Source organism: Hyla sarda, chromosome 7 (assembly GCF_029499605.1).
Source record: "Hyla sarda isolate aHylSar1 chromosome 7, aHylSar1.hap1, whole genome shotgun sequence".
Lineage (NCBI taxonomy): Eukaryota > Metazoa > Chordata > Amphibia > Anura > Hylidae > Hyla > Hyla sarda.
In genome coordinates this window covers 202,727,957-202,788,904 of record NC_079195.1, presented here as the reverse complement: position 1 = coordinate 202,788,904, position 60,948 = coordinate 202,727,957, and the positions used below count along the sequence as shown (strand labels likewise).

The 60,948-nt window shown below is 44.3% G+C and overlaps 2 protein-coding genes across 6 annotated transcripts; one reads left to right on the top strand and one right to left on the bottom strand.

The window, feature by feature from the left end:
• Positions 1-452: 452 nt before the first annotated feature.
• Positions 453-36,907, bottom strand: TXNDC12 (thioredoxin domain containing 12). 2 transcript variants are annotated; one of them, XM_056532246.1, is made up of 7 exons: positions 36,679-36,907; positions 26,780-26,840; positions 26,588-26,640; positions 23,743-23,816; positions 20,707-20,776; positions 20,483-20,566; positions 453-1,366 (listed from the first exon to the last, which is right to left on the bottom strand). In XM_056532246.1, exons 1-7 carry the CDS (start codon positions 36,770-36,772, stop codon positions 1,275-1,277), a joined length of 528 nt encoding a protein of 175 aa, XP_056388221.1. In that variant the 5' UTR covers positions 36,773-36,907; the 3' UTR covers positions 453-1,274. The 2 variants fall into 2 exon arrangements, with proteins under 2 accessions (XP_056388221.1, XP_056388222.1); XM_056532247.1 differs by lacking the exons at positions 453-1,366; positions 36,679-36,907 and adding exons at positions 15,584-15,981; positions 28,924-29,083.
• Positions 19,830-57,403, top strand: BTF3L4 (basic transcription factor 3 like 4). Of its 4 annotated transcripts, none has more exons than XM_056532242.1 (6): positions 19,830-20,060; positions 48,064-48,124; positions 50,183-50,296; positions 51,370-51,571; positions 53,208-53,267; positions 56,998-57,403. In XM_056532242.1, exons 1-6 carry the CDS (start codon positions 19,918-19,920, stop codon positions 57,042-57,044), a joined length of 627 nt encoding a protein of 208 aa, XP_056388217.1. In that variant the 5' UTR covers positions 19,830-19,917; the 3' UTR covers positions 57,045-57,403. The 4 variants fall into 4 exon arrangements, with proteins under 4 accessions (XP_056388217.1, XP_056388218.1, XP_056388220.1 ...); XM_056532243.1 differs by lacking the exon at positions 19,830-20,060 and adding an exon at positions 36,954-37,048; XM_056532245.1 differs by lacking the exon at positions 19,830-20,060 and adding an exon at positions 37,083-37,131.
• The last annotated feature ends 3,545 nt before the right edge of the window (positions 57,404-60,948 follow it).

The window sequence follows — 60,948 nt, the reverse complement described above, 5'->3', positions numbered from 1 at the left end:
TTTCACAGGTCTCTTTAAAAATGAAAGAAGCAATCTGATTGGTTGCCATTAGAGATGAGCGAACTTACAGTAAATTCGATTCGTCACGAACTTCTCGGCTCGGCAGTTGATGACTTTTCCTGCATAAATTAGTTCAGCTTTCCGGTGCTCCGATGGGCTGGAAAAGGTGGATACAGTCCTAGGAGACTCTTTCCTAGGACTGTATCCACCTTTTCCAGCCCACCGGAGCACCTGAAGGCTGAACTAATTTACGCAGGATAAGCCATCAACTGCCGAGCCGAGAAGTTTGTGACGAATCGAATTTACTGTAAGTTCGCTCATCTCTAGTTGCCACACCGCTCTTCCTCTGCACAGGTTTTGATAAATCTCCCACTATGTTCGGGTTATTATGACAATGGGACAAAAGCTGTTTGGATTTTTATTTTTTTTTATTTTTTTTATTTCAACGATAAACTTTATTAAGCAAAAAGAGAAAGGAACAATAGCACACACCAGGTTCATGACATGTACATATAAAATAAACCTAGCAAGCAAGGTACAGCAGGGGCAAAGTTGTGCCTTATAGGGAGAACCAATACTCATCCGAGTAACAACATTAGTCTAGTAAGTCCGAACATATTAGGCAAGTAGTGGGGTAACCAGTGCAATTGGTAGTGGGTGGGGTGCTGGGGGGGGGGGGTAGGGAGGGAGGTGAGGTCAGAGGGGGGGGGGAGCGGGGCAGGACAGGTGAGCGAGAGGAAAAGGAGAGGGTTCAGGTGAGGCCATATTGGAGGAAGCTGGGTGAGGCCGCAAAATCCAGCCAGTGGCGCCAGCGCAGGACATATCGGTCGGTGGAGGCATTCAAATCTGCTAGACATTCCTCCAGCCCCTGAATGTGCAGGACTTCACGAAGCCAATCAGTAGTCGTGGGGGGAGCGGTGGTTTTCCATCGTCTAGGGATGACTCGTCTGGCCGCTGCTAGTAAAACACCTGTGAGACTTTTCCGCAGGGAATCTGGTGACCCGGGCAACATCGAGAGGAGGAGCATCTGAGGGGATTTTTATTTTTTTTACTTTTTGCCACATTTGACTTGTGCAGTCACTTTTTGTGCTTTTTTTTTGTACACTGACCCAAATAGATAAAAATCCAAAGTTTTCTATTTCAGTTCTTTATTTAGCCAGGAAAGTGTTCACACGTCTGGAATTTCCGTGCGGAGTTCCTCATTGGAATTTCTGTGCGGAATTCCTCATCGGAATTCCTCCGGAGTTTCTGGAGCGGCAGAGTCCTGTTGAATTCTATGGGATTCTGCTGCGCTGTGCATACGGTGGAATTTCTGTCGCCGCTGAAAGAATGAACCTGTCCATAAGCGCTGCGGAATCTGTAGGCGCTATATAAATAAATAAAATAAATTCTTTTTGCAGACTCTGCACGGAATGCATAGCCGTCTATGAGACGGCACATTCCCGCGTGGTCTTAGCGCTGACAAGTTGCTATATCACCCGCAGTTGGCACTGCCATCGGCACTCTACCGATACAGCCTGGCTCTTCCAGACTGCATCATTAGAGGGTTGATCCGCAGCCAATAAGGGGACCCTCCATCGTCATATTAGCTCATCAGACCCCCATGATCACGTTGCAGGGGGTCCGATGAGCACCCCGAACTAACCTTAAACACTCATTTATTCCTTTGGCCGCCGTGATCTGCATTGATCACAGCGTCTAAAGGGTTATTGACTGCAGCGGCAGAATTCCACTACTGACTGTCATTAGCGGTGAGGTGATAGTAGCCGACACTCACCACATATGAAGCGAGCTCAGCCCCTGCACTCACCTCATTGTCACTTATCGCTAATACAACGCAGATGTGGTATAGTGAGGTGATTTTTACCGGTTTTGCGTACTTGCCAAATTTTTTGTCAAACATGGTAGGACTTTTTGATAAACTGGACGCACATGTTAAAGGAGGAATCCGGCAAAAATAAATTCATCCCCTATTAACAGGATAGGGGATAAGTAACTGATCGTGGAGGGTCTGACCACTGGGTGTCTCCCCCCCCCCCCCCCCCGCAATGACCAGGACAGGACCCGGCGCTCAGTGAGGAGCATGTGCTGTAGCTGGCACGCGCCCCATTCATTTCTGGGAGCGCGGAAAAGACCTGAGTACATCATCGACGCTCCCATAGAAATGAATGGAGCGCGTGCCGTCTCGCGCTGCTCACTGAGAGAGTCAAGGGTCCCATACCGGAGGGGCCAAACAGCGGGGACTCCCCACGATCAGCTATATAACCCCTATCCTGTGGATAGGAGGTTAAGTTTACTTTCGCCAGAGTTCCCCTTTAATTCCATGAACAGTATTAATCATACATAAATTTAAAGGTAAATTATGAATGAACAGGTGAATTACAAAGTTGCTCCATATTCTCCGACGTATTTCTCCTAAAATTATTCTTTGTCGATAAGCATCATGGGGGGGTCACACAGGTGTCCCTGCACAGTGACTCCCAGAAGGTGACGCTGAAGCTTGGTGTCTGGGACTGATAAACAAGATTATAAATAGATTTTCCAGGAAAAGCCTCTTACCTGTGACCTTTTTGTACACAAGCTGCTCGGCTTTAGCGCAGGTTTCTAGGCAACAGATTTTATTTATTTTTTTAACGCACATCCTCCAATGCGGTCAGGGCGAGGAATACATCTGCGGCGAGCGGATGAATGAATGTGTAAATTATCGGATGAATGAACTTTGCTCTACACACAGATATTAAAATACTATCACGTCTACTTTTTGTAATTTCTTTTTGCACCGGGAGACAGTGAAGCAATCACCTTCTACATTAGTGTTTCCCAACCATGATCCTTCAGTTGATGTAAAACTACAACTCCCAGCATGCCCGGGCAGCCGTTGGCTGCCCGGGCATGCTGGGAGTTGTAGTTTTGCAACAGCTGGAGGCAGAGAAAGAACAAGACATTGTTTATACAGCTCACCACTCCATATCTGGGTTCACATCACGTTTTTGCCATACTGTTTTCAATCCGTTTTTCTAAAGAAAAACGTATGGCAAAAAAAACGGATGGAACAGTATGGAAAAAAGTAAACCGTATGCGTTTTTAAACAGTATACTGTTTTTAAAAGTGCATACAGTTCTGTCAGTTTTTATAGAAAAAAAAAACATAAGTTTTTGAAAATGTTGTCCATATTTAATGGGAGGGGTCTTGGGTGGGGACTTTAGGATTCAAATGCGCATGTGCAAAGTAAAAACGTATACGTTTTGCCCGTATGGAACCGTATACATGTGCGTTTCCCATTGACGCCCATGTTAAAAAAAACGTATGCGGTTGTAGTACGGTTTTTAAACCGGAAACAAAATCAACCACGGTTTTGACTCGGTTTAAAAACCGTACTGCAACCGCATACGTTTTTTTTTTAACATGGATGTCAATGGGAAACGCACATGTATACGGTTCCATACGGAAAAAACGTATACTTTTTTACTTTGCACATGCGCATTTGAATCCTAAAGTCCCCACCCAAGACCCCTCCCATTAAAAATGGACAAAATTTTCAAAAACGTATGTTTTTTTTTTTTCTATAAAAACTGACAGAACTGTACGCACTTTTAAAAACAGTATACTGTTTAAAAACGCATACGGTTTACTTTTTTCCACGTAGTGTGAACCCAGCCTTAAGCCGGTTGATGCGATATTCAAGCCCCGGTGCACGGAACACTCACACAGCCGTACATACAAGAAACAATCTCTTAGGCTTTGAAAAAGACGTTAGCGAAACGCGTTGGTTTTTATATACACCTTTTGTAGTCCACCGGAGAATTTTAATGTATCCATAATAAAGCTGCAAGATTTTTAATTCAATTCATCCTTGAGTGCTGGACCCTCTCCTGTATAGGAGATTGTTTCTCGTAACAGCTGGAGGCACCCTGCTTGTGAAACACTAATGTAGATCAATATGCAGTGTGATGTGAAGTGCCCAAAAATCTTTAATAGCAGATAAAGGCTGGGTTCATAGATAGTATTTCGATCAGTATTTCCAGCTAAAACCAGGATTGGGTCTGAGGCTATATATGTTCACACATTGTATTTTGACCCATTACAGTATGTTCACACTACGGATTATGCACGGAATGTCCGCTCGCAGAATTCCACGAGCGGAGATACCATTCTGGCAGCGGCCGCCGCAATACTACGGCAGTAGGACCGCGCAGCACTGCGCCGTCACTAGAGATGAGCGAACTTACAGTAAATTCGAAAGAGTCTCCTACGACTGTATCCACCTTTTCCAGCCCACCGGAGCACCTGAAAGCTGAACTAATTTATGCAGGAAAAGTCATCAACTGCCGAGCCGAGAAGTTCGTGACGAATCGAATTTACTGTAAGTTCGCTCATCTCTAGCCGTCACCATTGACGGCTATGCAGTGTTCGCGGACTTCCACGCAAAGAATTAACATGTTCTTTCTTTGTGCGGAACAATTCCGTAGTTCCGGTCTCGCGGAAACCCATTCACACTGATGTTTATGTTCACAGCACGTAATTCCGTTTGCGGAATTCCACGTGAATTACGTAGTGTGAACATACCCTATGACTTATATTTATGTCATGGACCAGAATATTTAAAAAGAGAACTCGAGCCAAAACTAACTTATCCCCTGCCCACAGGATAGAGGATAAAAAGCTGATAGCAGGGGTCCAACAGCTGTGACCTCCGCGAACGGGATCCGCTGCTCATTGAGGGGCGCGTGCTGCAGACGCCATATGCTCTATTCATTTCTATGGGAGCGCCAAAGAGACCCAAGTACAGCAATCGGGCATCCCTGACAGCCAGGTTCCCATTCCGTTACCTCCCCACTGCGATCAGCTACTTATCCCCTGTCCTCTGGATAAGGGATAAGTTAGTTTTGGCTGGAGTTGTCCTTGAAGACAAAATTACATATTTACAGAATGCAGCCTTAAAGGGGTACTCCGGTGGAAAACATTTTTTTTTTTTTATCAACTGGTGCCAGAAATTTAAACAGATTTGTAAATTACTTCTATTAAAAAAAATCTTTATCCTTCCAGTACCTATTAGCTGCCAAATACTACAGAGAAAGTTTTCTGTTTTGGATTTCTTTTTTTTTTCTGTCCACAGTGCTCTCTGTGCATATCAGGAACTGTCCATAACAGGAGCAAATCCCCATAGCAAACCTATGCTGCTCTGGACAGTTCCTGATACAGACAGAGGTGTCAGCAGAGAGCACTGTGGACAGAAACAAAAAGAAATCCAAAAACAAAAGAACTTTCTCTGTAGTATACAGCCACTAATAAGTACTGGAAGGATAAAGATTTTTTTTTTTTTTATAGAAGTAATTTACAAATCTGTTTAACTTTCTGGCACCAGTTGATAAAAAAAAAAAAAATGTTTTCCACCGGAGTTCCCCTTTAACTGTCTGCACTCACTTCATAGGACACAAGTGACAGCACAGTGGTTGAGACATCAGTCAGGGACTGCCAACGGCGATCACGTGAATGCCAGCCATTAACCCTTTAGATGCTGTGATCCATGCCGATCGCAGAGGGGTGTTGGGTCTGATGAGTTAAAATGGTAGCTGGAGGCCTCTCCTTCACCTCTCTGGATTGCACAGGCTGCTACATGTTATAATATTTTTTTTAGCCAAAAGTGAAACTAAGTGAACCCAGCTACACTGCCATTGACCCTACAGCAATCCCTCCTGACCATCCCATACACATGCATGCTGACCTCAGCCGAGTGTGCATAGATTCTCACTAGGAAGTGAGAGGTGTCTGGCAGCGGCTTATCTCTAGGGAGAAGAAAAAGACCAGGTATTGAAATTCAAAACACCCTATCCCTAAAGACTAGCATACACACAGTCAGTCCTCAACAAAAGTGAAGGTTCAGACGATTGTTCTTTAAAGGGGTACTCCAGTGGAAAACTTTTTTTTTTTTTTTTTAAATCAACTGGTGCCAGAAAGTGAAACAGGGGGGGGGGTGCGGCCCATAGACTGGTTTGAGTGGCATTGGGGCCGCTCTGCCAGTGGGTCGTTCCCCCTGTGGGCATTGGTGTCGCGGCAGTGGTGGTCGCCGCCCGATGCTGCGCCATTTTATGCTAGGGACGTTAGGGACCCACTCTAAATAGGTGGCCTTGACGTGGCGAGTGGGCTTGTACCTTTTGATCAAAAATGTATACTAACAACCTGTTAGTTTTTGATATTATGCTGAGAAGCAATCAGATCATTATACAAGATTGTAGATGTGCGACCATGTCTGTTCTCTACCCGAATTCAGATTTGTAAATTACTTCTATTAAAAAAATCTTAATCCTTCCAGTACTTATTAGCTGCTGAATACTACAGAGGAAATTCTTTTCTTTTTGGAACACAGTGCTCTCTGCTAACATCACGAGCACAGTGCTCTCTGCTGACATCTCTGTGCATTTTAGGAACTGTCCAGAGCAGAATATGTTTGCTATGGAGATTTTCTCCTACTCTGGACAGTTCTTAAAATGGACAGAGATGTCAGCAGAGAGCACTGTGGTCATGATTCAGCAGAGAGCTCTGTGTTCCAAAAAGTAAAGAATTTAATCTGTAGTATTCAGCAACTAATAAGTAATGGAAGGATTAAGATTTTTTTTTTTTATAGAAGTAATTTACAAATTTGTTTAACTTTCTGGCACCAGTTCACCATTTTATGTGTTGTCCACAGTGCTCTCTGCTGACACCTCTGTCCATGTCAGGAACTGTCCAGAGTAGCATAGGTTTGCTATGGGGATTTTCTCCTGCTCTGGACAGTTCCTGATACGGGCATCAGGTGTCAGCAGAGAGCACTGTGGACAACACAAAATAGAAATCAATTAAAAATAAAAGAATAAAGATTTTCCTCTGTAGCATACAGCTGCTAAAAAGTACTAAAAGGATTAAGATTTTTTTTTTAATAGAAGTAATTTACAAATCTGTTTAACTTTCTGGCATCAGCACAAGTTTTCCATCGGAGAACCCCTTTAAGTACCCTGTGAGCTATATAAATAAATAATAATCTGTCATTGCTTTGATAATGCATAAAGCCGGTATGTCGACCCTGCTGTCCATGCACATTAAAGCGCCGATCGGTGAGTACAAACACTGGAATACCCCTTTAATAAATGGCAAGTCTGTAATAAACTTAGTGACAGTTTTTTTTTTTTTTTTATCAAAACTTTATTCCATTTTTTTTAATCAAACATTACAAATCTCATATGAAGCTCATGATGACAATGAAAAACATTGGTTATTAACTAACATGCATGAATCACACCTCCCACACAGAGTGACCAAATACACGCCAATGGCCGGCTTTAATTACAACCAGACCCGAAAAAAACATAGCCAAAAATAGAGCAGATTTGGGGCTGTGTCAATTTAGGCATACCGATATCCCTAGAAAAAAAAAAAGCTGTACATGCAGCATATCTGTGAAGAGGATTTCTATATATTCTAGATCAGTGTTTCCCAACCAGGGTGCCTCCAGCTGTTGAAAAACTACAACTCCCAGCATGCCTGGAGAGCCAAAAGCTAGTAAAACCTGTGGTTGCTACCAATATGTGGTCTGAATAAGGACACTAAATTAGTATAAAACTAAGGGTATGTTCACACGGTGAAAACTTTACCAAATTTCCGCCCCCAGATAAACACTGGCGGAAATTCCGCAAATAGCAGATGCCGGCGCTAGGACCGCTCGGAAATGCATTGTCTCCATTGACGGCAATGCATTCCAGAGCAGGTTCTGCAAAAGGTATTGACACACCCCCATTCCGTCATGTGAACATAGTTCAACTGACAATTTAGAGCAGCGGTCTTCAAACTGTGGCCCTCCAGATGTTGCAAAACTACAACTCCCAGCATGCCCGGACAGCCAACGGCTGTCCGGGCATGCTGGGAATTGTAGTTTTGCAACATCTGGAGGGCTACAGTTTGAAGACCACTGATCTAGAGTTTATAAAAGGAAAGGACTTATTGGTCACATTTGGGCTGAGGGAAGGGTGGATGAAAAGAGAGTCTGTCTAGTATGACCCAAGCGGAGAACCCCTTTACGCATTGTGTTAAAGGGGTACTCCGGTGAAATTTTTTTTTTTTTTTTTGTGTGTAAATCAACTGGTGCCAGAAAGTTAAACAGATTTGTTAATTACTTCTATTAAAAAAAATCTTAAAATCCTTCCAGTACTTATTAGCTGCTGAATACTACAGAGGAAATTATTTTCTTTTTGGAACATAGAGCTCTCTGCTGACATCATGACCACAGTGCTTTCTGCTGACATCTCTGTCCATTTTAGGAACTGTCCAGAGCAGCATGTTTGCTATGGGGATTTTCTTCTACTCTGGACAGTTCTTAAAATGGACAGAGATGTCAGCAGAGAGCACTGTGCTCGCGATGTCAGCAGAGAGCTCTGTGTTCCAAAAAGAAAAGAAATTTCCTCTGTAGTATTCAGCAGCTAGTAAGTAAGATTTTTTTTAATAGAAGTCATTTACAAATCTGTTAAACTTTCTGGCACCAGTTGTTTAAAAAAAAAATAAAAAAATAAAAAAGTTTTCCACCAGAGAACCCCTTTAAGTGATAGCAATGGGGGGAGATTTATCAAAACCTGTCCAGAGAAAAAGTTGTCCAGTTGCCCATAGCAACCAATCAGATCGCTTCTTTCATTTTCACAAGGCCTCTGAAAAAATGAAAGTAGAGATCTGATTGGTTGCTATGGGCAACTTTTCCTCTGGACAGGTTTTGATAAATCTCCCCAATATGCCTGAAAAGGGAGCTTCCTTCATACATGTATTACAACGAGCTCAATAATAAACCAGGATAGACTTCGCTTCCTCAAGCCTCCACCATTTTACTATTGTTCTTCCCTAGTCTTCTGCTTTGCAAAAACGTAGACGTGCAGTGTTTCCCAAACAGTGTGCCTCCAGCTGTTGCAACGCTAACAACTCCCAGCATGCCTAGGTGGCGGCACCCTGGTTAGAAAACAGTGCTGGTATCTATTAAGTGGCCTGAATAAGGACGCTAAACCCCATAAAGTTCAATGTCGTAAAAGCAAAATGGCCGCCAACACTGCGGCTCAGAGCTGGGATCAATGGTGAGGTTTACAGTGTCTAGTAATCCTTGGCATTTTTTTTTCTCTAGTATTATAAGAATAATAAAGAGTTTTTTTTTATAAATGTAAAAAATATATATGTTACCCGTTGGTATACCATCAAGATTATTATAAACGTTATACAATACTTGGATTTGCAAACATTGTCGTCGCGGTATAGCGCCAATACCGGGCTGATAGCCAGGCTAAATATTACCTATCTATATAAGAAAATCAGAGTATTAAATAGTTTATTAATCATTTGATAGCGTTATTGCTGAAATAACATCTGTACGGGATAAGGAAAATGCAACTTTCTTCTAAAAATAGCTCCAAAATTTCCAAAAGGGTTGTGTGGGGTATTGCAGATCATATTCAGGCAAGACAGTTCCTATCAGTGTGCCTCCAGCTGTTGTAAAACTACAACTCCCAGCATGCCCGGACAGCCTTTGGCTGTCCGGGCATGCTGGGAGTTGTAGTTTTGCAACAGCTGGAGGCACTCTGGTTGGGAAAAGACAGGGCTAGGAACTTCACAGCAACTTCGGCTGTCGTGTGGCTAAAAATCACTAGAGATGAGCGAACAGTAAGTTCGATTCGTCACAAACTTCTCGGCTCGGCAGTTGATAACTTATCCTGCATAAATTAGTTCAGCTTTCCGGTGCTCCGGTGGGCTGGAAAAGGTGGATACAGTCCTAGGAAAGAGTCTCCTAGGATTGTATCCACCTTTTCCAGCCCACGGGAGCACCGGAAAGCTGAACTCATTTATGCAGGATAAGTCATCAACTGCCGAGCCGAGAAGTTTGTGATGAATCGAATTTACTGTAAGTTCGCTCATCTCTAAAAATCACCATATTGTGTTCTCTGAATTAAATCTAAGTGAATGGGGTCCCACTGCAACCCTAAAGCAGCCACGGCCAGCACTATAAATGCAGGAAGCAGCCATTTTGCGTCACAGCACAACCCCATTCACTTAGACTTTCCTTATTCAGTTAAAAGGAGCAGAGTTGCAATACCAGACATGGCCTGTGAGCGGGTGTGGTGCAGATCCTGGAAGAAAACATTTTTTTTCCTATCATGTAGACCTTTCCCTTTCAACCCTGCACATGTTATGTCACTAGACATGATCGCTAAGCTTTACAGCAGTGGTCTCCAAACTGTGGGCCTCCAGCTGTTGCAAAACTACAACTCCCAGCATTCCCGGACAGCGCGTGGATATATATTCTATATCACAGTTTTCCAACTGTTAAACTACAACTCTCAGCATTCCTGGACAGCCAAAGGCTGGCTGGGCATGCTGGGAGTTGTAGTTTTGCAACAGCTAAAGGAACACCGGTTGTGAATCATGGATATAAACAGCGAGTACATCAATCTATGAATATACACCATACTTAACCTTAGTGTTTCCCAACCAGGATGCCTCCAGCTGTTACAAAACTACAACTCCCAGAGTGCCCGGACAGCCCATGGCTGTCCGTGCACACTGGGTGTCATAGTTTTGCAACAGCTGGAGGTCTACAGATTGGAGACCACTGCTCTACAGGTAAGATTTATGAAACTGCCTAAAACCATGTTTGTCGCCCATAGCAACCACAGTGCAGCTTTTTATATTTAAAAAGCACTATTAGGGCCCATTCACACTATGTATTTTCTGAGTGGAAATCCTCCCCGGAATACGGTGCAGCAGTCTCCCATTGTTCTTCATGGGGTTTCTGCTGCACCGCTCACACCATGGCATTTCCGTGGTGTTCAGTGTTCAATCTTTCGGCGGAACTTGCTCTGAAATGCATCGCCATCTACAGAGACATTTCTGATCAGTCCTAGTGCCGGATTGTTTTGCCGACACCTTCTCCAGACGGAATCTTCATCCGTTGTGTGAATGAGCCCCATGCACAATACAGGTATTCTGCTCTGAATCATAATTCGCTTGCAGCAGAAGCCCATTAATCCCAATAAATGGGATCCTGCTGCTTACTACAGACTATAGAAGTTCCGTAGCAGAATCACAAATCGGATATGGATTCTGCAAAAGAGCAAACATGTTCATTCTTTTGACGGAATCCAGCCGGAAAAAAAGCCCTTTAGTCAATTACTTTAAAATGCAGGGGTTAAAGGGGTATTCCAGTCAAAACCTTTTTTTATATACATCAAATGGCTCCGGAAAGTTAAACAGATTTGTAAATTACTTCTATTAAAAAATCTTAATCCTTCCAATAGTTATTAGCTTCTGAAGTTTTTCTGTCTAACTGCTCAATGATGATGTCACGTCCCGGGTGCTGTGCATGATGGGAAAATATCCCCATAGGAACTGCACAGCTCCCGGGACGTGAGTCATCAGAGAGCAGTTAGACAAAAAACAACAACTCAACTTCAGAAGCTAATAACTATTGGAAGGATTAAGATTTTTTAATAGAAGTGATTTACAAATCTGTTTAACCTTCCAGAGCCAGTTGATATATATATATATATATATAAGTTTTGGCCTGGAATACCCCTTTAATTTCCACGCAATTTCAGCCGGCGCAGATCTGCCGAATTTCCTAAGGGTGCACTGTGATTCGTTGCCGAGCTCCCATAATGCACTGCTCTTATAACAAGAAACAGGAATGGGGAAAAACTGATTATCTTTTTTTTTCTTGGGGGATTTATCAAACAGTCTAAAAGAAAATCAAAATTAAAAAAGTTGACAAAATTAGTGCAGAAAAGTTTGCTATTTTTCCTGTCTAAACAGCAAGTAACATAATGGGACTCAATATAAATCCCCAATATAAATCCACAGGGTCCGCGGACCTCGTTTCATGACAGGTCCAGCACTGGCCACATGGTTAGCCGGTGTTTATTTTTTAAATTTTTTTATGTATATTTTAATGTATAAAAAGGCTTTTTTAGGCCTCAAAGTATGTCCCATATTACATCCTTTTGTTATTATAATTTTTTCTTTTTTTAAAGGTAGTTATTTACAGATAATTATTTTACCTGTAATATGGTTATTTTTTTATTTTTTTAATGCAAAGTTGGAGCATATTTTGTGTTTAAAATACTTGAAAACTGCAAGCAAAGACCCGATTTGCTTAAAAGATGCCAAACAAAGGCTTCCAACATAAACACAAGACATAAACATACATATTTTTGAGCCTCAAGCGACATTGTTTTAACGGACACAGGGAGGGCAGTGTGAACTGTGCCGTAACTCCGGAACTTTGTAAGTTAATGGTCAAAAGTAGAATTTTCCTTTCAGTAATGTGTTTGCCACGCCCACAGTGCCACCTGCAGGAAGGGAGTGAGTACTGCGAGTTTTGAAACTGCTATAATCTACAATTATTATTATTATTATTTATTTTTTTAAACACTGTAATAATAATTCTTTTATTTATATAACACCAACATATACAGGTAGAACTGTATTCCAGCTGCCATTCTTTGCAGATGCTTAAACATTTTTTCTTTAACCCTTTGGTTGCTTTGGGTGACACTACTTGTTTGCTCAAATTACCAAAAGAGGAGGTTCCCATATTTACTGCCTGCAAAAAAATGTTCTTGGTTGTTTACAGTTTAGATCAGTGTTTCCCAACCAGGGTGCCTCCAGCTGTTGAAAAACTACAACTCCCAGCATGCCTGATAGAAATGCAGATGCTTTCTTGCAGACCCCTTTAACATATAAAGTCTGCTACCCCTTTGCTTTAAAGATCTAGACATGCGATTCACAACCAGGGTGCCTCCAGCTGTTGCAAAACTACAACTCCCAGCATGCCCAGACAGCCGAAGGCTGTCTGGGCATGCTGGGAGTTGTAGTTTTGCAACAGCTGGAGGCACCCTGGTTGTGAATCCACTGGTCTAGGCCAAGACTACACCGTGGGAATGAAAAACAAAATGGTTGGAAATTAGAAAAAGATGAAGTGGGGCTAGGAAATGCTTTGAGTGCTACGCAATGGCCATAAGTCAACTGCTCATTTACACCCTTAGGGTACGTTCACATGAGCGGATTTGCAGCGTATTTTACGCTGCAGATCCGCTGGTGAAGGCCCGCTCTATGCTGTCTTTACGTGTGCCTGCTCTTAGCGGCAATACGCCGTGACGAGCAGACCCCCTGCAGCGATGTGCGCACTATACTCGCACATCGCGGCCACTCTCCCTGCTCTGAGCTAGGCAGAGAGCTCCCGCGATGTGCGAGTATACTGCGACTCGCACATCGCAGTGTGTCTGCTCGTAGCGGCGTATTGCCGCTACGAGCAGGCACATGTAAAGACAGCATAGAGCGGGGCCTTCACCAGCGGATCCGCGGCGAAATCCGCTGCAAAAATCCGCTCGTGTGAACGTACCCTAATGCAGCGTTTCCCAACCAGCTGCTGTTGAGACATTTGTGAAGTTCTTTTCAGCCTGACAATAGTGCTCTCTGCTGACACCTCTGTCCGCGTCAGGAACTGTCCAGAGCAGGAGAGGTTTTTTATGGGGATTTGCTTCTAATCTGCACAGTTTCTGACAGGTGTCAGCAGAGAGCACTGTGTTCAGGCAGAAAAGAAATTCACACATTTCTCTGTAGTATACAGCAGCTGATAAGTACTGGAAGGATTAAGATTTTTTTTAATAGAAGTCATTTACAAATTTGTTTAACTTTCTGGCACAAGTTGATCTGAAAACATTTGTTTTCTACTTGTTTCCACTGGAGTTCCCCTTTAATGAAGCACAGTGACCAACACCAGCAGATGACAGGGCTCCCCAAATAATATAATATATTGGGGATTCAGGGTTTTCATGAGCTATAACCATAATCATCACAATTATGACAAATCATGGCTTAAACTATCTTGCTTTGCATGTAATGAGTCTCTCTCATATTAGTTTCACCTTTTAAAGGGGGTACTCTGGTGAAATTATTATTTATTTTTTTTTTTTAATCAACTGGTGCCAGAAAGTTAAACAGATTTGTAAATTACTTCTATTAAAAAATCTTGATCCTTCCAGTACCTATTAGCTGCTGAATACTACAAAAGAAATACTTTTCTTTTTGGAACACAGTGCTCTCTGCTGACAGGTCTGTCGATTTTAAGAACTGTCCAGAGTAGGAGAAAATCCCCATAGCAAACATATGTTGCTCTGCACAGCTCCTAAAATGGACAGAGGTGTCAGCAGAGAGCACTGTGCTCGTGATTCAGCAGAGAGCACTGTGTTCCAAAAATAAAAGAATTTCCTCTGTAGTATTCAGCAGCAAATAAGTACAGGAAGGATTAAGATTTACAAATCTGTTTAACTTTCTGGCACCAGTTGATTTAAAAAAAAAAAAGTTTTCCACCGGAAGTTGCATTTCCCCTTTAATTTGCATTACAGAAAGAAATGAACTTTTGCACGATATTCTAATTTTTTGAGTTTCACCTGTATACGCTACACGTGACCCTGCTCTAAGGCTACGTTCACATATTCAGGGTAACGGGTGGCAATGCAGCAGAATGGTGGGCACACTTTTAAATCCTTTAAAGAAAAATTAAAAAATTAAACAAGAAAAAAACACAACAAAAAGAATATAGAGGGAGATTTATCAAAACCTGTCCAGAGGAAAAGTTGCCTAGTTGCCCATAGCAACCAATCAGATCGCTGCTTACATTTTTAACAAGGCCTCTGCAAAATGAAAGAAGCGATCTGATTGGTTGCTAGGGGCAACTGGGCATCTTTTCCTTTGCACAGGTTTTGATAAATCTCCCCCATAGTCTCGGAAGTTGACTGAACAAGTCTCTAGTAGACTAGGTTACGTCCATTAAACTCAACAGACCTGGCACGGGTACGCCGTGGCATGTGTCCGTCAGTATATGACGTTTTCTCCGCACGCAGGCTACTTACCAGAGGAGAACATAGCCTTGCAGAAGCTAAAAGGTTTCATGAAACGGACCATAAGTATATTTGCAGGTAAAAACCTGACAACCACAGGCATCTGAAAAACTTGATTCACACCCCATACGTTACTTCAATCGGACTGACCCCAAACAAAACCTTCTGAAGACAAAAGGCCAAGAAAATAGGCCAAGCGGCATTTAACCAGGCACAGAACTGGTTAAAAATTAAATGCAATAAATATCTATAGGGTACTTTTACACATGTCGTATACTTTAGAGGTTTTCCGCTGCTGAATTTTGCAAGCGGATTATGTTGCAAAAAACCTGCAGTGGATATGGCATTGTGAATGTACCCTAAAGGATAGGTTTGCAGATACGTTTTTTTTGCTGCGTAATACCTGCTGGCAAATCATAAATTCCGTAGAAAAATCGGCACATGTGAACATACCCTGAATGTGGTTTTCAGTATATGAACCTGGGAAAACAACCTCTTAAAGGGGTACTCCACTGCTCAGCGCTTGGAACAAAGTTTCGAACGCTGAAGCCGGGAGCTTGTGACGTCATAGCCCCGCTCGCTCGTGACATCACGCCCTGCCCCCTCAATGCAAGTCTATGGGAGGGGGCGTGGCTGCCGTCACGCCCCCTCCCATAGACTTGCATTGAGGGGGCGGGGCGTGACATCATGAGGGGACGGGGCTATGATGTCACGAGCTCCCGGCGGCTGCTCCAGTGTTCGGAACAGGTCTCGAACAACACATTAGGTTTATAAATCTGTACCTAAGAAGAAAGTTTCCGACAATGCACTATAGTGTTATGGAGGTGGTTTGTGCGGTTGTCTACTGAAAATTGTGTGAAAAATCTCTTTAAAGTGAATTGCACAAAAAGGTGGCGCCAGAGGGCTTGGAATTCCAGACCCAGTGGAGTGGGAATGTTATCACGATATCCTCTGGGACGCGCGCAGCTCGGGGAGGGAGAGTTCTGGATGAGAAATCTAACAGGTTATAACTCATCTTCAATCTGTTTCTTGACAAAATTTCCAGTGAGTATTTCCTGAGCTTCCTTCATTCCTTCAACCACTGGAGAGAAGAAGAAACATAAGAAAAAAAAAAAATTATATATATACACACACAAAAAAAGAGGATTGCAACAGCACACATTGGTCAAAAAAATTGAGGCTCTTAGCGCACTTTTTGATCAAAACGTGTCCCCCATCCACCACGGGGAGGTGGCCTATATATATATATACACACACACACACACACACACACACACATATACACATATATTATATATACACACACAGACTGGTATTATTGATGGAAAGAACAGCAGCAGCGCTATTGTCAAAATACTGACACTCAACAAACCCCCATTTAAATGGGGTACTCCGGTGGAAAACTTTTTTTTTTTTTTAATCAACCGGTGCCAGAAAGTTCAACAGATTTGTAAATTAGAGAGAAAAAAGGAAAAAAAAAAACATTCACCTTTAGACTAATATCAGAAAGGACCAATACATGTTGGTTGTAATATATATTTTAAATGAAAAATAAGAATAAGAACTGTGCTTCAAATTTTGTGAATATGAATATTTTTTATAGCCGCTAATATAAAATACATAAGGTAATTGAACAACAATAAATATAAAAAATAATAAATAGTAAATGATAGTAATATAAATGAAATAAAATGAAAGTAAAAAATCTCCTCTTCCACAGGGCCCTTGTGGGGAGATAAAGATAACGTCAATATAAAATGTGCTTAAAAATGTTGTAATACCACAATAAGTCTCTATTCTGATAATCCGGCAAGGATGTAAATTTATAGACAAGATGGATATTTTAGTTCCAGTCCGCAAGCACAATTATGCAGTCAGCATAGATATTTACCGGCTTCAAGAAGAAGGTAGGAGCTGCTTTCACTGTCCGTCCCAAAAGAGGTCGATGTGCGCTGGCGTGCGCACGGCGGCTGGTCTGCCTGCCACAGACCTAAACGTACCGCCGCTCACGGAGGTGGATGTGATCGCTCCGGTGATGGTAGGCACGCCAGCGCACATCTCCTGTAGAAGGAGATATTTTTTACTTTCATTTACCGTATTTTTCGCCCTATAGGACGCGCCGGCGTATAAGACGCACCCAATTTATAGGTGCCAAATCTAAAAAAAATAAAGATTCTGAACCCAACAGTGGTCTTCAACCTGTGGACCTCCAGATGTTGCAAAACTACAACTCCCAGCATGCCCGGACAGCCATTGGCTGTCCGGGCATGCTGGGAGTTGTATTTTTGCAACATCTGGAGGTCCCCAGGTTGAAGACCACTGGTATAGGAGGTAATACTCACGTGTCCCCGCCGCTCCGCACCCGTCACTGGTGCCCTGGATGTCGCTCCATCGCTGTCGCCGCGTCCCCGTGGTGTCCCCGACGCTCCGGACTTCTTCTTCCCCGGGATCCACGCTCTCCGTCGCCGCCATCATGTCGCAGTCATCACGCCGCTACGCACACCGCTCCTATTGGATGACGGCGTGCGCGACGACGTCGAAGGAGAGCGCAGGGGATCCTGGCATGGAGAAGACACCGAGGAAGCAGGTAAGGTCCCTCCCGGTGTCCTGTAAGCTGTTCGGGACGCCGAGCAGCTGGGTTAGTGTTATTTTCTCTTCAGACACGGCGGTCAGCTTTGATCGCCGCGTCTGAAGGGTTAATACAGGGCATCACCGCGATCGGGGATGTCCTGTATTAGCGGCGGGTCCCGGCCAGGTATTCGCCATATAAGACGCACCAACTTTCCCCCCCCCAGTTTTGGGGAAGAAAAAGTGCGTCTTATACGGTGAAAAATACGGTATATTACTATCATTTATTATTTATTTATTGTTGTTCAATTACCTAATGTATTTTATATTAGCGGCTATTAAAAATATCATTCATATTCACATAAATTTGAAGCACAGTTCTTATTCTTACTTTTAACTTAAAATATATATTACAACCATCATGTATCGGTCCTTTCTGATATCAGTCTAGAGGTGAATAGTTTTTCCCTTTTTCTCTCTATTTCAGTTGTTGTACTTTTTTTTGGTGCAAGTACTTTCCATTCATACCTCGGCTAATTTTTTTGTGAGCTGCACTTTCATATTCATATTAGATTTGTAAATTACTTCTATTAAAAATTCTTAATCCTTCCAGTACTTATTAGCAGCTGTATGCTACAGAGGATATTCTTTTCTTTTTGGATTTCTTTTCTGTCACGACCACAGTGCTCTCTGCTGACCCCTCTGTCCATTTTAGGAGTTGTCCAGAGCAGCATATGTTTGCTATGGGGATTTCCTCCTGCTCTGGACAGTTCCCGACATGGACAGAGGTGTCAGCAGAGAGCACTGTGGTCGTGACAGAAAAGAAATCCAAAAAGAATTTCCCCTGTAGTATACAGCCGCTAATAAGTACTTGAAGGATTAAAAGATTTTTTAATAGAAGTAATTTACAAATCTGTTTAACTTTCTAGCACCAGTTGATTTAAAAAGAAAAAAAAGTTTTCCACCGGAGTACCCTTTTAAATGGGGTCTGTCAGGATCCAGTCTGTCTGTCAGAAACCTTTAGCCACCCAAAAACTTGCTGCTGGTCCAGCTGCACCTGTACCTGAGCGCTAAGGCAAGTGATTGGCTCCAATGTCCCGTACCCAGTGTACTGGGATGTCATTGATAGCACTTCAGTGGGAGCAGCGCTGGCCTGGCAGCAAACTGAACAGTCAGTATAGTTTTTTCTTCATTGTGCACCACATTCCATTCCCTGTTGGAAAACCACTTTAAGCTTTAAACACCTTCAACATAGTGCAAAATAATTTTTACATATGTTAGCGGTTACCTAGAGTTAGGCGGCATTCACATCACGATTCTTACATACGGGGATGGGATCCGGCTGGGAGATGTAAAAACTGGCCACTCCCGTATTCCAGCCGGACCCGGCCCCCCATCTCATTCATTTGAATGATTTGACTCATTTTTCCCCCGTATTTCCCCTGGTTTTGTGACCGGACTTAGTATACCACGGTTTTCAGTTTGGTCACAAAACTGGACACAGGGCAAAAAGGAGCCGACCGGAGTCACTATCTGACTCCTGTCGGCTCATTCAAATGAATGAGATGAGGGCAGGGTCCGGCTGGGATAAGGGAGCGCCAAGTTTTCACATCTCCCAGCTGGATTCGGTCCCGTATGTAAGAAACGTGATGTGAACGCAGCCTCAAAAATGTTGCAATGGCTGGGCCCACATCTGATCAAATCGGATGACTATAAAATGTTATCTTTCAGTAGAAGCTTCTTGAACTATTCTGAGGCTACTGAGCATGTGTAAACAAAATATTGTGTGCAATCAAAGGGGTACTCTGGTGCAGGATAGGACGCAAGTGTCTGATTGGAGGGGGGTCCGGCGGCTGGGACTCCCAGATGATCTCCTTTCCAGCACCCTGGCTCTCTCCATGTACGTAGCGATCCCTGCACAGATTACTGTCCACCTCCACACGGATCGGTGGCCGACATGCCCCTCCATGTCTGGCTATGGGAGAGGTGGAGATACAGTGTTTGTGTATCTCAGTCTCTCCCGTAGAGATATGTTGAGGGGCTTGTCGGCCACAGGTCGCTCAGTGCATAGACAGGGCCGGGCTGCAGGGCAGGAGATCGGGGGGTAGGGGCACCGACAGACCCCCCAATCTGACACTTATCCCCTATTCTGTGGATAGAGGATGAGATGTCCTGCACTGGAATAAGTCTTTAAACTGGTGAACTTGTACAGAAATACAATTCAATACAAATTTACATAGACATTAATGTTATAACAATCTGATACAGCTTCAATCACATTTCAAATCTAGTAAAAAAAATTGTCATCAAAACTAATGCATGTTTTTAACACAACTTTTTTTTATTGTTCCCATGTAAGGCTAATTCTTCATCGTTCCTCATTTCCTACTGACATGGAGTCTAGCAGAGCGCTCACATCCTTAGGACAAGGGAATGAAGGTTTAAGCATATGCAGAAGATGGGAGAGCATATGAGAGCACGAAGGAGGAGGCAGGGAAGCTTGGAAAGCCAGATCCTACCTCAATTGCGCAAAGAACATATTTGCATACTAGCAATGGAGCCTGTAACTCATAAAAAGCTGGAACAATGTTTGTAAGTAATACATGGATTTTAAATCAGGTTCATCTGCACAATAACCCAGGGTTTTGGGTATAATGCGGGTGAACCGCCAGTCAGTTTTCTTGTAAATGGGGATCTTTCAGCTGCTCCTCCATAACGTATAAAAAAAAAATTATGATCTGTGCTGAGGGCTGGAACGCCTCCTCACTCCCACCCCAGTCCCAGTTTGATTAACAGTCAGCTGGAAGCAGAGTGCCGTTCCCAAACCTCACCCACCCCTGTCCAGAATTTGTATGCACAACACAGGATTTAAAAACAGGACTCAGCTTCCAGCGAACTGTCAATCAAGCAGGGACAGTGAGAAGGCACTGCAGCCCTCAGCACTTTAGATGCCTCCATCACAGGTTCTTTAATTGAATACACAGAAGAGTAGAAAGCAGCGGGTCCTAACATACCTTGTTCTGCTGTATTGTAGAAATACTTGTAACTGGGGTTCCCTTTGGAGTTTATGATCTCAGGATGGACGTGTCCACTGGGATCTGCAAATGAAAGCAGTGTAAACCTGTGGTTCTTGGGAATATAGGAAATTAGCAGGTTGTTTTGGGTTCTTTACAGGCAATATAAATCATCAAAATACACATGAAACTATAACACATACTGAAAAATCAATGTTACTCACCCAGGAAAAGAATTCTAGGGATGTATGCACCATCAGGGCTGAAGGAGTCATCCTTCGGCTCCTCCTCATCCTATTTGAAAACAAAAAAAATGTAAATTTGATGTAAATTTACATTAAAGCGTTACTGTAATTTTTTACAAACTTTTGACATGTCATCCAAAGTTTAGATAGCACCAGGTGTCAGTCTATCATAGTATAGGAAGCGCATCAGTCGGACAGCTGGGGTGTGAAGAATTATCATTCAAAATTGCAGCGGGTCCCAGGGCTAAGACCCTATGCAATGTAAACTTTTGACAGTCAAAAGTTCATATAAATTGTTGGAACCCTTAAATCTGAATAAGCACTGTGTAATACTTAATTTCCCCTGTGGTGGCGCTGAAAGGAATTTGAACACTTTCAGGTTTATGTACAGATTAAAACTGAACACTGGGGGACCCGCAGAGGACACACGCATTAGCTTACAAGTAATGGATTATTCTAACATATAAGGGTAGTCCAGATCGGAGACACTCCTTAAAGGGGTACTCTGGAGGGAAAAAAATATTTTCTAATCAACTGGTGCCAGAAAGTTATACAGATTTGTAAATGACTTTTATTTAAACATCTTAATCCTTCCAGTACTTATCAGCTGCTGTATGCTCCACAGGAAGTTTTTTTCTTTTTGAATTTCATTTCTGTCTGATCACAGTGCTCTCTGCTGACACCATGTCCATGTTCATGTCAGGAACTGTCCAGAGCAGGAGAGGTTTGCTAAGGGGATTTGCTCCTGCTCTGGACAGTTCCTGACACAAACAGAAGTGTCAGCAGAGAGCACTGTGGTCAGACTGGAAACAACTTCCTCTGGAGTATACAGCAGCCGATAAGTTCTAGAAGGCTTAAAGGAGAAGCATTGCGCAGAAAAATGTATCCCCTATCCAAAGGAGAAGGGATAAGTTTTAGATCACAGGGTGTCTGACCACTGGGAACCCCGCGATTTCCTGCATGGGATTCTGTCTCTCACCTGGGAACGTAGCATGTATCTCTATGGGAGAGACGGAGATAGCTGAAAGGCTCCTCCCATAGAGATATATGGAGGGGGCGTGTCAGACGTCACTTCATGCAGGGGTCTACACGCTTCGTCCTCAGGGAAAGCTGGGGTCGCGTGCAGGAGATTGTGAGGGGTCCCAGTGGTCGGACCATCCGCGATCTAAAACTGATCTCTTATCCTTTGGATAGGGGATATGTTTTTCTGCACAATATATCTATCTCCTTTAAGATGTTTAAATAGAAGTAATAAACAAACCTGTATAACTTTCTGGCACCAACTGATTTGAAAAAAATGTTCTTCTTCTGAAGTATCCCTTTAATAATCATTGTCTCTTAACAAACAGCCCCTTAATTATTAGAGATGTTGAAGTGATCAGTGGTCACTGGACAGGAAATGTATAAAGTCATTGTTTAAAGAGAACCTCTCATCAAACCATATTTTCTAACTCAGATTATATCCCCTAACTACTCCTAACAACCTTTTACTTCTATGTAAAAATCTTAATCCTTCCAGTACTTATAAGCTGTTGTATGCTCCACAGGAAGTTGTATTTCTTTCTGGAGTTCTTTTCAGTCCGACCACAGTGCTCTCTGCTGACGCCTCTGTCCATGTCAGGAATTGACAACCGGAGTACCCCTTTAAATACATTTTCAGAGCTTTAAAAAGCTCTGTATGATACTTTTCCCCTTTGCTCACATTGTGTGAGCTCCCAGCAGGAGAAAGCGGGCGTTTGACAGCAGGCGTCACATCACTGAAGCCTGCGAGAGCTGGCTTGCCCCGCACACACCTGAGCTTGATCTTCTGCCGGGCCGGGAGGAGACCAAACTAACTGTGCGACTTGTGCAGGCAACAGAACAAAGCCACCTTTTCTTTCAATCATATTAAAAACATATAAAAGGTTTAGAATTTTAAACAGCAAATAAATAGCAAAGTCTTGTCTTATAAATAAGGAATTAACCACATAGTACGCCCCAACGCCCTAGTATCTAAGGACCCGGGGACCGGACCGGGATGGTGGGAGCAATTACAGATGCAGTAATTAAGATGAATGTCAGGGTGGGGGGGGGGCACAGAGCAGGGAGTGCAGTGAGATAATACAATGTATAAGATAACGTGTGGTGAGGGGCAGGGAGAACACAGAGCAGGGGGGAGGGGGAGGTGACTGGCCTCTGTTATATGAGAGGCATGTGCAGGCTTGTAGCTCACAGTGCTGCTCGCGGCTGGGAGCGAGTCCTGAGCTGAGAATACTGAACTTCCTGTGGAAGGACCAGAGCCCTTTCAGCATTAGTCCTAAAAACTGTACACTTACTATGAAAAGCATAGGAAGCTGCCTGCAGACCAGGCATAGAAGAGAGACCCCTAGTGGCCAAAAGTATAAAATGAAAAAACTGGTATAAATATTAATATTTTTTAATGAAGACATATTACAATATGTCTTCATTAATGATTATGAACAACATATTAAAAGTTTTTGTTGATGACAGGTACTCTTTAAAGGGTACCTCTCATCAAATAAACTTTTGATATATTTTAGATTAATGAATGTTGAATAACTTTCCAATAGCATGTTAATGAAAAATATGCTTCTTTCTATTGTATTTTTCCCGATCAGTCCTGTCAGTAAGCATTTCTGACTCATGCTGGAGTCCTAAACACTCAGAGCTGCCAGCCTGCTTTGTTCACAGCCAAACAGGTTGTGAGCAAAGCAGGCTGGCAGCTCTGAGTGTTCTCCTTTGTGAACAAAGCAGACTGGCAGCTCGTAGTGTTTAGGACTCCAGCATGAGTCTGAAATGCTTGCTGCCAGGACTGGTAGGGAGACCCCTAGTGGTCATTTCTTCAAAGTGGAAAATTAAATAGAAAGAAGCATATTTTTTAATAACATGCAATTGTAAAGTTATTCTGCATACATGAATCTATAATATATCAAAAGTTTTTTTGATGAGAGGTACCCTTTAAGGGACTAAAAGTTTAGTTTGAGTAAACATCTACGACATACTTTCTGTACTTACCTCCACATTCACCATGACAAAGTTATGAGAGAGTTCAGAGATCTCCTTGGACTCTGAAAACTTTGGTTTCAGTGCTGCACAAGAAACACAGTAAGTGTTAAAGCTGAGAAAACATCAATATAACATCACAATTAGGCTGGGTTCACACTACGTTTTCCTCCATACGGGAGCGCATACGGCAGGGGGGAGCTAAAAGCTCGCGCTCCCGTATGTCACCGTATGCGCTGCCGTATGTCATTCATTTCAATGAGCCGACCGGAGTGAAACGTTCGGTCCGGTCGGCTCATTTTTGCGCCGTATGCGCTTTTACAACCGGACCTAAAACCGTGGTTGACCACAGTTTTAGGTCCGGTTGTAAAAGCGCATACGGCGCAAAAATGAGCCGACCGGACCGAACGTTTCACTCCGGTCGGCTCATTGAAATGAATGACATACGGCAGCGCATACGGTGACATACGGGAGCGCAAGCTTTTAGCTCCCCCCTGCCGTATGCGCTCCCGTATGGAGGAAAACGTAGTGTGAACCCAGCCTTACACAATGATACAGGACCAAGTGATTCAGGGCATATAGTATGAAAACTGTCCTGCATCTCCACAACTAGAGATGAGCGAACTTACAGTAAATTCAATTTGTCACAAACTTCTCGGCTCGGCAGTTGATGACTTATCCTGCATAAATTAGTTCAGCTTTCAGGTGCTCCCGTGGGCTGGAAAAGGTGGATACAGTCCAAGGAGAATCTTTCCTAGGACTGTATCCACCTTTTCCAGCCCACCGGAGCACCTGAAAGCTGAACTAATTTATGCAGGAAAAGGCATCAACTGCCGAGCCGAGAAGTTTGTGACGAATCAAATTTACTGTAAGTTCGCTCATCTCTATCCACAACCTATTCCCATACTGTAGGCCCTACATTATGAGGCTGAATGAAGAGCCCTCATGTTTAGCTGTAAAGGTAGGTGAACCACAATACTTGTTGGGGTATGCAGATGAAATGCTGTTGTTCCTAGGGTGTTGGTTCCCAAATCATGCCAAAAATGGAGAATTTGTACCACAGTCGTGTAAAATATGGTAAAAATCTGTAATATTTACCACGATTTAGGAAAATCACAGCAAAAATGGCATAAAAATGTGTAAAAAAAATTCAGTAAAAGTTCAAAGTATGATCATAGCCTAAAGATGTCAAATCTTCATTAACCCCTTAAGGACCAGGCCCATTTTGGCCTTAAATGGGCACTGTCACCAACTTTATTTTTTGATATGTTGTAGTACTTATGTACTACAACATATCTCTAATATACTTTTATTATTTTTTTTTAATTAAAAAGGTGTAATCTACATTTAAAAACCAGCTACTGAAAAAGGACTGATTTTGGAGTGGCAATCAGTCCTTTTTCAGTTAGGCTGCACTCGCTCCCTGCCTGTCAATCAGACAGGCGGGAGCGAGCGCATTGGCTCCTCGCCCACTGGCTGGGAGGCCACTCCTCCCACACATCGCCTCCGCCGCCTCGTTGCCGCCGCTGTCCCTGCACGCCCGCTGCCGGACTCTGCAGTAACTGCAAGTGTAATGAGGGAACGGGGTATGCGGGGCGGGGGGGGAATGGGCTAGCATAAAAATAAAAAAAATAGGATGGTGGGAGCTACCCTTTAAGGACCAGACCAATTTTATTTTTGCATTTTCATTTTTTCCTCCTCGCCTTCTAAAAATCATAACCTATAATCACAATGTTTAAATGGGTACTCCGGTGGAAAACTTTATTTATTTATTTATTTTTTATCAACTGGTGCCAGAAAGTTAACCAGATTTGTAAATTACTTCTATTAAAAAATCTTAATCCTTCCAGTACTTATTAGCTGCTGTATATTAGCTGCAGCATATGTTTGCTATGGGGATTTTCTCCTACTCTGGACAGTTCTTAAAATGGACAGAGATGTCAGCAGAGAGCACTGTGGTCATGATGTCAGCAAACAGCTCTGTGTTCCAAAAAGAAAAGAATTTCCTCTGTAGTATTCAGCAGCTAATAAGTACTGGAAGGATTAAGATTTTTAAATAGAAGTAATTTACAAATCTGGTTAACTTTCTGGCACCAGTTGATTAAAAAAAAAATTTCCACTGGAGTACCCCTTTAACGACAATGGACGTAAATGTACGTCATGGTGACGTGGTACTTACCGCACCATGACGTACATTTACGCGCCAACAGCGGTGCGGTGCTCACGTCATGCCCGGCAGGTCCCGGCTGCTATCAGCAGCCAGGGACCCACCGGTAATGGCGGACATCCGCGATTGCGCGGATGTCCGCCATTAACCCCCTCCGATGCTGTGATCAATACAGATCACGGCATCTGCGGCAGTGCGGTACGTTGCACGGATGATCGGATCGTCCGCATGGCAATATTTCTCTAAATATGCACTTTGAGTAAAAAATCGCATCAGAACTTCAGTGTGAACAAACACTAACCCACCGATGATTCACTTAATGAGTTCTCCTGGGTGATCTCCAGCAATAGAAGCCTGATGAGATGACCAGCCGTAATAATCAAATACCCCACCCAAAGCCAGAGGATTCATGGGAAATGTAGGCTGCATCACAGAACCCACATTATTGTGCATGTGTAAACCAAAATGAATCCTATGCCATGCCTGCCACATCAGCAAAAAGAGGTAAGCAAAAGTAACACACAAGAACCTCTACATTTTATTCTAATAATTGCCTATGCTGCACCATAAAAGCAAAAAAACATAATTTTTTTTTTTTTTTTTTTTTTTATAAATAAACCTTTTCAAGAATGCTTCATCAAATAAAGCAAAACCTTAGGCTATCCCTATAACATAAAGGCGAATTGTTACCTTTGCACGCTCCACACCAGGTTTTATGGATCAGAAGCATTATCGGTAAACCACTGCAAAAAAAACAAGAAAACATTTGCGAGCACGTACCTTACAAAATACTGCATGCAACATGGTGCCCAGAAAAAAGTATAGGATAATATACAATAATCATATACAAGGGCATTTCCCATATACCTATATGGCCATTACCTGCTGGCTGCTTCTTGTTTGCCATCTTCCAGAGTTCTCCAATGGATGTGGTCTCCAAATCCTAAAAAAAAAAAAAATGGCGATAATGACCATTGGATGCAAGGAAATACAAGAAACTGATTAAAATAACATACTGTATGTGTATATATATATATATATATATACACACATACAGTATGGGGGGCGATTTTTCAGAACCTGTGCAGAGGAAACACTGACAAGTTGCCCATAGCAACCAATCCGACCGCTTGTTTTATTTTTATTACAGCCGCCACGTCCCCTCCATTCATGTCTATGGGAGGAGGCGTGACGGCTACTACGTAGCCGTCACGCCCCCTCCCATAGACATGAATGGAAGGGGCGTTGCATGAGGTCACTAACACAGAAGGCTCCAAGCTTCCATGTTCGGGACGCCACCGCTGCTGCTGGCCCAGAGATCCTTTGGATAGACGATAAGATTATGTTTTTCGGCACACTACCCCTTTAATCCAATTTACGTTATTTCTTCACCTCTTTATTTAAGACAGCCCTCTGCGAAACAGCTACAGCACCCATAGTATTAGCTATAAATCTGCTTAAACTGTACAGAACATACAGGCAACCTGTTCAGATCCTGTTCTGTCAGGTGTGCTCAGGGCAACCTTCAATCCTGAATGGCAATATGCCAAACCAGGATATTATGTCTACAACAGTGCCAGAATAATACCCTGCTGGACACACAGTTAGTGACACCTGGTCAGTCTCGTAGTGACACCCAAGACCAACAGTCAGCCGACTCTTTGAAGATGCCGGGTCAGCCACCCAATAAGCCCCATTGACCTCTGATGATACCCACTATGACCAATCAGCCCCCATTCAACATTGACACCCAAGATACCAAATTATGCCTAGTCAGCTCCCAGATCTATTCAGGATTCCCAATCAGACCCCAGTGTGACACCCAGGATTAGGATGCTTGCCCAGTCACCCCTTTGGTGACAACCCCCCCCCCTCCACTTCACTTGGTAATAATCAGGAAGCCTAGATGCCTATCACCCTTCGAGGACACCAAGGAATCACCCCTACTCTTAGTGAAACCAAGGAAGAGCCCCAGCTCCAGGTTACACCCAGTAAGCCCCACTACCACCAGTAGCACCAAGGAAGCGCTCCTACACCTGGTGACATCCAGTAAGTGCCCCTTCATCCAGGTGACATCCAGTAAACTCCCCTACCCCCAATGACATCTAGCTAACTCCCCCACCCCCAATGACACCCAGAGTGCCTAGCTAGCTACCCTACCTGCAGTAACACCCAGTAAGGACCCCCCCCCAGTGACACCCAATAAGCCCTACCTTCATCCAGGTGACACCCAGTAAAGTCCCCTACCCCCAAGGAAACCTAGCAAGCTTCCTTATCCTCAGTAAACTCCCTCACCCTCAATGACACCCAGGATGCCTGGCTAGCTCCCCTACCAGCAGTGACCCCCCAATCCCACCCCAGTGACACCCAATAAGCCCCCCTTCCCCCCTGATGACATCCAGGATAGTTAGTTCCCTTACCCAAGGAGACACCAGCAACCAGTGGTGACACCCAGTAAGCCCCCTTACCCCAGGTGACACCAGCAACCAGTCGTGACACCCAGTAAGCCCCCTTACCCCAGGTGACACCAGCAACCAGTCGTAACACCCACTAAGCCCCCTTACCCCAGGTGACACCAGCGCAACCAGTGGTGACACCCAGTAAGCCCCCTTACCCCAGGTGACACCAGCAACCAGTGGTGACACCCAGTAAGCCCCCTTACCCCAGGTGACACCAGCAACCAGTGGTGACACCCAGTAAGCCCCCTTACCCCAGGTGACACCAGCAACCAGTGGTGACACCCAGTAAGCCCCCTTACCCCAGGTGACACCAGCAACCAGTGGTGACACCCAGTAAGCCCCCTTACCCCAGGTGACACCCAGTAAGCCCCCCTACCATGGTGACACTCAGGATGCCTACTTAGCTCCTTGAGACGCAGGATTCCACAGTCAGAAACATGGACTAGGTATGAAATTCTCCAGACTTCATAGATGTCAAACCAACTATACAGCTCTGAGAAAAGTCATAGTGCCCCCACAATACTGCCTCATCCAGGACAGACACAACAATGCCATGGTGCCACTTACCCCGGCCCAGTCCTTCACCAGCAGACACCAGCGCAGCGCCTACGACCAGGAGGAGGACACCGGCACACAGAACCGAACACCGGCTGTTACACGGCAGCATGTCAGCGGGGAGAGCGGCAAAGACCCTGCACAGGGAGAGGAGGCGTCCGGGGGAAGTGATGTGAGCCGGATGGAGGCGGCGACCGGGGCCGTGCAGGAGGAGGCCGGACTGAGCTGGGGGACGTATCTGTGTGTGCAGCGGGGACTCCATCTATGTGCATTGTATAACGTGTGCGTATAACATCGTCCTGTGTGTGCAGCGGGGACTACATCTAAGTGCATTGTATAACGTGTGCGTATAACATCGTCCTGTGTGTGCAGCGGGGACTACATCTATGTGCATTGTATAACGTGTGTGTATAACATCGTCCTGTGTGTGCAGCGGGGACTCCATCTATGTGCATTGTATAACGTGTGCGTATAACATCGTCCTGTGTGTGCAGCGGGGACTACATCTATGTGCATTGTATAACGTGTGCGTATAACATCGTCCTGTGTGTGCAGCGGGGACTCCATCTATGTGCATTGTATAACGTGTGTATAACATCATCCTGTGTGTGCAGCGGGGACTACATCTATGTGCATTGTATAACGTGTGTGTATAACATCATCCTGTGTGTGCAGCGGGGACTCCATCCATGTGCATTGTATAACGTGTGTGTATAACATCATCCTGTGTGTGCAGCGGGGACTCCATCTATGTGCATTGTATAACGTGTGTGTATAACATCATCCTGTGTGTGCAGCGGGGACTACATCTATGTGCATTGTATAACGTGTGTGTATAACATCGTCCTGTGTGTGCAGCGGGGACTCCATCTATGTGCATTGTATAACGTGTGTGTATAACATCGTCCTGTGTGTGCAGCGGGGACTCCATCTATGTGCATTGTATAACGTGTGTGTATAACATCATCCTGTGTGTGCAGCGGGGACTCCATCTATGTGCATTGTATAACGTGTGTGTATAACATCGTCCTGTGTGTGCAGCGGGGACTCCATCTATGTGCATTGTATAACGTGTGTGTATAACATCATCCTGTGTGTGCAGCGGGGACTACATCTATGTGCATTGTATAACGTGTGTGTATAACATCATCCTGTGTGTGCAGCGGGGACTACATCTATGTGCATTGTATAACATCCTGTGTGTATAACATCGTCCTGTGTGTGCAGCGGGGACTCCATCTATGTGCATTGTATAACGTGTGTGTATAACATCATCCTGTGTGTGCAGCGGGGGCTACATCTATGTGCATTGTATAATGTGTGTGTATAACATCATCCTGTGTGTGCAGCGGGGACTCCATCTATGTGCATTGTATAACGTGTGTGTATAACATCGTCCTGTGTGTGCAGCGGGGACTACATCTATGTGCATTGTATAACGTGTGTATAACATCATCCTGTGTGTGCAGCGGGGACTACATCTATGTGTATTGTATAACGTGTGCGTATAACATCGTCCTGTGTGTGCAACGGGGACTACATCTATGTGCATTGTATAACGTGTGTGTATAACATCGTCCTGTGTGTGCAGCGGGGACTACATCTATGTGCATTGTATAACATGTGTGTATAACATGGTCCTGTGTGTGCAGCGGGGACTACATCTATGTGTATTGTATAACGTGTGCGTATAACATCGTCCTGTGTGTGCAACGGGGACTACATCTATGTGCATTGTATAACGTGTGTGTATAACATCGTCCTGTGTGTGCAGCGGGGACTACATCTATGTGTATTGTATAACGTGTGTGTATAACATCGTCCTGTGTGTGCAGCGGGGACTCCATCTATGTGCATTGTATAACATCATCCTGTGTGTGCAGCGGGGACTACATCTATGTGCATTGTATAACGTGTGTGTATAACATCGTCCTGTGTGTGCAGCGGGGACTCCATCTATGTGCATTGTATAACATCATCCTGTGTGTGCAGCGGGGACTACATCTATGTGCATTGTATAACGTGTGTGTATAACATCGTCCTGTGTGTGCAGCGGGGACTACATCTATGTGCATTGTATAACGTGTGTGTATAACATCGTCCTGTGTGTGCAGCGGGGACTACATCTATGTGCATTGTATAACATCCTGTGTGTATAACATCGTCCTGTGTGTGCAGCGGGGACTACATCTAAGTGCATTGTATAATGTGTGTGTATAACATCGTCCTGTGTGTGCAGCGGGGACTACATCTATGTGCATTGTATAACATCCTGTGTGTATAACATCGTCCTGTGTGTGCAGCGGGGACTACATCTATGTGCATTGTATAACGTGTGTGTATAACATCATCCTGTGTGTGCAGCGGGGACTACATCTATGTGCATTGTATAACGTGTGTGTATAACATCGTCCTGTGTGTGCAGCGGGGACTACATCTATGTGCATTGTATAACGTGTGTGTATAACATCGTCCTGTGTGTGCAGCGGGGACTACATCTATGTGCATTGTATAACATCCTGTGTGTATAACATAGTCCTGTGTGTGCAGCGGGGACTACATCTAAGTGCATTGTATAATGTGTGTGTATAACATCGTCCTGTGTGTGCAGCGGGGACTACATCTATGTGCATTGTATAACATCCTGTGTGTATAACATCGTCCTGTGTGTGCAGCGGGGACTACATCTATGTGCATTGTATAACGTGTGTGTATAACATCGTCCTGTGTGTGCAGCGGGGACTACATCTATGTGCATTGTATAACATCCTGTGTGTATAACATCGTCCTGTGTGTGCAGCGGGGACTACATCTATGTGCATTGTATAATGTGTGTGTATAACATCGTCCTGTGTGTGCAGCGGGGACTACATCTATGTGCATTGTATAACATCCTGTGTGTATAACATCGTCCTGTGTGTGCAGCGGGGACTACATCTATGTGCATTGTATAATGTGTGTGTATAACATCGTCCTGTGTGTGCAGCGGGGACTACATCTACTGTGCATTGTATAACGCGTGTGTATAACATCGTCCTGTGTGTGCAGCGGGGACTACATCTACTGTGCATTGTATAACGCGTGTGTATAACATCGTCCTGTGTGTGCAGCGGGGACTACATCTATGTGCATTGTATAACATCCTGTGTGTATAACATTGTCCTGTGTGTGCAGCGGGGACTACATCTATGTGCATTGTATAACGTGTGTGTATAACATCGTCCTGTGTGTGCAGCGGGGTCTCCATCTATGTGCATTGTATAACATCGTCCTGTATGTGCAGCGGGGACTCCATCCATGTGTATTGTATAATGTGTGTATAACATCATCCTGTGTGTGCAGCGGGGACTACATCTATGTGCATTGTATAACGTGTGTATAACATCATCCTGTGTGTGCAGCGGGGACTCCATCCATGTGTATTGTATAACGTGTGTATAACATCGTCCTGTGTGTGCAGCGGGGACTCCATCCATGTGCACAGTGCATTGTATAAACATGTATGTGTAGAACATCATCCTGTGGGTGCCAAACTGCAGCATTAGGTCAAACTACTCCGGAAGCTATCCACCACTGCTATGCTGATGTCCCTATGATAAACATTACTGTCACTTCACAAGAATATCTGATCAGCAGCAGGGCACCACTGTTGGGGAATCAATAAGACATTAAAGCTGTGTTTTCCCAACAGTGTGCCTCAAACTGTTGCAAAACTACAACTCCCAGCATTCCTGGCCAACGTTCAGCTGTCTGAGCATGCAGGAAGTTGTAGTTTTGCAACAGCTGGAGGCACACCATTCTGAAAACACCGCACTAAAGGCATATTGTAAAGAAATCAGAGTTGAACCCCTTGAGGACACAGACCATTTTGATTTTTACATAACTTTTTTATTTTTCTATCCATATACTTATCTGAGGGCTTATCTATTTGCACAACTAATTTGTAATGACATAAAATTTACAGGAAAACAAGAACAAATTTGGAACGTCTTTGGGACATTTAAGAGGTTTTGTTTTTACTCACTTTATGATACAACTGACATGTGATCTTTATTCTGAAGATCCGTACAGTTGCACTGAAACCTATATATTTATATCGTTTTTTTTTTTTTACTACTTTAAAAAAATTTATGCTTAAAATTTCCCTATTCAGACTCATACAACTTATTTTTTTTTCGTATACGGGACTTATGCCTTGATCTATAGTTTTATCGGTGTTAAGATGGGACTTTTTGATACATTTTTTTATTACTTTTTTCCTCTAGGAAGTGACAGCACGAAAGATAGGAGAAGCCCTCTGGCTGCTATTTAAGCTGACAAGGACCACCACACAGCACAGTGCCCCCCAACCCACTGGCAGCTGTCATTTTAACTTTTAGATGCCGCAGCATCTAAAGGGTTAATGGCGCACATTGGCCTCCATTTAAAAAAAAAAAAGCTTCCGACATAGCAGACCCCAACCGATAACAAGAACTAGCAGGGAAAGAAGCATGCAGCTCCCTGTTTCTCTTTCCCCTCTGTGCCTGGGTGACAGCCCCATAGACTTACATTATGAGGCCGCCCAGTTTACGTGACACAGGCGCAGGGGAGAACCTGAGCGATCAAAACTTTAGATTAGTCTCCATGACATATCAAACAATTTTTTTTTTCAAAGTGTCCATTTAAAAATTGGGGCCACTTTTTTAACCCTTGTTTGCGTGGAAAATGTCAGTTTCTTTTAAAGGCAACAAAACCTGACCAAAAGCAGCATTGTGTTTTTTTTCTATAAAAAGCTGAAAAAAAGAATATGCCATTACAAATTGTTAGATGTTCACTGTTGAGTTCAGTTGAACTTGAAGTGTACCTGTAATTAAACTGTTTTTATATAATGTAGATAATTCTATGTATATTTTGTAATATACATTGGTTAAAAAATGCATATATTTTTGTCCCTGCAGCTATTGTCTGTGTGTCTCTGTGAGGAGACCAAATACAGAAGGGGGGTGGATAGGCAGGGCTCTGTGCACCGAGGACAAGCGGGGCTCTGTGCACCGAGGACAAGCGGGGCTCTGTGCACCGAGGACAAGCGGGGCTCTGTACACTGAGGACAAGCGGGGCTCTGTACACTGAGGACAAGCGGGGCTCTGTACACTGAGGACAAGCAGGGCTCTGTACACTGAGGCTCTGTGACACTCCCCAGCTCACACATCAGGATGATTGACAAGCCAGGAGCCTGCACTGAGGACAAGCAGGGCTCTGCGCACTGAGGGCAAGCAGGGCTCTGCGCAGTGAGGGCAAGCAGGGCTCTGTGCACTGAGGGAAAGCTGGGGTCTGTACACTGAGGACAAGCAGGGCTCTGTACACTGAGGACTAGCAGGGCTCTGTACACTGAGGACAAGCAGGGCTCTGTACACTGAGGACATGCAGGGCTCTGTACACTGAGGAAAAGCAGGGCTCTGTGCAGTGAGGAAAAGCAGGGCTCTGTACACTGAGGACTAGCAGGGCTCTGTGCACCGAGGGCAAGCGGGGCTCTGTGCACCGAGGGCAAGCGGGGCTCTGTGCACCGAGGGCAAGCGGGGCTCTGTACACCGAGGGCAAGCGGGGCTCTGTACACCGAGGGCAAGCGGGGCTCTGTACACCGAGGACAAGCGGGGCTCTGTACACCGAGGACAAGCGGGGCTCTGTACACCGAGGACAAGCGGGGCTCTGTATACTGAGGACAAGCGGGGCTCTGTACACTGAGGCTCTGTGACACACCCCCGGCTCACACATCAGGATGATTGACAAGCCAGGAGCCTGCACAGAGCCCTGCTTGTCCTGCCCTCACTTTCTGTATTTGATCTCCTCATAGAGACACACAGGCAATATCTGCAGGGACAGCATCCCTCTGTGTTAATATAGTCTTACATATGTCTTTCCTATGGAAAATCATCCTCAGAAATGTTCCTAGACCTGATGTGTACATCAGGGTCCTATGCATTGCCCCTCCAAAAAGAACAAACCAAGACCATCATGCGGTGCAATTACTGCATAAGATTGAGGATTGGCCTCTAGTTTATGTCACAGGTGAAGGGTGGTTTAGTTTCCACGATCAGGCGTGCCTACAGGAGCTGTTGGGCATATTGGTGCATAAGAGATAACGTTAACCCCCTAAGTGCACCAAACAACTAATTTGCATAATGGTGGAAAAAAAATTTTTACTCGAGTACGGTGCAGCAGATAAACATACTAAAGATACCATTGAGATAACAGTAACAGTAAAGTCACGATAACGGCCTCTGAGCGTTCTGAACGAAATGTTCAGAACGCTGGAGCACCGGAGTATCCCTTTAAAGAGCGTCTTCCACCGGGATTGTGCATGTTAACCTGCTGGTATAGCATAATAGGGCTATTATGCTATACCAGCAGGTTAACATGCACAATCCCGGTGGAAGACGCTCTTTAAAGGGGTACTCCGGTGCTCCAGCGTTCTGAACATTTCGTTCAGAACGCTCAGAGGCCGTGATCGTGACTTTACCACCACGCCCCCTCGTGATGTCACACCATGCCCCATTAATGTCTATTGGAGGGGGCGTGTTTGCCAACATGCCCCTTTCCATAGACATGAATTGTCATATGATGTCATGAGGGGGCATGGCCATAACATCACGACCACTGCCGCAGGAAATTGGCGTTTTTTAGAACGCCGGGTGCTGGGGGAGATCGCGGGGGGCCCCGGCAGTGGGACCCTCCCGCGATCAGTCATCTTATCCCCTATCCTTTGGATAGGGAATAAGATGTCTTGCAGCAGAGTACCCCTTTAAGTAGTTAAAGCAAGCACCTGGCCGGATAGTGCCTAGAGTCAGGGTCACAGTGATGCCTTACAGTGCTAATCCACCTCTACTGCTCCCTAAAAAAATGCTACACTTATACTATGCAGATTAGCTTTAAACGGGTACTCCGCTGTTAGACATATTATCCTCTATCCAAAGGATGAGGTACCGGGCTGCTGCAGGGGGGGACCCCCGTGTTCCCCCCTGCGGCAGCCCGGTACCTCAGCAGCCCGGAGCTTTCCTCTGAGGCTGATGACAGGCGGTGCAGCGGATGGGGCGTCGTGTCATCACAGCCCTGCCCCTTGTGATGTCATGCCCTGCCCCCTCAATACAAGTCTATGGGAGGGGGCGTGGTGCTCCCCTTCCATAGACTTGCATTGAGGGGGGCGGACATGACATCACGATGCCCCGTTCCTGTCATCAGCCTTGGAGGAAACTTAGCTCCGGGCTGCTGAGGTATCGGGCTGCTGCTGGGGGGATCGTGGATAGGGGATAAGATGTCTGACACCGGAATACCCCTTTAAGTGTCCAAAGGGCGTTCCCCAGCAATGCAAGTGTGAATAAAATCCATCTCCTCTCTTTGTTTCCTTCCGCCCCTTCCATTGATTGACAGCCTCTTTTCCCAGGGGAGCGGTGCATTACTGCAAATGCTTCACTCTGCAATAGGATGGAGCATGTGAGAGATTGTATTGCAGAGCACAAGATAAATGATATCACAATCCATACTCTATCCCCAACAGTCCACACTGCAAGTCAGTCCTGTTTGGAAAATGAAATTCGTTGGTATCCATTTGCTGCTTCGGTTTCCTGTGACAGATTTTACCTGCGTAAAATCTGCAGCGTTTCTGACCCTTGTGAATTTAGCCTAAGTGGAAAATTTAGTAGCAGAAAATCAACTATTCTATTAGACTGTAAGCTCTTAGGAGTGAGAAACAATTATATTTTAAGGTGTAAGCTATTTTTGCTCACAACCAACCATAAGTAGAATTAAGCAGATCAGCCGTTGGCTGTCCGGGCATGCTGGGAGTTGTAGTTTTGCAACAGCTGGAGACACTCTGGTTTGAAAACATTGCTCTAAACACCACCTAAGAAGCTCAGATATAGTGGAGTGATATAGTAGGAAACAATATAGGGCACAAGCTCAGCCAGTAGAATGCCCTGTATCAGAGAGATACTGTTGCCATAGCAACAGAACGGCCTTTGCAGAGGAGCGTTGCGTAATGACGTCATCGCGGCCTGTTGGTTGTAACCCGGCCCCCAGCGTGCGCGGCGACGTTACGTTCCGCCCATCTTCCTTTATCGCCATCTTGATTAACCTCGTGTCGGAGCGGAGTTGCACGTTAGAGGTGAGTGAGGCTCCGGTGCTCGGTTATAGCGCTCACTACCACCCGGGGGAATAGTAGAAGAAGCGTGCGGTGTGTTTTGTCCGGTATGAGCGGTCGTGGTTCTTCGTGTACGGGTTATAGGGAGAGGCAGCAGGGAGGAGGCCGGGGAGGGCTCTGGACTGGGGTGACTTGGACCTGCCATGGGCGAACCGGGTATAGACGGAAAGGGGACGTCTTGCGCTGGCCTACTCACTCCTGTAAAGAGAGACGCATGCGTGGGTTGCTTAAAAAGTCGCACCGTTGCGACTTTTGCATAGATACACTATCTTTCTGTATATAGCAGTATACTTCAGTGGCCTCCAAACTGTGGACATCCAGGTGTTACAAAACTACAACTCCCAGCATGCCATTGCCATTGGCTGTCTGGGCATGCTGGGAGTTGTAGTTTTGCAACAACCGGAAACCACCACTAGTAGGCATAAATCTTATGTAATAGGGAAGTGGTCGAAGTGACAACATTGAGCATGCTGGCAGTTGTAGTGTTGTAATATCTAGAGGTTCACGCTGCTATAGGGTGTGATACTTTCAGTGGCTGCAAAATTACAACTCCCAGCATGCACTGACAGCCCCTCTTTCAGGGTATGATGAGAATTGTAGTTCTACAACAACCGGCTGTCATTGTGGATCTGTTAACTGTTTCTCCACCAATTTTTACTTTGCAATTTTATCAATCATTTCACCCCAAAATCTACGGCAAAACCAGAAATAAAAATGTTGTGGGGCAAAATTGAAAGAAACCCCCCCCCCCCTTTTGTAACTTTTTAGAGCTCCCGTTTCTACACAACGCACTTTTCAGTACAAATGACACCTTATCTTCTGCAGGTCCATACGGTTACAAGGAGACCTCATTTATATAGGTTTTATTTTACTACTTAGAAAAAATTATAACTACATGCACTGACATCAGTACGTTTAAAATTGTCCTTCTGGAGCCTAAAACTTTTAATTTTTCCGTATATAGGGATGTACGAAGGCTCATTTTTTGCGCCATGATCTGAAGTTTTTATCGGGACTTTTTAGTTTGGCACCTTTTGATTGAGTTTTTTTTATGAATTTTTTTTCTAGTATATGAAGAGACCAGAAATATGCGTTTCTGGACTTAGTAATTATGTTTGTGCCTTTCACCGTGAGGTTTAATTAACATTATATATTTTTTGTTCGGACACTTACGCATGCGGCAATACCACACATGTTTTAGGTTTTATTTTTACATTTATTTATTAGAAAAATGGGGGTGATTTAAATTTTAATTAGGGAAGGGGGTTAATGCATATTTACTTTTTTACATTTTTTTTTTTTTCTTAGTCCTGATAGGGTACTATAACATGCAGTCTTTTGCATACACTGATCAGTGTTATCGGTGCGCCATTGCTTCAGTCTAGCATAGCAGAACGCAAGGCTTGAGCACTGATAGCAACCGGGACCCACCGGGTATGATGCTCACACACCTGCTGAGTGTGCGTCATACAGCGGGAGCCCGCAGCGGAAGTACATATACGTCCCTTTGCAGGAAGGGAGTTAAACACCAAATAGAAAAAAAGGCACAACTGCACCAATGTATCAAAAATAATTAAATTTCTTTATTGAACAGACATCAGAAATACAAAATAAATACAATACAAGAAATGCAGCTGAACCAACCCCTACAAAAAAAACATGTACGCCTAAGGCTACTTGTACATTACCCGGTTTCCCCGAAAATAAGCCCTAGCTGGATTAACGGGGTGGACTGCAATAGAAGCCCTACCCTGAAAATAAGGCCTAGGCAATGCCCAGGCTGCTAATATTAAAAAAACAAACTGACTTGCCTTCGTCCTCCTTTTCCCGTTGCTAAGGAACCGGCCTCATGGTCCCTCCGCTGCTCTTGCTGCTTCCTGGTGTTGGGGAGTCTCAGAGCCTTCAGCCTATCACCGGCCGCAGTGATGTCCCGCCTCTGCCGATGATGGGCTGAGCGCATTGTCATGTAAGGAGCCAGCTGGCTTCTTACATGACAGTGGGCTCAGCCTATCATCGGCAGAGGCGGGACATCGCTGCGGCCGGTTATAGGCTGAAGGCTCTGAGACGCCCCAACACCAGGAAGCAGCAAGAACAGCGGAGGGACCATGAGGCCGGTTCCTTAGCAACGGGAAACGGAGGACGAAGCTAAGTCAAAGTTTGTTTTTTAATATTTGCAGCCCGGGCACAGGAATACAAAGTACAGCACAGCGGCTGATAATTATTTGGTGGGGGGGAAGAAGCAGCACTCGCGGGTGACATACAGTATGATTAGCCCCCCGATGTGGGGTGCAGCGCTGGCCTGATAAACTGGGGGGGGGGGGGAGTTGGGGGGGGTGCAATATATGTTGTTACGGTACATACCGTAAATAAATAAGCCCTTCCCTGAAAATAAGCCCTAGTGTGTTTTTTGTGACTAAAATTAATATAAGACCCGGTCTTATTTTCAGAGAAACACGGTACCGTTGTCACACTGTACTGTGGCTGCCGGGGACAATAACTGAAGAAAAAATACTGTTTGTGCCTGACGGACCCAATTGACCATAATGGGGTCCATCGGAACCAGCTGTTGCCCATCAAAATAACGTCCGTCAAACTACTACGGCGTTCAGTCTACAGATTTTGAGTCCCAATAAAGCCTATGGGACTTCTGCCACATTCGTAGATTGAACGCTGTAGTCCGGGCGGTGGGGTGAAAATTTAAACCTACCGTATTTTTCGCCCTATAGGACGCCCCGGCGTATAAGACGCACCCAATTTATAGGTGCAAAATCTAAAAAAATGAAGATTTTGAACCCAATAGTGGTCTTCAACCTGCGGACCTCCAGATGTTGCAAAACTACAACTCCCAGCATGCCCGTACAGCCAACGGCTGTCAGGGCATGCTGGGAGTTGTAGTTTTGCAACATCTGGAGGGCCGCAGATTGAAGACCACTGCATAGGAGGTAATACTCGCGTGTCCCCGCCGCTCCGGACCCATCACCGCTGCCCTGGATGTCGCTCCATCGCTGTCGCCGTGTCCCCGTTGCTCGAACGTCTCTGCTGCCGGCCGGGTATCCTCGCTCTCCGTCATCACGTCGTTACGCACGTACGTGACGACGTGATGACGAGGAAGGAGAGCGCCTGCCATACAGGGGATCCCTGAACGGAGAAGACACCGAGGAGGCAGGTAAGGTCCCCCCCCCCCCCCCCCCCCCCCCCGGTGTCCTGTAAGCACTAACCCGGCTATTCAGTCGGGCTGTTCTGGACCGCTGCGGTGAAATCGCGGCGGTCCCGAACAGCCCGACTGAACAGCCGGGTTAGTGTCACTTTCCCTTCAGACGCGGCGGTCAGCTTTGATCGCTGCGTCTGAAGGGTTAATACAGGGCATCACCGCGATCGGTGATATCCTGTATTAGCTGCGGGTCCCGACCGTTGATGGCCGCAGGGACTGCCGCGATAGGGGTGTATTCGCCGTATAAGACGCACCGACTCCCCCCCCCCCCAGTTTTGGGGAAGAAAAAGTGCGTCTTATAATGCGAAAAATACGGTATATCCTGCAGCTCGAGCCATAACTAGAGTTTCACTTAAGGGTATGTTCACTTGTGGGTGTTTTGCTGCTGGTTTTCCTACGCGCTGAACTCAATGGGTAGGGAAATCTGCAGCAGAAAACCAGCTGAAAAATATTCATGTGTGAACATGCCTCAATGTTCTCAGTCTGGGGGGGGGGGGTAAAAAAAAACCATAAAATGAACAAATTAACTTTGCTCGCTCCAGCGTCTGTTCTGCCAAAGCCCATCCTGTTAGTGCTTGTTTTAGGGTCGGCCGCTCGGCAGATAAGGCGGGACCCCACTGCAGCCTCTGAGTGTGAATCCCTGGAACTTATCTCCAGGTATCTAATATCCATAGCTTGTGATATTTATATTCTAGAATGATGTCCAGTCTCCTTTAATAAATCAATCATCACAGCATCATGTGGAAGTTTCATATTCTCACTGCTCTTACAGTAAAGAATCCATGTCTGTAATAATGGTGAAACCTCCTTTTCTCTAGACCAGTGTTTCTCAACTGTCTGGCCATGCTGGGAGTTATAGTTTTACAACAGCGCGAGGCACACTGGATGGGAAACAATGGGGGAGATTTAGACTGGTTTTTCCTATCTAAATTTAACGCTCAGAAAGTCGGTCTAAATATGTGACTTTTTTCGACTTTTGCTTTAGAGGATTTTTAGAACATGATTCATTCTAGTCTATTTTAGACAGAAAAAAATGCATTGGTGCTGAATTTATCAATAGCGACTTTTCGGCGAAAAAGTCGCGTTGGCCGAGAGTACGCTGAAATGTCAGACCATACTGGAGCAGGTTTAAATACAGTCTAAACCAGTGGTCTCCAAACTGTGGCCCTCCAGATGTTGCAAAACTACAACTCCCAGCATGCCCGGACAGCCAACGGCTGTCCGGGCATGCTGGGAATTGTAGTTTTGCAACATCTGGGGGGCCACAGTTTGGAGACCACTGGTCTAAACTGTAGATACCGTAGTCCGTGCGCGAAATTTTTCAAGAGCCGTGCGACATTTGATAAATTAAGCGCATAATAGACCGGCCTAACCTTCTGCAGTTTGGTCTATATTGATGCGGGAAATAGACAGCTTTAATAAATCCCCCCCCCAAATGTGCGTATGTTTTCGGTGGACACGACAAAGGAATTGGACATTTAAATTCAACACCCCCGATCTTTCTCTTTCCTTACATCATTATTTGGGAGCCCCCCCATACATGTTAGGGGGCCGGCGAGTCCTGCTGCAGTGGGAGTTTTTGGCACAGCTGTTGCAAAACTACAACTCCCAGCTTGTTCGGAGTTGTAGTTTTGAAATAGCTGGAGGCACCCTGGTTGGGAAACACTGCTCTAATGTGTATGGGGGTCTGGCGGGGTGACAGTATCTGATCCGTGTCTTTATAGCAGTTTATAGCGTTTGGGTTACAGATCCGCGATGTGACCCTGTGTGCTGCGCTTCATCTGGGACGTGAAACCAATGGTGTGCGGCCAGCACCAGTGTAGTTCTAGTATGAGCCCTTTGTGTAGCTCTATACATGTCTGTTCATATAGACATTGACTACACCCTATATACATGTATAATCCGCACTTCTCATAGCGGCCCGACTTGTCTGTCTTCTTTGACTTGAAGGGTGTTGAATGTTGCATAATGACTCTATTAATATGATGCAAGCGCAGCATGTGCTGATCCCGGCCTAGTGATAGTAGTGACCATTACATGACCCTGGCCATTGAGAAATGCTAACATGACAATTCCATTTTTATCTACTCTCCCACAAAAGCTCCAGTAACTTTAAACACTCCCTGTGCTTTTATTTACTACAGTACTTGACATGACACTTTTATTTTAGGTCAAAGCTTGAATCTAGGAGCCAGCAAAAAAGTTAGCAGCCTGGATGACACACGTGACATTATGTAACATCATATGATCAGTCATTAGTGCCCCACCTACATTATCAGGTGGAGTTCCCCCTTTAAAAAGGGGTACTCTGGTGGATTACTTTATTTTTATTTTTTTAAATAAACTGGTGCCAGAAAGTTATACAGATTTGTAAATCACTTTAAAATTAAAAAATCTTAATCTAGGGATCGACCGATTATCGGTTTGGCCGATAATCACGGTTTTGGGCATTATCGGTATAGGCAATTACCGTGGCGGTGATAGGACTCAGGACCCCCGGACAGGCAGGGGGAGAGAAGCGGGTGGCGGCGGTCTATGGCACCGCAAAAGCCACTGCAGTTCATTGATTTAAAGCGCCCGCTTTAAATCAATGATCTGCAGCGGTGTTGCGGGGGGATAAATAGCCGATAACTTATACCGGAATATCTGTATAAATTATCGGCCCTAACCTCCACAGATTATCGGTATCGGCCCTAAAAAAACGTAACGGTCGATCCCTATCTTAATCCTTGCAGTACTTCTTAGCGGCTGTATACTACAGAGGAAATGCTTTTCTTTTTGGATTTCTCTACTGTCATGACCACAGTGCACTCTGCTGTCCATTTTAGGAACTGTCCAGAGCAGGAAAAAATAAGGAATCGACCGACTTTTTTTTTTTTCTAAGGCCGATACCGATAATCTGTTGCCTTTCAGGCCGATAGCCGATAATTTATACAGATATTCCGGTATAAGTTATCGGCTATTTCTCCTGGTCACAGATGTGTCTAGCCAACAAGCAAAAGATGTATATGGGTGACACAAATATATGGGTAACCTGGAGTCCCATTGTAGCTGCTGCCAAATAATGGACAAAATAAAATTGGGAAGAATTATCCAAATTATCAAAAATCAAGGTGAAGGCATATTATAAAAAAGCTGCAAAGGAGAAGCCTAAGAGTGCAAAATGATCTGATGTCTGTTACGGGTAAATGTGACTTTTGGATGGGTGGTTAAAATAAATCCTCTTAGTTCCTAGTATCTGCTCTCCATTAAAATCTAATCGGTTTCAGCAAGGCAAGATAACATCCATACCCAGCAATCCAGAAGTAGATGTTGGGGGCAAGTTTGTAGCTGCCTTGGCCCCTGTATAATTGTCCTATACTAAGATACATTATATAGTACAGTGCTTTCCTATCAGGGTGTCTCCAGCTGTTGCCAAACTACAACTCCCAGCATGCCCGGACAGCCAACGGCTGTCCGGGCATGCTGGGAGTTGTAGTTTGGCAACAGCTGGAGGCACCCTGGTTGGGAAGCAGATATAGTAAGATTGTTAAATGTGATTAGAATGTATCTTACTATATTGGTGCCTCCAGCTGTTGCAAAACTACAACTCCCAGCATGCCCTGACAGCCATTGGCTGTCCTGTGGGAGTTGTAGTTTGGCAACAGCTGGAGGCACACTGGTTGGGAAGCACATATATATAGTAAGATACATACTTATCACATATAGCAATCTTCTTACACAGCGGAGTGTAAAAGGTAAGGGCAGGTTCACACTATGTTTGCAGTGTACGGGTGCCCAGATCCGGTTGGGAGGAGCAAAAACAGTCCACTCCCATACCACAGCCGGATCCGGCAGGAACCCCATTCATTTCAATGAGCCGGCCGAAGTCAAACGCTTACTCCGGTCGGCTATTTTTTGCCCTGTATCCGGTTCTCTAACCGGGCCTAAAACCGCGGTATACCACAGTTTTAGGTCCGGTGGGAAAACCGTATATGGGGCAAAAGTGTTTGACTCCGGTGGGCTCACTGAAATGAATGGGGTTCCGGCTGGGCTATGCGATCGGCCGGTTTTCGCTCCTCCCAACCGTATCCGGCACCCTTACACTGCAAACATAGTGTGAACTAGGGCTGGGTGGTATACCGGTTCATGCCGAATACCAAAATTTTTGTCCTGCACGATATATAATTTTTTTTTCTTCCCATACTGCATTTCAGGATGGGCCCCTCCCCCTCAGGAATGAATTATCAGCCCAGCGCTGCGCTGTCCCCATCGGGGTAAATACTCGCATATCACCCGCAAGAGCTGCCCTCCTTGTCCTCCTGTTTGTTGCGGGCTGCCAGCGCTGACACTCTATATTGTACGCTGTATCCCTAGGCCCGGGCTGCAAAAGGTAAACAAAATAAACTTTAACTCACCTTCCCCATCGGTCCAGACCAGCCTCCTAGGGAATAGAATGTCGGACAGCAGTCAGCCGCCAGTCCACCAGAGCACCTGAAGGTTGAACTCATTTCACGCAGGAAAAGTCATCAACTGCCGTGCCGAGAAGTTCGTGACGAATCGAATTTACTGTAAGTTCGCTCATCTCTAGGATACAGCTATAGAGTGTCAGCGCCGGCTGCCGCAACAAACATGAGGATGAGGAGGGCAGTTCTTGTGGGTGACGTGAGTAGTACCCCGATGGGGACAGCGCAGCGCTGGGCTAAACATTTTGGGGGGTGGAGAGAAATACCGTTATATACCGTGGAACTGCCATAAGTTACAAAAATACTGTGATACACACATTTGGTCATACCGCCCAGCCCTAGTGTGAACCCAGCCTAATTCCATCAGATCAGTTATGCTGCGCAGCACTTCTGCAAGATCTATCTGCACCAGATAAAGCAGATTATTCTGTGGATTATACAAAAAACACACCAATACTTTGAAAATCCAGAGTTGTGACTTTGCTGCAGTTCTCTTGGGCATTTTCTGCAGCATTACATCCCTCGTGGATTTTATTGTGGTTTTTTTACATCTTTTTCAAAGCCGGAGGGGAAAATCTGCAGGTTGATTTCTGGGTGGAATAAATTCTGCATTGTAAGGCCGGGTTCACACCACATTTTTGCAATGCAGTTTCCGTATCAGGTTTTTGATGAAAAACGGATTCCTCAAAACTGGACTAAACTGTATCTAAGCATGTGTGCAAATTTTATCCCGTAAACGGCTTTAAAAAAATGATGTCCGGTTGCATCCGTTTTTAAGATTTTTTTTTTAAAATGTTTTTAACTTTTCACTCCATTATGAATATGAATAAAGTTTTACTTGTTTGTTTGCACAGTTTTTTTTTTTCTTGGAGTGTCAAAGTCGAAAACCGGATGGAACCGTACACATATATGGTTCTGTACGGTTCCCAGTGACTCACGGTTTTGGGTATGGGAAAAAAAACTGACAAAACCGTTCAAGACCCAAAACGGACACAACCTGATGCATCTTTTGGCGTACGGTTTTCAATGGAGAGTCAATGCTTAGTTTTCAAATTGAAAACCTATACGGGAACTGTATTGTAAAAACGTGGTGTGAACCCAGCCTGAGAAGTGAGCTTTGTAAAATCCCATCTACTTGCTCTGTACTATAATCCACTGCAGAGTCTTCTTGGGCAAATCCACAGGTATAATCTGCTACAAATCTATCCTGTGTGAACTTGCCCTAAAGCTTGTGCACAGGCTATCAGGTTGTCGTCATTTTTGGGGCGTCCCCTCTCATAAAGTTGTCAGATGATTGCGTGTTCTAAAAGACATGTGTTTAATTACAACCTGCTGGTGAGGAGTCGCTCGTACATAGTCACATCCACCCCGTCTGCTTTATTGAAGGAATAAGCTGATACTTTTCCTGGCATCTTAAAGGGGTTATCCAGGAAAAAAAACATAGTTTTTTTTTATATATATATATATATATATATATATATCAACTGGCTCCAGAAAGTTACAGATTTGTAAATTAAAACTTCCAAGACGAGACAGAAATTCACAGGGCACTCACCAATGCAGCAAAATGTGTCCTTTATTTAAGATTTGTAAATGACTTCTATTAATAAAAAATCTTAATCCTTTCAGTACTTATGAGCTGCTGAAGTTGAGTTATTTTCTGTCTAAGTGCTCTCTGATGACCTCTGTCTCGGGAAATGTCCAGAGTAGAAGCAAATCCCCATAGCAAACCTCTTCTACTCTGTGCAGTTCCCGAGACAAGCAGAGATGTCAGCAGAGAGGACTGTTGCCAGACAGAAAAGAACAACTCAACTTCAGCAGCTGATAATTATTGGAAGGATTAAGATTTTTTTAATAGAAGTAATTTACAAATCTGTTAAACTTTTTGGAGCCAGTTGATATAAAAAAAAATTAATTCCTGGAATACCCCTTTAAGTTACAGGTGGACAAAATATGGTTGACTTTATAGGGAGAACAAAAAAAGGCTGACTTTTTGCCTATTTTCTACCTTTTCCTACCTTGCGTTTGTCCGAGGCATTGATGGACTAGTAGGAAATTTCCAAAATAAAGTACAGTTGTTGGCTTGTACTGTAAAAGTCCATCTATTTGTACATGTGGACACAAAGGGGAGATTTATCAAAACCTGTGCAGAGGAAAAGTTGCTGAGTTGCCCATAGCAACCAATCAGATCGCTTCTTTCATTTTGCAGAGGCCTTGTTAAAAATGAAAGTAGTAATCTGGTTGCTATGGGCAACTGGGCAACTTTTCCTCTGGACAGGTTTTGATAAATCTCCCCCATAAACCATTGAGAAATGTATTTGGGCAATGTATATTCCTGATACCCATGGCTGAGGGGCTTGCAAGGCCTGAAATGTGTCGGTGTTGGACCCCTGTGGATCTACCTGTGGGATTTTAATGACCCAATAAGGTGTTTAAAGGTTTTATTGAATGCTGGCGTCAGCGTCTTCCGTAGTAGCGGCTTCTGTGCCTTCCATTCATCCCTGGCTGAACTGGAGATGGCATGTATACTTGTACAGCTGTCACTATCCATCATTATTGGGGGGTCACTCAATTATTATTATTGTTCACAGTTTTTTGGGGTTTAGAGAGTGAGCTGTATATTCCTGATAAAACATTGTACGTTTAACCCAGAGTCATAGATTTTTATGGGCTGACAACCACCTCTAACATTTGCCTTCAAAGGGGTACTCCACTGCCCCAGAGTTTGGAACATTTTGTTCCAAACGCTGGGTGCGGGCTGTGGGGGTCATGATGTCACGGCCACACCCCTCAATGCAAGTCTATGGGAGGGGGCGTGGCACCGCCACGCCCCCTCCCATAGACTTGCATTGAGGGGGCATGGCCGTGACATCACGACCCCTGCAGCCCGCACCCAACATTCGGAACAAAATGTTCCAAACTCTGGGGCAGTGGAGTACCCCTTTAAAGTGCCCATAGGTCATAAGCCGGTCAATCCTACCAGCTTAAGCCGGACCGGCCAAGTGTCATGTACATGGGCACCTCCCGACTGCTGTTATTCGAAGCAAAGCTATTGGAACTCTATGGGAACTTTTAGTTGCTGCAGGACTGCGTTCACACTCAACTAGATAACCTCTTAAATTTAGATGGCATAAAACTAGAGGAGATGCAACAAATGTATTGCCGTGGTGCTTAGTTTATCCCCCCTTCCCCATTTGGAGACATATTTATGAATTCGCCTCCACCAATACCCCTGTTGTTGTTTTATAGACCTAGAGAAATAGGAAAAAGTTTGTTCAGTGCATTCATAATTTCATTTAGTTTATTTATGTTTTTCATTTCAGATCCATTATGAATCAAGAAAAACTAGCAAAACTTCAAGCTCAGGTCCGGATAGGTGGTAAGGTTAGTATTAATGTAATTTGGGGGGGGGGGGGGGGGGTTTGGGGTGAATCCTTTCACTACTACATTGGTGAAAAATACTTAAAGGAATTGTCCGTGGAATGGGGTATCAGTCGTGAGTGCGCGTTTCTTGTGTTTTTTGGTGAAGATCGCGGATTACAGTCCTCACTTTTCTCTGGCTGCTCCTGTAGACAATGAATGGCGTGCAACCCCCTGCTCCAACAGGAGTTTCGGGACCCAGTTATGGAGATCTTGGGAGGTCCCATCGGTTGGACACCCGCAATCCAATCCTACTTATATTTATCTCCTATTCACAAACTTTAGGGGTCCCAGAGTTTGGACCACCTGTGGTTAGACAGGTATCTCTCTTCTCCTGTGAATAGTGGATACGTTATTATCCCTGGAATACCCCTTTAATGGTCAAACATGTATACTCAGTAGAAGTCCGTGTCCTCTCGCAGCTTCCCAAGCAACTGAGGTATTTGCTTATTTCAACGGGGAACAAAGAATTGGACATTAATTCAGACATCAATGTAAAACAAATAGATGGGGCGCTGCCAAAAGTACATATGCAATAAACCAGGGTGCTAAATGTGGTGTCCAAATGATATCATGGAACAGAAAAAAAACCAAACCATATATGTAGATGGCACACCCAAATGTAGAAAGATCATGAATAGCTTTATTAAACAAATATGACAATACAAAATTATATTACAGGATAAGATTGGGCTACCCAACCACTAGATGGGGCTGAACAGCACACCCTCAAGTAGGCACAATTCCCAATGCAGTTGTAAACAGTACTGAACAATACCACCTATATCCTGATGCAGCAATATGCCCCCCTACCATTGGTCGATCAGGACTGACCGACCAATGGCAGTTGGGGAGGGGGGTTAGGGGGCGGGAGGTTAGAGTAAATTTCCCCCGCTGTGCCCACCAATTGAAGTCCGGGGGGGGAGGAGAGTGTGGCCGGCTTATCTGGCAGCATCGGAGAGGCAATGTGGACATCAGTGGCAGGAGGAGTGCGGGCAGAAAATGCGGCAGTGGAAAAGGCTGCAGTGAAAATCGCTGGTAAGTGATCTTTACTGTTGCCTACTAAAAGTTGCATCAGTTGCAAAAGGTACATTCACAACGGCGGGTTTACAGTGGGTTTCCTTCTACAAGTTTGAGCTGCTGCAAATTTTCCACTGTAGTTCAAACTCCCAGCAGAAAACTCACTGTGAACCCGCCTGTGTGACTGTACCCTAAATACATTACACTACTACATAATAGAGTAAAACACTACATATACACAGTTAACATATTGTGCATGTGAAATGATGCAAGTATCGATGAAAATTTACCACTAACAAAGTAGAATGTCACGAAAAAACTATCTGAATCAAATTTATAAAAGCATCCCATAGTTATTAATTAATGCATAAAGTGATAGAGGTCAGTTTTGTTTTGTTTTTTTTAAATGCTCCCGTCCTTATGGCCTTATGCTTATCCCATGTATGTTTAAACTCCTTCACTGTATTTGCAGCAACCATCTCTGCAGGAAGGCTATTCCATGCATCCACTACTCTCTCAGTAAAGTAATACTTCCTACACGGTCTTAAAAAAAAAAAAATTGTATCGGGACATCCCTAAATAGAACAAGTCTGTTGCTCCTAAAGTGGATTTCCTCAGCTCTGCAATGCGTCATATTACTTACAAAAATATTTATTATATAAAGTGGAGCTTTATTTGGTGCCGTTTTCCGGTAATAAAACATCAATGTTCATCTGTGTTTTGTGGGGGTCTGTTCTTAGGTAACCCCCACTGATGAGCGCGGTGAATGGGCAGCAGCTCGTTGATTGTTAGCACAAGCTCACTGGCTCCCCCACTGATCAGACATTTATGGCTTCTTCGTCAGTGTTTGTCCTTTAGAAGAACTTTTCCAGCAATCACTGTTGATTGAAACCCAGTGAGATGTGATAAGCATCATTGATTGTGACCAAACACTCGGGTTTACAGCCATAGATGACGTCTAATTCGCAGAGGATTCTAATGTGATATTTTACCTCTCTCTAGGGAACAGCCCGCAGAAAGAAGAAGGTTGTGCACAGAACGGCAACAGCAGATGACAAGAAACTTCAGAGCTCCCTCAAGAAACTGGCAGTAAATAACATTGCTGGAATTGAGGAGGTAAGTTGTGACAGATTTAGGGAGAATCGAGCTCCATTATGATATTAACGGAGAAGTCTCATGTAGAACAGTTTATCCACTGTCCAAATGCTGGGGGATAAGTGTCTGATCGTGGGGGGTCCGACTGCTCTGACCCCATGTGATCTTCTGTACGGCGCTCCAGCTCTTCTTCTGCATGGAGCAGGTGTTGGCGCACACCCTCCCTCCATTCATTTCTATGGGAAAGCTGGAGATACAGGAGTACCACTGCGACCAGACGCCTTTGGAAAGGGGATACATTGTCCTTCATGAGACTTTTCCTTTTCTTTATATGTTGGACATGTGTTCTGCTATTGGAAATATTCCTCCTAACCAGAATGATAAAATCTATAATCCGTAGAGAAGAGAAAAAGAAACCAGGGCAACTCACCAATTACGTAAACTTCAAGCTTCTTTATTAATCCATGAAGGGTATAAACTGTGCAAGACACGGGTGGACAGACAACAGGGGGACGTTCGTTCGGGGCTACGGTGCCGTTTCGCAAGATATGCTTCAACTGGCCCAGTTGAAGCATATCTTGCGAAACGGCACCGTAGCCCCGAACGAACGTCCCCCTGTTGTCTGTCCACCCGTGTCTTGCACAGTTTATACCCTTCATGGATTAATAAAGAAGCTTGAAGTTTAAGTAATTGGTGAGTTGCCCTGGTTTCTTTTTCTCTTCTCTACGGATTATTTGCATTGGACTTTGCTATTACCAGTGAGCACCATCAGACGTGGTTGAGCCAGCAGAGGCATTGGATATCAGGTGCTAATAATTAAGGAAGCAGTGCCGAGTTTTTTTCTTTCTACTATTGAATATGATAAAATCTATGTTTCCCAACCAGTTTCTGCATCAGCTGGAGGCCCCCTGGTTAGCAAACACTGTTAAATGTTTACGAGACGTGAACATCATGTTATGGTGTAAGCAGTACTACATGATAGGCACACAATGATGGTTTGGAGGCTATTTTAGTAGTTCCTCAGTCTTTTTTTATATTTTATCTATTTATTAATTTGTTGTTTTTACAATCATTGAAATGGATTTATGCTACAGGTTAATATGATTAAAGACGACGGCACAGTTATCCACTTCAACAACCCCAAGGTTCAAGCTTCCCTCTCTGCCAACACATTTGCAATCACTGGTCATGCAGAAGTCAAGCAGATCACAGAAATGCTCCCAGGTATCCTAAGTCAACTGGGAGCCGACAGCCTCACAAGTCTCCGCAAGCTAGCCGAACAGTTCCCCCGCCAGGGTAAGAATCCAGAAATAGATGCAAACAATTTCTGATATAAAAGAATTATAAGCTGGTAAATGTATTGTGACTAAAATCATCTAAAAATTTAGCAAATCAAATAGAAGAATTAGAATTTCAGAGATTTGTTCTGAGACCCCAGTAGTAAGTGGCGCTTTACAGCAGGCTCTAGCCGACTGATGGTAGTATGAATGAGACAGTATGTATGCATGAGACAGCTCTAGTGCAGAAAAGCCTCCAGCATTGTACCGTTACTTAGGTGGCTGCCCACTCCAAGCTGCATCTTCCATCTACACTCTGGTTGGAGATTCGGCCATACTTGTTACTGAAGCTACAAATTACAGGGGTATTCTAGGTTAAAAGTGCTTATCCTGGGAATAGAGGAAATGTCAGATTGCAGTGGTCTGACCCCTTTAGGGTGTATTCACACGTACAGTATTCTGCGCAGGATTTCAAGCTTTGTTCAGTCACTGAGTTTACATTGAAATTTGCAGCAGAAAAATCTGTGCATCTCTTGATTGTTGACTTTGACACACATACACCTACCTCCTGGAGAGTGTTCTTCATCTGGCCAACTGTTGTGAAGGGGTTTTCTTCACCAGGGAAATAATTCTTCACTCATCCTCCACAGTTGTTTTCCTATGGTCTTCCGGGTCTTTTGGTGTTGCTGAGCACACCGGTGCGTTCCTTCTTTTTAAGAATGTTCCAAACAGTTGTTTTGGGCACGCCTAACGTTTTGGCTATCTCACTGATGGGTTTGTTTTGTTTTTTCAGCCTAATGATGGCTTCTCTGACAGCTATTTGAATCTCATCTTGAGAGTTGACAGCAACAGATTCCAAATGCAAATAGCACACTTGAAATGAACTCTAGACCTTTTATCTGCTCATTGTAATTGGGATAATGAGGGAATAACACACCTTGTCATGGAACAGCTGAGAAGCAAATTGTCCCATTACTTTTGGTCCCTTAACAAGTGGGAGGCACATATGCAAACTGTGATAATTCCTACACTGTTCACTTGATTTGGATGTAAATACCCTCAGATTAAAGCTGACAATCTGCAGTTAAAGCACATCTTTGTTTCATTTCAAATCCATTGTGATGGTGTATAGAGCCAAAAATTTTAGAATTGTCTGTCCCAATATTTATGGAACTGACTGTATATTTAAACATTTTTATTAAAGTTTCAAAAAGTACTTTTAACAGTGCCACTGCAGCTATAAAGAATTTGTAACATTCCTTGTAAAATGTAAGCTCCTTTTGATCCAGCTAAACATGTCTTCCTTGTTAGGTTTTTTACGCTGATTGTTTTGTTTCTTACTCTTTTTAGTTCTGTATCTGGCCAAAAACTACAGCTGTGTGGTGTAAAAATAACCAGCAGCTGCAGGAGACTACGCTGCCTCCATTGGTTATTCTTAGCTGTGAATAGCTGTGCGTGGGGCTGCAAATACAGGGAATGCTAGTAGGCCTTAGACAACTGTCTGCAGAATTCATTACATGTCTGAGTTAATCACCCTCCTGTTTTTAGGAGGAGACACAAACAGGCAGAACCAGAATGCCAAGTAGTGTCCGCCCAGGGTTATAATAAAAACCTATGCAATGTAATTGAGTCTCTCTCTCCTGATTGTTTTATAGTATTGGACAGTAAGGTGCCTAAACCAGAGGACATAGAAGAGGAGGATGATGACGTCCCTGGTAAGTAACATTTTACATATGTAAAGCTTAGTAAGAATTTAACGATCTTATGAAATTATCTGTCCTTAAATATATACAAATGTGTTCACTTTAGTAAGATTAGTCACTTAGGCATTGTCTTTAGGTGAAATGCTTCTGTCCATCTCAGATGACCATGCTCCTGGTGGGAGGTCATATCACACCTTATCTTTAGTTCTCCCTGGCTGCTCCCCTCCCATTTCTATCAGGATCATGTTTCATGTGCTGGGCAGCAGATAGTACATTATACAGCTAGTGGAGATGCAGTTCAAACTGAACTGCTGTGGGCTGTGTGTAGAAGAGTGAGGGAGGAAGTTCTCCCCTGTATGGCTTCAGATGATGTCACGCCTGCTGGGGAACGCCCCTTCCCAGTCTGTGAATCTGACAGAGCAGAAAATACAGAGCAATATCAAGGTAGAAAACTAACAAATAATAAAAATAAAGGCTTATAAAATAAAGGCTAAAAAATGGGAGGATTATAAAATTTAACAAGTTCATGAAAGGTACTCTTTATCTCCTTAAAGGGGTACTCCGCCCCTGGCATCTTATCCCCTAGCCAAAGGATAGGGGATAAGATGTTAAATCGCCGCTGCGACACCCCTCCATCATTACTGCACAGAGAGAGTTCGCTCTGTGCGTAATGATGGGCGATACAGGGGCCGGAGCATCGTTACGTCATGGCTCCGCCCCTCATGAAATCACTGCCCGTCCCCTTAATGCAAGTCTATGGCAGGGGGCGTGACGACCACCACGCCCCCTCCAATAGACATGTATTGACGGGGGCGTGCCGTGACGTCACGGGGGGCGGAGCCGTGACATAACGATGCTCCGGCCCCTGTATTGCCCGTCATTACGTGCAGAGTGATCTCGCTCTGCGCAGTAATGATGGCGGGGTGCTGCAGCAGTGATCCCCGGGGTCCCCAGCAGCGAGACCCCGGCGATCTGACATCTTATCCCCTATCCTTTGGATAGGGGATAAGATGTCTAGGGGCGAAGTACCCCTTTAAGGACACCCTGCGCCCGCTCCATTTCTATAACGCGGGATCACGCCGTGACCCTGCGTCATAGCTGGTCGGCCCCGGCCTCTAGCAAAGGCCGGGACCGGGTGGCTAATAGCGGGCGTCACTGATCGCTGGGTTGCGTGCTATTTAAGTCTATCGCCGTGTCTAAAGTTACAAAAATGCACTCACGGCAGCTCTGTCAGGCTAATTGGGACCATCGTGGTTTCACCGATCAGCTAGGATGCACGAGGAGGGTCCCTTACGTGCCTCTTCAGCGTCGGATCACCGAATGACTGCTCCTTAGCCTGACATCCAGACAGGAGCAGTCAAGCAGCAATAACACTGATCAATGCTATGCAATGGAAAAAAATTGATCAGTGTGAGAGATCAGTGTATTGCATGTTATATACCTTATGGGAGCTTTAACATTGCAAACAAAAAAGGGAAAAAAAGTTAATAAAGATGATTTAACCCCTCCCCTAATAAAAGTTTGTATCACATAAAAAACCACATAAAAAAAGCACCTAAAAAAAACTGTGTAAATAAAACAAAAAATAAACATGTGGTATCGCCGCGTGCGTAAATGTCTAAACTCTAAAAATATATAGTTAATCCGCATGGTCAATGGCGTACGCATAAAAAAAATTCCCAAGTCCAAAATTGTGTATTTTTTGTTACTTTTTATACCATAAAAAAATGTATAAACAGCAATCAAAAAGTCTGATGAAAACAGCAGAAATGGTAGCGCTAAAAACTTCAGATCGTGGCGCAAAAAAAATTAGCCCTCGGGGTCAGAATATGACAATTTTAAACGTATTAATTTTCGTTCATCTAGTTTGATTTTGTGTTCTGGAAAAAAAATCATAACCTATATATATACATATCTATATATCTATATATCTATCTATCTATCTCTATCTATCTCTATCTATCTATCTCTATCTATCTATCTCTCTCTCTATCTCTCTCTCTATCTCTCTCTCTATCTCTCTATCTCTCTCTCTATCTCTCTCTCTATCTCTCTCTCTATCTCTCTCTCTATCTCTCTCTCTATCTCTCTCTCTCTCTCTATCTCTCTCTATCTCTCTCTCTCTCTATCTCTCTATCTCTCTCTCTATCTATCTCTCTATCTCTCTATCTCTCTCTCTATCTCTCTATCTCTATCTCTCTCTCTAGTATAAGCCTAGGGTGGGAAATACCTCATCCCCCCCTGTCATCATCCAGACCCGTCATTAACATCCTCATCATCATCCCCTTGTCATCATCCCACACATCCCACACATCCCACACATCCCCCCTTCATCATCCCCTTATCATCCCGCACATCCCCCCTTCATCATCCCCTTATCATCCCACACATCCCCCCTTCATCATCCCCTTGTAATCATCCCACACCCCCCCCCCTTCATCATCCCCACCCCCCTTCATCATCCCCACACCCCCACCCTTCATCATCCTCTTCTCATCATTCGCCCTCAGTGGTCTTCAACCTGCGGACCTCCAGAGGTTTCAAAACTACAACTCCCAGCAAGCCCGGGCAGCCATCGGCTGTCCGGGCTTGCTGGGAGTTGTAGTTTTGAAACCTCCGGAGGTCCGCAGGTTGAAGACCACTGCGGCCTTCAACATCATCCAGCCCCCTCTCACCCCCTTTAGTTCTGAGTACTCACCTCCGCTCGGCGCTGGTCCGGTCCTGCAGGGCTGTCCGGTGAGGAGGTGGTCCGGTGAGGAGGTGGTCCGGGCTGCTATCTTCACCGGGGGCGCCTCTTCTCCGCGCTTCCGGCCCGGAATAGAGGCGTTGCCTTGACAATGACGCAGAATTACGTTGGCAATGAACGCACCTCTGCGTCGTTGTCACGGCAACGTGACTATTCTGAGGCCGGGCCCGAAGCGCTTAGAAGAGGCCTCCCCGGTGAAGATAGCAGCCCGGAACCACTATCCCACCGGACCACCTCCTCACCGGACAGTCCTGCAGGACCGGACCAGCGCCGAGCGGAGGTGAGTACTCAGAACTAAAGGGGGTGAGAGGGGGCTGGATGATGTTGAAGGCCGCAGTGGTCTTCAACCTGCGGACCTCCGGAGGTTTCAAAACTACAACTCCCAGCAAGCCCGGACAGCCGATGGCTGCCCGGGCTTGCTGGGAGTTGTAGTTTTGAAACCTCTGGAGGTCCGCAGGTTGAAGACCACTGCGGGTGGGGGAGTTCACTCGAGTATAAGCCGAGGGGGGTGTTTTCAGCACGAAAAATCGTGCTGAAAAACTCGGCTTATACTCGAGTATATACGGTATGTTGTCATTTTTACAGAAAAGTGCACTGCGTAGAATCTGAAGCTCCCAAAAGTTACAAAATGACATTAATTTTCTCCAATCTTGCACCACAAATATCAAATATATATATATATATTTTTTTTTTTTCTGGGTTCGTCATAAATTTTGTGGTCAAATGATTGATGTCATTACAAAGTACAATTAGTGGTGCAAAAAAATAAGCCTCATAGGAGTCTGTAGGTTCAAAATTTAAAGTGTTATGATTTTTAGAAGGTGATGAGGAAAAAATGAAAGTATAAAAACTTAAAACCCGTGTTCCTTAAGGGGGTTTAGCAGATTACCCACGTTAAGATCTGAGTAGTAAAGCCAAATCGAAGACCTAAGCCAGATCTTCGATCTAAAAGCCTAAATGACGAAATTAACTTTTTTTTTTTTTTTTCTCCTGCAGAACTTGTAGAGAATTTTGATGAAGCGTCGAAAAACGAAGCAAATTGAAATACCTGTTGCAAACTTTTGGAGGATAACATGGACTTGATTTTAACAAAACAGAATTGAAAATCAGCTGTGTGGTTCCAAAGTTTTACCATGAAACATCACGTGTTAATAGCTCCATAATATAAATATTTTGTATTTTAACAATGCTACTGCAGCATTTTTCTTGCTGTTTATTTTGCGTTTTGCACTTTTCCTCCCAGGACTTGCCCCTCTTTCGGAGAGACTGGAAAAAAATAAAATAAACGCAACATTTTGTGTTCGCTCTGCGGTGCCATTCGGTGAGCAGAAAGCTCAAGTAACACGTTATTTTCTTGTCCTCCGTCTCCCTTCAGTAGAAATAAAACACTTGTTTCAATGTTTTTATTTTGATTTCCCTAAATTATACAGCCAGGTGTAAGGGGTCAGGTTTGGGATATGTAAGTGCCTTTTTAGGGCAGTGTTTTCCTAACAGCGGGTCTCCAGCTGTTGCAAAACTACAAGTCCCAGCATGCCCGGACAGCCTTTGGCTGTCTGGGCATGCTGGGAGTTGTAGTTTTGCAACAGCTGGAGGCACTGTTTGGGAAATGCTGCCTAAAGGGGTTATCCATGATTTGGAAAAAATGGCGATTTCTTCAAAAACAGCTCTGCTCAATACAACTAAGTTGCATTGAAATGAATGTAGCCGTGTTGTCATGCCACACACAACCTGAGAACAGAAGTGGTGCTGTTAATAGAAATAGTTTTTCTATCCATGGATAATCCCTAGGTAAAAATCAAGGGTCTGTCACTGAGACATGGGCTGTGTCTGGTGTTTCAGCTTAGCACAATTTATTTGAATAAAAATAAGCAACATACTGTACATCCTAGGACAAAAGGGAAGCAGTTTGAGGGCTGGCAACCCCCTTTACTTCATGAAAGGGTTTCTTAAAGGGGTACTCCGGTGGGAAAACAAATGTTTTCAAATCAACTTGTGCCAAAAAGTTATGTAGATTTCTAAATTACTTCTATTTCAAAATCTTAATCCTTCCAGTACTTATCAGCTGCTGTCTGCTCCAGAGGAAGTTGTGTAGTTCTTTCCAGTCTGACCACAGTGCTCTCTGCTGACTCCTCTGTCCATGTCAGGAACTGTCCAGAATAGGAGAAAATCCCCCATAGCAAACCTATCTTGCTCTGGACAGTTCCTGACACAGACGGAGGTGGCAGCAGAGAGCACTGTGGTCTGGCTGGAAAGAACACAACTTTCTCTGGAGCAGACAGCAGCTGATAAGTACTGGAAGGATTAAGGTTTTTAAATAGAAGTAATTAACTTATCTGTATAACTTTCTAACACCAGTTGTTAATCTCTCCCCCTCCCAATGGAGTACCCCTTTAAATTATTTCTTCTGGAGCATCACACAATAGACCAGTTTTTCCCAACCAGAGTGCCTCCAGCTGTTGCAAAACTAAAACTCCCAGCATGCCCGGACAGCCATTGGCTGTCTGGGCATGCTGGGAGTTGTAGTTTTGCAACAGCTGGAGGCACCCTGGTTAGGAAAAACTGCAATAGACTGCATATTGGGTCTCACCAACTCTAATGGACATTTGTGAAATGTTGCCCATTTTACCTTTCATTTGTCTTGTTCACTCTGTAACATTAAAATAAGTATGCACTGACTTAAAGGGGTACTCCAGTGGAAAACTTTTTTTTTTTAAATCAACCGGTGCCAGAAAGTTAAACAGATTTATTAATTACTTCTCTTAAAACTTAATCCATCCAGTACTTATTAGCTGTTGAATACTACAGAGGAAATTATTTTCTTTTTGGAACACAGAGCTCTCTGCTGACATCACGAACACAGAGCTCTCTGCTGACATCACGAACACAGTGCTCTCTGCTGACATCTCTGTCCATTTTAAGAACTGTCCAGAGTAGGAGAAAATCCCCATAGAAAACATATGCTGTCAGCAGAGAGCTCTGTGTTCCAAAAAAAGAATTTCCTCTGTAGTATTCAGCAGCTAAGAGTACTGGAAGAATTAAGAATTTTTTTTAATAGAAGTAATTTACAAATCTGTTTAACTTTCTGGCACCAGTTGTTGATGATGATGATGATGAAGGAAAAAAAAAAAAAAGTTTCTTACCGGAGTACCCCTTTTAATGTTGCTAAACAAGAGGTTGTGGGCAGCCAGGGAAAAGACTGTGCACTCTTGTCACTTTTGTGAAAACTTCCTTGGCGGTTGTGCCAAATCTATTGGGTATGATCAGTGGATGGGCCTGCTTCATAACGTGAGAAACACTCCTTTACAGCATGGCCACTTTATGTAAAGCTATTCAGTTGCTTGCTAACAAATAGCTAATCAGCCAATCATATGGTAGCAACTCAATGTATTTAGGCATGTAGACGTGGTCAGGACAACTTGCTAAAGTTAAAATTGAGCATCAGAAGGGTGGCAGGGATTTAAGTGACTGTGCCAGACTGGTTGGTCTGAGTATTTTCGGACACTAATGATTTATTGGAATTTTCACACACAACCATCTCGACTTTACAGTGAATGGTCTGAAAATATCCAGTGAGCGGCAGTTGTGTGGTTGAAAATGCCTGGTCAGAGGAGAATGGGCAAACTGGTTAGTAATGATATTAACAGTAACTCAATCGCTGGTTACACCCAAGGTATGCAGAATATAGTCTTAAAGTGGATGGGCTACAGTAGCAAAAGACCACCCTGGGTACCTCACCTGTCAGCTAAGAACAGGAAACAGACTACAATTCACACAGGCACCAAAACTGGAGGAACGTTTTCTGGTCTGAGGAGTCTCCATTCTTGCAACATTTAGAAGGAAGGGCCAGAATTTGGTATAAACATGAAAACATGGGTCAATTCCATCCTAGTTTACGTGGTTCAGTATAATGGTGTGTGCTGGGCGAGGTTTTTTTTTTTTTGGCACACTTTGGGCCCCTTAGTATCAATTGATCCTGGTATAAACACAACACATGAGTATTGTTACTGACTATATCCATTCCATCATGGATCCAACAAATATTCAGCAACTGTGATGTCATCATGTCCATATGGAGCAACTGTGATGTCATCATGTCCATATGGAGGAACTGTGTGATGTCATCATGTCCATATGGAGGAACTGTGTGATGTCGTCATGTCCATATGGAGGAACTGTGTGATGTCGTCATGTCTATATGGAGGAACTGTGTGATGTCATCATGTCCATATGGAAGAACTGTGTGATGTCGTCATCTCTATATGGAGAAACTGTGATGTCGTCATGTCCATATGGAGGAACTGTGTGATGTCATGATGTCTACATGGAGGAACTGTGATGTCATGTCCATATGGAGGAACTGTGTGATGTCATCATGTCCATATGGAGAAACTGTGATGTCATCATGTCCATATGGAGAAACTGTGATGTCATCATGTCTATATGGAGGAACTGTGTGATGTCATCATGTCCATATGGAGGAACTGTGTGATGTCATGATGTCTACATGGAGGAACTGTGATGTCATGTCCATATGGAGAAACTGTGATGTCATCATGTCTATATGGAGGAACTGTGTGATGTCATCATGTCTATATGGAGGAACTGTGTGATGTCATCATGTCCATATGGAGGAACTGTGTGATGTCATCATGTCCATATGGAGGAGCTGTGTGATGTCATCATGTCCATATGGAGGAACCGTGTGATGTCATCATGTCCATATGGAGGAGCCGTGTGATGTCATCATGTTCATATGGAGGGGCTGTGTGATGTCATCATGTCCATATGGGGGAACTGTGTGATGTCATCATGTCTATATGGAGGAACTGTGTGATGTCATCATGTCCATATGGAGGAATCGTGTGATGTCATCATGTCCATATGGGGGAACTGTGTGACGTCATCATGTCCATATGGAGAAACTGTGTGATGTCGTCATGTCCATAT

Bases quoted from the DNA above. Each gene is read 5' to 3' on its own strand.
- TXNDC12 (XM_056532246.1), bottom strand. From the start codon at position 36,772: ATGTTTTCAAACCAGAGTGTCTCCAGCTGTTGCAAAACTACAACTCCC. The intron at 26,841-36,678 runs GTTGGTTGTGAG...TTTTTTTTTTAG, and splicing joins TCTGCTTAATTCTACTTATG to GATTTGGAGACCACATCCAT. The intron at 23,817-26,587 runs GTAACAATTCGC...TTTCTTGTGCAG, and splicing joins CTGGTGTGGAGCGTGCAAAG to CACTGAAACCAAAGTTTTCA.
- BTF3L4 (XM_056532242.1), top strand. From the start codon at position 19,918: ATGCAGAAGATGGGAGAGCATATGAGAGCACGAAGGAGGAGGCAGGGA. The intron at 20,061-48,063 runs GTAAGTAATACA...TTTTCATTTCAG, and splicing joins AAAAAGCTGGAACAATGTTT to ATCCATTATGAATCAAGAAA. The intron at 51,572-53,207 runs GTAAGAATCCAG...ATTGTTTTATAG, and splicing joins CGAACAGTTCCCCCGCCAGG to TATTGGACAGTAAGGTGCCT.